The sequence below is a fragment of the Neophocaena asiaeorientalis genome, unplaced genomic scaffold, assembly GCF_003031525.2.
Source record: "Neophocaena asiaeorientalis asiaeorientalis breed wild unplaced genomic scaffold, Neophocaena_asiaeorientalis_V1.1 scaffold211, whole genome shotgun sequence".
NCBI lineage: Eukaryota > Metazoa > Chordata > Mammalia > Artiodactyla > Phocoenidae > Neophocaena > Neophocaena asiaeorientalis.
The window spans coordinates 1,205,936-1,278,024 of record NW_020172824.1 but is presented as its reverse complement, the minus strand read 5'-3'; the positions used below and the strand labels follow the sequence as shown (position 1 = coordinate 1,278,024).

Below are 72,089 nucleotides of genomic sequence, written 5' to 3'. Positions count from 1 at the left end.
GGGTGATATCTGATTCTTACTTCTTGTCTCTGTTGAATGCTTGACTTCTGTTCTGTGTCTTCCAGTCTCTTGTTTCTACTCCATTATCAACCTAATTTTGGAAATTAACCCCTTTCTTTAAAAGCAATATATGTGTATATATGTGTATGTATGTATCTACCTAGCTAGTTACCTGTCCATCTTAGAATGTATGTCAGATTTTACTCCTGGTTTTGGTAAGGCACACAGAGGTATATATGTCAGAAGTTCAAAGAGCTTGACTTTGAATATTGGATATCACTCTCCTTTTATGACTTCTAGCCTTTCCTTCCTGTTGTTCAGCCATTTCTTCTTTTCATGCCACTCTGATGGATCCCATTCTTACATTCCTCTAACTCTAATGCCAGGCAGTTTTAATTGTTTCTTTTGTTTCCCATATTCTTGCTAACTCATGTTCTCATAATTTCACCTTTCATATTAAACAATCTTTTGAGAAAACAATTTTGTTCATTGTATTTTCTTTGATACAATTGGCATTTGTATTACCGTGTGCCTATATTACTTTTTTTAAGGTCTACAGAAAAATTGCATAGAAAACACAGAGAATTCCTACATACCCCACGCCTATCCCACACAGTGTCAAACATTAGTGTGGTACATTTGTTATGATTGATGAACCAATATTGATTCTTTATTGTTAACTAAAGTCCATAGTTTACACTAAGGGAGTACAGTTGAGGGTTCTCTGATGACACCAGGCAGAGACCTCTGCATTGTACCTTTCTAAATTAATGTACTCTTTGGCTAAACTCTTGGGGCTCAAACCCACCAGTTGGGGTTTTTCTGTTCCAGTCTCCTCACACTGGCAGCCTCGCCTCTTGCACAGCTTCTCTTGGGTTAACTTCTGCTTGACCAATAGGAAGCTCACACGTCCTTGCCACACCAACTGCTCCACAGCTACCCCTTCTCCTCCTCTCACTGGGGTACTTTCAACCACAGTAGACTTTTTCAGATATTAATGAGTCACTGGTTCACTGTGTCCCTCTAACGGTTACCCCAGGGGGCATGTGTTAAACTCTCTGCCTGGTTTATGTGAACAGGAGCTAGAACTGAGGGGGAAGCATTCCTCCTCTCCCGTGGGAGTGGTTCTCAGTGCACACCTACGACTCTCTCCAGTGCAGTCCTCTCTTAGGATTGCTGCATCCTTAGTCTGTTTCTATCCTAGAGTGGTGGTTGGCCTGAGTATCACAAGATGCTACCTCCTTGACAAAGTGGGCCTGCACAAGGAATCGATCTAGCACCTCACTTTGGAATGTGGGAATACATTTTACCTCTTAATTAATTAATTATTTTGCTTTCAAACATTTTGGACCTCTGATGACGAGGTAGGAGAGAAAAAAAAAATTCCCCTTTAAACATCCTGTTACACTAAGTTACCTTTTGGTATTTGTTCTTCCATTTCCTTGAATTATGGCTTGCTGAAATGTCAAGTGGCACTTTACTTTCAGGCAGAAGAATCTTTCAGTTTAGAAATACAGCATGACCGACCCTGTACGAGAATAGAGGGCTGAGAATGGAAAGACTTGGTGTACAATAAAATGCCCCCACCCAGTCACCCAACTCAATTGTACAGATCAGGAGATAAAGTTACCCCAGGGTAACACAGATTGACCATTGTTTCTCTTCCTGTGACACTCCTAGAAGAGTGAATGCAAGTGTCACAGATTCCTGTTTGAGTATTTCAGCCAAGATATTAAGTTCCCATTACTTATGACAATCTCAGTTATTCTTTTTTTTTTAATTAGCCTTTCCTTAGATTTAAAAATTGGCACTTTAAACTGTTGACTTCTTTCCTGACTTCTATCCATCTTATTTCATTTCCTATTGTTCCATGACACTTTACTCGTCTTCTGAAAATTAGTGCTGATGTATACGTTCCTAACTTCACAGATTTCTCTTAAAACTAGAGCTTTGCATTCTGCCAGAGGAAATAAGACTACAGCAGAGTGATCATCTCACCTTCGTTATACATTTCTGTGGGCCTTGGGAGATGTTTCCGGCAGTAAAAAGCAAAGTTATCTCTGTTTATACCACATCTTTTCAAGTGACAACACATCCCAAAATACCTGTGATATTTAAAATTTCTGCCTTTAATTCAAATGAGTGAATTGAAATAAATTTTAAGACTGTAATAATGAGATAGAAGGGAATAATATCATTTTGGAATTTTTGAACTATTTGAAAGGAAAAGGTTAAAAACGTATCTTCAGAATTGACTTGGCAGGTACAGCCCTCACTTCTCCCAGAAACATGTCCATGAATCCTATGGAGAAAACCTACAAATGAAATACAATTGTCAGATGTAGAATGTCTCTTGTGGCCTCCATCCAGTACTGAAGAGATTACAGATCACCTTTTCCCTAAGAAAATATTATTCTGAAGAATGTGCCCTATTTCTAATCAGATTAGGAAATCCAAGGAGAAAATCATGCCAGTTCTTGTCCATATGCAAAAGTATGAAAGAAAAGTAAATATGTGAAAGAATTTAGAGAGACTAAAAGGGGAAAAGCACATTTGGTGTGTGTATTCGGGTGGAGGGATGTTTAAATGGAGGGGGAGGAAGAGTAAGAAAGATAGAGATGAAGAAAGAAAAAAGCCAATAGAAAATGAAAGAAACATGAAAAATGAAGGAAAAGTTTAATAATTTAAAGCCATGTTCTCACCTTAACTCCTAAGATTCTCTTTCCAGGATAAAAGCTTGGCATTTATGATGTTCTGTCTTATACATAAATACCAGGTTTTCATAGTGCTTAAGGTATTTTATAGTATTGTGTGTGAGAAGTAGGTAGGTGGTAAAATGTCGTCTTCAATTTAAGTCCTGGGGATATGCAGATGAATATAGAATTTAAGAGAAAATAGGAAGTCCTAATGCTGAGTTAAAAATTGACACAAAGAAATAGATTTTTCTCCTTCTGTAGGTTCTGCAAAAGTCATATTACCACTAGAAAGTGGGGAAAAAAAGAAATAACTGAAAAAAGTAAATGGGGGAACAAAAACCACAGTGGACATGCATTTTTCTTAACCTATGGCAATATTTGGTTTCAGGATTAACGCAAAATTATTGTAATCTAGAAAAATTGTAGATAGAATGAATAATTTAGACAGTATAACCTTAGAGTATTTCTTTATTATGAAAATAGTACATGTTCATTAGGAGAAAACTTACAAATACAAACAAGCAAGAAGAAAAAGATGACAAGAAATTATTAGCAGCAAAACCAATAACACTTAGGCATTTCACTCTTCAGGTCTTGTTCTGAGCATGCGTATACAAATAAACAAATATACATTTTATAAACGTGAGGATATAATACACACAGTTTATAACCTGTTTTACTACTTAAAAACATACAGCCAGGGCTTCCCTGGTGGCGCAGTGGTTGAGAGTCCGCCTGCCGATGCAGGGGACACGGGTTCGCGCCCCGGTCCAGGAAGATCCCACATGCCGCAGAGCGGCTGGGCCCGTGAGCCATGGCTGCTGAGCCTGTGTGTCCGGAGCCTGTGCTCCGCAACGGGAGAGGCCACAACAGTGAGAGGCCCACGTACCGCAAAAAAAAAAACAAAAAAAACCAAAAAAAAAACATGCAGCCAGTACACTTCCGAGTTACTTAATATGAGTATCTACAGACATCAGTACTCGAAATGACCTCTTAGGAATTTATCACGTAGCTTTTTAAACATTCTCTTCTTTTAAAGTATTTACGCTGTTTACAAATTTTAACTGAGAAACATTTATTGAAATACCTTCATGCGCACGTGTTAAGAGTACCTGACTGAATTCATCATTACAATAAATTCTTTGAATTGGAGTTGCTGAGTCAAAGTTTTAAAGGCCTCTGAATCTTGCTAAATTGCCATCCCAATGGTGTGAAGACTCCACAACCAGCAGTATATAGAAATGGCTGTCTCTGAACCAGCACTGACTGTTGTCATTGTCTTAAAATTGCCACTCTGATAAATCATCAGTTTTATTTTTTTTTAAATTTAAACTTGCCACTCTGATAAATCATCAGTTTTATTTTTTTAATTTTAAATTTAAATATTTAAAATTTTTTAAAATTTAAAAAGTTATTATTTTTAATTTAAATTGCCACTCTGATAAATCATCAGTTTTATTTTTTAATTATTTTTTCACATTTGTTAATCTTTAATAATTTGATAATGAACTTGAAAGAGGTATCTGATGTCTGCTAGACTAATTCTTCTTGAGGCCTTGAGAGAAGCACATCCCAGCCTCTTCCTGAGTATATCGTACGGGCTGCACTCACCATTGTGCAGATAGCCTTCTCTGTTATTCAACCACTCTTTGTTATAGAAGGGCTCTAATTGTAGGTCGGATCTATCCATTTGTAGGATGTGCTCTCATCCATATTCATCTTATTCTAGGGCAACAAAGAGCAAATCTACCCCATCTTCTACTATCTGACAAATTTTTATTTGGCTACCATTAAAAAAATATTTATGGGGAAATGATTATTAGAAACCAGGATAAAATAATTAGTTGGGAAATGAAACATAAATTCCATTAATTTCTCTGTAAGTTTATATAAGGCAGAAGGTACACTTAAAATTAGTGTTCCTTAGAAATATGAAATAATTATGTTCTAAATTCCATATTATTATTAGATGGGAACTGATATTTAATATCATTTATAAGCTGTTGATTATCTAATTATTCTGCCAGTAGAGCTTATGTGAGAAAATAAAATAGGAATATTATAAATATAAAAAATACAAACATAAAATAAAATAAGAGTATTAGAACTGGCTGTAGGGGGTGTTGGAACTCCTGCTTTGAGTGAAAAATATTGTATTATTCTTTCTTAAAGAGATAGTAGCCAATACTTATTGAGTTCTTACCATATTCCAGGCACTGTTCTAGGGTTTTTTATGTTTAACATTTAATTGTCACTATAATCCTTGGTGATATCTACAATTATAATCTCCATTTCATAACTAGGAAAGCAAGACAGAAAAAAGTTAAGTGATTTACACAATGAACAAGAGCTGAGCCAGGGACCCCAAAGCAGGCATTCTAACTCCAGAGTCAGTACACTTTGCCACTGCTCTATTCTGCCTGTCTGACAAGCAACATGTGACCATATTGAAAAGTTGCTGGTCTCTGAGTCAAGTGATCAAATGTTTTGTCAAGTACCTGCTATGGGTAAGCCACTACTCTAGGCACCTTCACTTTCCTTTAGGGCACTTGGGGACTTGTAACACATCGTTCCTACTTCCTACATCCAGAACAGAGAGATGGCAGATTTAGAGTCTTTCCTTCTCATAGAATTGATGGCAAGGATGCCAGAGCCCATAGTAGGCTCCCTTCTTGCATCACCACATAAGACATTTTTGGAAAAGTTTTAAACTCTATCTGTGTTCCTTATTACATTCTTTAGCTTCTTTGTATTCGACCACTAGGAATATTGGACTCTTAGGAATATTCACCTCTTTCCATTTCCCTGTACATTTTCATAGTAACCACTTTCCAAGAAGTCAAATGTCTATGGAAAAGAAGCAATAGGTTGGCCTGTAAATCGAAGTTGATTCTACAGTCTAGTTGTTCATAGAACTGCCCTTTGTCTTGGAGTTTTATCAGTATGGCTCCATTTCCTAGGCAGTCATCTAATTAGTGCAGATTGTTATGACTCTCTAGAAGAGTTTCTCTTACTGTCCGCCTTCCTCTTTCCCTCTGTGGATTAAATTCTTTAGTGGAGATAGACAAAGTCTTTCGTTTCATACAAAAGATACTCAGTTTAAATGCCACTGGATGAGAGAGCTGGAAAACAAAGAGTGTAAAAGCAGGAAACCATTCAGGGTGTTTGGAGAAAAACTAAGGTCTGGTGTTAACTTGTCCAAAGATAGACCTCCCTCAAACTTTTGCACCTCAGTTTATTTCAGTTATACTTTTCTGAGGAAAAAAATATATTCTTAACCTAGTAACTGCAAGACCTAACTGCACCGTAATCTACCTCTCCTGCATCCACCACCAACTTCTTATTTTTACAGATTCTCTTACTATTTAAAATGACTCTCTAAAGATACCATCATTCTTGTCTTCAAAGCCCGGATAGTGGCTGAATAAACATGTCTTTTTTTTAAATTAATTTTTATTGGGGTATAGTTGCTTTACAATGTTGTGTTAATTTCTGCTATACAGCAAAGTGAATAAGTTATATGTATACACATATCCCCTCTTTTTTAGATTTCCTTCCCGTTTAGGTCACCACAGAGCACTGAGTAGAGTTCCCTGTGCTATACAGTAGGTTCTCATTAGTTATCTGTTTTATACATAGTAGTGTGTATATGTCAATTCCAAATCTCACAATTCATCCCAAACCCCTCCCCCCCACCCCCCGGTATCCATATGTTTGTTCTCTACCTCTCTCTCTATTTCTGCTTTGCAAATAAGTTCATCCGTACCATTTCTCTAGACTCCACATATAAGTGATATACAATATTGTTTTTCTCTTTCTGACTTACCTCACTCTGTATGACAGTCTCTAGGTCTACCAACGTCTCTGCAAGTGGCACTATTTCGTTCCTTCTTATAGATGGGTAATATTCATTGTATATATGTACCACATCTTCTTTATCCATTCCTCTGTTGATGGACATTTATGTTGCTTCCATGTCCTGGCTATTGTAAATAGTGCTGCAATGAATATTGGGGTACATGTATCTTTTGGAATTATGGTTTTCTCCAGGTATATGCCCAGGAGTGGGATTGCTGGGTCATATGGTAGTTCTATTTTTAGTTTTTTGAGGAACCTCCATACTGTTCTCCATAGTGGCTGTATCAATTTACATTCCCACCAACAGTGTAAGAGAGTTCCTGTTTCTCCACACCCTTTCCAACATTTATTGTTTGTAGATTTTTTGATGATGGCCATTCTAACTCATATGAGGTGATACCTTATTGTAGTTTTGATTTGCATTTCTCTATTAATTAGTGACATTGAGCATCTTTTCATGTGTTCGTTGGCCATCCATCTGTATGTCTTCTTTGGAGAAATGTCTGTGAAGATCTTCTGCCCATTTTTTGATTGGGTTATTTGTTTTTTGATATTGAGCTGCATGAGCTGTTTGTATATTTTGGAGATTAATCCTTTGTCAGTTGCTTTGTTTGAAAATATTTTCTCCCATTCTGAGGGTTGAATAATATGTCTTATTCATGGGAGATAGTATGTTGTGAGGGAGATCATTCCAGTGTGATTTGGGGAAAAGCTGCTACCTACCATCAGTCTTTTGGATGGCAAAGATTTCCTTAAAAACAAAATCTATAATTCCAAATAATTTATGTAGATACGCCCCCCAATCAAGGATGTAGAGCTTAACTCTCCTCTTCATCTTCCTTAAGTGTAGACTGTGCTTGGAAACTTGCCTCCAGAGAGTAGTGTATAGACAGGAAGGGAAAAAGTAACTTTACAGAAACTTGGGAAACACAACTTTGGCCAGGTGATAAAGTTAACATCAACAGTGGTAAGTCAGGTTGATAGCCTGTGCCCTTGATAAGATATAATGAGAATAGCACTTCATCTCTGTTATCTTCCTCCCAACAACCCATAATCCTCGTGTAACCATAAATAAACATCAGACAAACCCAAATTGAAGGAGATTCTACAAAAAAACTGACTGATATTTCTTAAAATTGTCAAGGTCATCAAAAACAAGGCAAGTCTGAGAAATTATCATAGACCAGAGAAAACTAAGGAGTCAGAAAACTAAATGTAATGTGGTATCCTGGGATAGAAAAAGGACATTAGGAAAAGCTAGGAAAATCCTAATAAAATACTAAGGTTAGTTAATCATAATATATCAGTATTGATTGTGACAAAGGGTAATATAAGATGTTAACAACAGGGAAAATTGGGTGAGGGGTATACCAGAACTCTGTACTATCATTGCAACTTTTCTGTAACTCTAAAACTACTCTAAAATGAAACTTTTACTTTTAAGCTCATTTGGGTTTGGGAGATACAGTCAAGTAGGGGAGAGGAAAAGGAAGGAGGGAAATAAACATTTATTGAATACTATTATTTATTAGACACATCGCTGAGCATTCATCCATCTTATCTCCTTTAAAATCACAGTAAGAATCTCATACAGAGCAGGAAATTGAGGCTGAGAGTATAGGAAACATCTCAAGGTTCTATAGCTGCTTAGTGTGTAGCAAAATAGGGAATAAAGGTTAAGGGCAGCAGTAGTCACAAAGGGTTAAAGGGTGCAAGGAAAGGAGGCAGAAGGGAGAGGGCAGACCCCATGGCTCTCAATGATTTTGTGAAAAATAGGTATGTTTTCTGGCCTGAGGCTTCCAAGAGAATAATAACAATTTTTGGAAACATGGCTTGTAGCTGTTAAGGTTGAGGTCTGTGACAGTGAATGTTAAATATATTTGAGACCATTTCCTGTTTCCTGACTGGAATTATATACAACTATGGACTGGTTTCACTTCCTGTGTTTTATTGATAAAAACTTTTCCTGTGGATTCAAGCTAATCTATCGATTCATATAACAAGCCTCAAAAGCACTGAACTTTTTTTTCTTTTTGCATTTTGGATACCATAAATGAAGATCCAGGCATAACACTGGATAAAAGAGCTTTTGACACATACCACTGATTAGCCCATATAATTTACACACAGGGCAAGGATAATGTGCGTTTCTGTGGCATTTTCTTCATAGTTTTTTCTCTGACCTTCCAGTTTTTATGGGGACAGGACCTTTGCTTAACTAGCTTCTCCTCCTTCGTGGCTCTTACCCTTTTATACCATCACCTGGCTAGTAGGCATTTTATTCAAAGATATAACTTGATTAGTGTAAACAATTGTCACTACTTAGGTCCACAGGATAGAGATTTTTTTTGTTAAAGGTGTATATTTATAGCCAGAAAGTGTCTGTTCATCCTTTGTGGTTGATATTTTGTTTCATCATAAATTATTTTCTTCCAATGTCAGACCATCAGAAGTTATAAATTTAGGTATGAATATAAGGAAAGAAATGTTTATAAGAAAAAAACACATAACCTTTACAATGGTGAAGTTATAAAAAAACCATTCAGTAAGTAATCACTGTTGATATATTTTTATCATGTTATTATTTTATAGATTGGTGTGAAGAAAACAAGTAACTACTCTATGTGCCAGGAATGTTGGTATTCCTTAATAAATCTGAAAGTAAGCTCTTGTGATCTCATTTTAACAAAGGAGGAAAGCGAGGCTCAGAGATATTAAGTGACTTGTCCAAGCCTTCACAGTGTACAATAGGCAGAAGTATAAGGTCTAAAAACCAGAAAACATGTGGAAAGTGCCCACTATAGTTTCCAAAATAGAGTTGGCACAGGATGTTAATTCTCTCTCCTAAGTGTTTAAAAGATAAAAATAAAATTAAAACTATTTTTGTTCTCAGAAAGCCCAAAGCCACACAGAACAACGTACTTGTTTAGTGTGGCTGACCAGAAAAAAACTGTAAAAAAAAGTAATTGAAACAAAAGAATTGTTATCATATTGAAGTGTGTTGTTTAGAAGAGTAGTGAGAATCATTCTCGAAGCTCCATCATATGACGAGAATATTTCACTCACTACAAATCTTTTGTCAACTTATGTCCAAGGGGAAGCTGCACTTTCACAGAGCAAATGTGCTCATTTCTGTTGAAATTTTGCTGTCAAAAGGTACATTATTATTTGTTAGTATTCAATGCATATTTATAAACTAATCTACTCTATAGGGGTTTTGTCAGGATTACATGAGAAAATATATGTGAAGCACTTAGTGCCTGGTATATTGTAGAAACTCAGTACAGTTTTATTAGTAATATTATTTATTATTATTATACCTTGGAGCATGACTTTTAGAGTGAAATATACTTGAGTTGATGTCCAAGGTCTACCATTTACCAGTTATGTAAATTCAGGCAAGTTACTAAAGCATCTTGAGCCTTGATTTCCTCATCTGTCAAAAGGGCATAATGATACTTTAAAGGTTGTGAAGATTTCTCCTTTGGCTTAATATAACACATTGGTTCCCAAAGTACGTTCCCTGGTCTACCAGCATCAGCATCACTGGGAATTTAGGTACATTCTGGGGCCCCATCCCCACCCAACTAAGTTAGGAACGGGAATGGTGCAAGTGGTTTATGCTTTGCTAAGCCCTGCAGATGATTCTGATGCCTGGTACAGTTTGAGAACCACTGACATGGCACATAACTTGTCTCTGAGCAGGTGCTACTTACCTGTTAGTTTACTTTTCCTAGATACTGAGCTACCACAATGACAAAAGCACAGACAGTTTTTACCTTCACAGAGCTAACAGTTAAACAAACATAGAATCACATCTTGAACTAAGTTTTTGTAGACTTCCATTCCATTATCCATTTATCCCATGAAGCAAAAAGAAAACTTTTTAATTTTGTCCAAGACTTTGCCTGTAAGGGCATAATTAAGAGTCTTCCTTCCCATTATCTCATTGTGTGTATCATAGATAAAATAATAAAGATCTGGTTTACATTTTAGCAAAATGAAAGTGAACCTGCAAACTCAAAATTTTAGATATGTTGTTAAACGCTGAAAAATAGATTCCATCTCACAAAGCCTACAGTTTTCTTGCAGATAAAAGAGAAACTGGAGCTTTTCCAAAACTGCAGAATATTCATTTTCAAGGGAAAATAGCAAAGAATACAAAATGAAAAATAAATGAATGGGGAGCCTTGAGTTTCTTTTGGTCCCTTTGCATAAAAGGAACATGGATTTATCTTGAACAGCTGTGTTTATAGGGTTTGCTGATCTGCAGCTGTGCCAGCTGAGTAACAGGGAGGTTAGATTTTTTTTTAAAAAAAGTTAACTTGGAAATGTGCTAGCCCTTTCTGAGGAATTAATGATATTATACTTTTTTTTTCCATCCTCCCTTAAAACCTGCTGTTGTAAAGGCGGTTTTAGGTCATTAAGCACTGGGAACTTGAAAGAACTACCTGAAGTCAATAAACCAGCTTTTCTTCTAGACCCTGAGAAATGCTTTAGGGAAGAGCCAGAGGAGGAATGTCCCCAAATTCCAGAGCTTCCATCACTTCCTGAAAGTAAGTCCTCAACCATCATACAGTGTCCATCCTCTCTCCCCGCAAAACTCAACCAATTAAGAAAACAAAGTAGAAAAGCATGAAAGTAACATGTGTTCACCTTGTAGGTTGCAGTGAAATGAAGTATGGTTTGACTGCTAAGATTTATAGCTCAGCTGCCGATCTGTGTTCTCAGAAAGAACAGCCAACAGGCCAAAATACATAAGAGGAATATTTTTGTTTTGCCACCTTTCTGAAGTCAGAATGCCATGAATATATATAATGAGTCTGCTATGAATAAGAACCCATTCCCCCCAATAATCTTAATTTTCAGATCTGATGCCAGAGAAAGAGATATCCTAAAGCAGCTTCAGAACAGAGTCTCTGACAATCTGGTTTTGTTCTTTTCATGTGAAACTCTATAAATAGCAGCTACTTAAAGTGTATTGTCTTAGAGCCTTCCAGCTGTTGTGCTAGGCTAATATGATGAGTCGACAAGAAAGCTTAATTTAGAAAACAGAAGTGAATGATCTCTGAGGATTTGGAAACAAGATGTGCAAAAGAATGCTCTATTTTTCGGAGTTATAGGCTTCCGAGTGTCTAAGAATTTGAAGAGTAATTTCTGTACAAGCATCCTACCCGCAAAGAGGGACCCGATGGGAGTGCAGGCAACACAACCTGCTCCTCAGCGAGGCACTCGGAAAGCATATGGACACTGCAGGGAACTCATTTAAAATAATTAATGAAAAGAGAAGTTTTCAACTTGTAACAGTCAAAAGATCAGAACTGCACTCAAACCATCTGAGATCTGTGGTTTCTAAACTTTTCAAATCCTCTGAGATGGGGGTTCAACATCATCCTTGAGAAATAATAACCCTTGTAGGAGGGAGGCATTGATGTCTACACTTGGGGAAGTTTAAGCCTCTTGTCTCTGCTTGGTTCCCTATAACAGCTGGTCAACATTTTTTTTTTTTAATTCCACTTGTAAACAAGGTACAGCTGTCATTTCTCACCGCTATATTTCCAGTCTAATTATTATCAGCTTCCTTTGCTTTTTCTCAGTTTCTCTTTTCTAAATCTATAATCATTCATTTGCTCTCAGGAGGATCATCTATGATATCTGCTCATTTCTTCTAAAAACACGAATCCACAAACATTAGGGCTTTAAATAACCTTTAGTGCATCTGACTGGGCTTTCAGTCTATCAGCCTACTGCTTTTTCCCCAGGATGATTCATCTTCAAGAATAAACATGGGGAGGACTTATCTTGTCCTGCTGAGTCACAGACGGAAGAGAATGTGGGGAACAGACAGTAAGACAAGATCCAGGGAGCCAGAACAAAGTGTAAAGACGGTCCAGACATAGAACATGCAAGATGGAGCAAGGAGTCAGAATAGAGGCAAGAGAAATAGGAGAGAAGGAGATTGCAGAAGCTGGAGAGCCAGGAAGTGGGTGAGGGCAGCAAATGCCTCTCCTCAGCCCTGGGAGCTCCTGTTTTTGTGAGGAGCCTTGCACGTTCTGCAGCAGAATTCTCCTTCATCGGCAGATAAATTCTCCTCACGGGCAGGGAGGACGTGTAGGGGAATTTGGGGGTGAATGTTTGGTTGGAAATACTGAAAATACAAAAAACCCTCTAATACATTTTCAAAGAGAATGTTTTCTCCTGGATTTTTTAATATAAAATTTTTCTATAATTTCCACACCGTTTAAAAAAGATGTTTTCTCTCTTTTGCTTTTCTATTTTTCTTCTTTGCTCCCTTTTAAATATTTCCACTCATCTGCCTTCTCTGCAAGTGAAAATAGTTCCTTTTTTAAAAAGTTTCACTGGCTTGAGGGAGAGACAGATGTAAACTACTGAGGACAACAGAATGCATGACACATGCCACCACAAATGAGGTTCTGTGGACGCCTCAGAGAAGAAGGCAGATTAATTCTGCCTGGGGCATGAGAAGGAATTAGTGGAAGTCAGCTCTGAGCTGGGACTTAAAATGAGTAGGCAAAAAAAAAAAACAAAAACAAAAAAAATGAGTAGGCGTTCAAAGGGTGAGGGAGGAGAAGAGGAAGTCAAGATCAAGGAAACATAAAGAAAGACGCATTGTGGTTGAAGTAGGGCACAAGTCCAAATGATTCCAGGCCGGCTCCAATGGGTGACTTCAGATGGTGCCACGTTGACTGAGTTTGACCCAGATGAATAGGGTTGAGTTTGGAATGTGTTGAGTTTGAGGTACTGGTGCGCTATTTAGAAATAAGGGTCTGGAGAATGGGAGAGGATGGTAACATGCTCTGCATAATAGCAGTCTTCAAATAGCTGATGCAGAAATCGTGTTTGCTCATGTGTTTGTTCACCTCCTGGTGAATATTGAATGCCTTCTCTGTGCTGGCCCTTGTGCTGGGTGGTGGAGGCACAGAGCTGACTTGTAGAGGCACAGCCTTCAAAGCTCTTGAAGACTAGTTGGGGAACTAGATAAGGAAACAAACCATTATGTTTCACAACAAAGGCTATAATAGAGATAAGCCCTGGGTACTGTGGGATCACGTGGAGGTTCATAGATGATTTTTCAGAGAAACCAGATTGTGCCTGAGCTAGATATTAAAAGTTAAATTGATATTAGTTAGGTAAGAAAAAAGGGGGATGATATTTCTGGCAAAGGAACAGTATATGGATGGTGTGCTAAGGGAGCTATGAGTAGTCCCAAATGGCTGGGTTCTTGAAGGGACATGATGAGAATTAAGGCCAGAGAGGTAAATGGGGGCCAAATCATGGAGCACCTGGTGTAGTGTTAAGGACTTTGGTATTTATTTTACCAGAAATGTGGAACCATTGGAATGTTTTAGGCAAGTATTCTGAATTATCCCATTTTATCTCTTCTATTAATTCTTCAGTTTTTAGACCTCTTTGTGTTAGCCTTTTAGTGATTACTCTAGAGGTTACAGTACTTTATTTCTTTTTGGGATACTAGACTTCCATCTGAGATTATTTTCCTTTATTCAGAAGAAATTTCTGCAGTATTTCTTATAATGTTGGTCTGTTGATGAGTAATTTTCCCAGCTTTATGTGTCTGAAAAATGCGTTTATTTCATTTCGACTTTGGAAGGATTTTTTCACTGGGTTTAAAACCCTAGATAGCAGTTTTTTTCAGCTCTTTAAAGATACCATCCCATTGCTTTCTTGTTCCTATAGTTCCTGTTTAAAATTCCACTCTTCATATTATTGTTGTTTCTTTGAATGTAATTTTTTTCCTGGCTGCTTTACAGATTTTTATCGTTATCCTTGTTTTTTAGCAGTTTTATCACAGTGGGCATAAATACACTTTTCTCTGTATATATACTGGTTGGGGTTGATAGGAATCCTTGAATACATCTTTCTTCAATGTTGAATAATTCTCAGCTATTATCTTTTCAAATATTGTTTCTTTCCAGTTACCACTCTCCAGTCCTTCTGGGATTGCAATTACACATATGTTGGATTTTCATTATATCACAAACATTTCTTATGTTCTTCTCATTTTTCCATGTTATTTTCTTCTCTGGGCTTCATTTTGGATATTTTATATTGACTTACCTTTGCATTCACTAGTCCTGTCTCTTTTGCGAGTCTCTTTTAAACCCATGATATCAGTTCGCAATTTCAGATTTTATATGTATATGTATGTGTGTATATATATATGTATATATATTTCTAAAATGCCATTTGAATCTTGTTTATATATATTCTAATACTCTGTTGAAATTACTTCTGTTTTTACCCATTTTTTTCCAAATTTTCTGTTTTCTTTAACATATTTATAATAATTTTAAAGTCCTGGCATGCTAACATCAGTATCTGGGTGATCCTTGGATCTGTTTCTAATGTCTATTTTTTCCTCTTGGTCATTGGCCACATTTTCCTTCTTTCTCGCAAGTCCTGTAATTTCTGTATACTTTTTTATTATATGGCAGAAATTATGTGTTAAAGATCTACAGATAATGAACTTAACGTTTTTTCTCTGAGGCAGTGCACCCTTTCCTTAGCTGGACAAAGAGCATGAAGGGTGGATCATGTTAATCCAATTAGGGATGGAGTTTGGTCAGTGCTGGGTTACGGCTTTAGTTAGACTTCATTTACTTTCAGTTTCAAATGTTTGTTTTAGGCCTCTTCCTGTAGTGGAATATTGTGACCGCAGGAAACATTAATCTGCCTCCCCAGTCCAATCCACAGCCTCCCACACTACCCCAGCACTCAGAATATGTCCTGTGGGGAACCCTGGCCACAGTTACAAAGTGTCTCCAAATTGCAGTCCATCACACCAACCCACACAGTCATCAAAAGCTCTTCTGATTTTCCCTTCCCTTAGAAAATCTATCTATGGCAAGCCTGTTTCTTAGCAATGCCCAGACATGATTAATCCCCAAAGGGAAGAAAAGATTTGGCAATCTCAGCTCATCTGAGAATGGCTCTACTATCTCATGAATTTTAATTTGATAATATTTGTTTTCACAGCTCTCTGAAGGCTTTAAGAATATTATTTCTGTAATTTACCTTTTTTTTTTTTTCTATCTGGTGCAGTGAGAAGGAAGGCCTGCCACTACTTATTAAATCCTGTCCAGAAACAAAATTCCTGTTGAAATGTTTAAGCAGGCAAGTGACATGACCAGATTTGCGTTCTAGAAAGCTTTCTGGACTGTGTAGTTGATGCATTATAATGGGGCTAGACTGAAGGCAGTGTATGTATTAGAGTGGTGGGAACTTGTTGTATGACGCAGCTATCTTCTTTTGAATTTTCACTTTGCCTTCTACTAGTTGTTTGTATCTGGATAAATTAAATAAACTACAAAGTCTCAGTTTTCTCATCTGTAAAATGGGGCTAATGGTACCTGCTTCTTGGAGTTGTGTGGGTTAATTTTAGCACAATGACTAGCACATAATAAGCACTCATAAATGGTAACTATTATTATTTTGAAGATAAGGGGACCCTAGAAAGGAAGTAACTATTAATTTGAGAAGTGTTACAGAGATAGAATTTAAAGGATTTTGTGCCCTGATGAGATGTTAGGACATGTATGACTATCAGGTTTCCAGCCCGGATAACTGTGTCAAAGAGAGGCAATTACTGAGAGAGGGAATATAGGAGGAAAAGATGATTTAGAGTTAGCTTTCGGAATATGTTGAGTCAGAGGTACCTGTGGGACACCTACCAAGAAAAGCTAACACTTTTCCAAGAAACTGACTATAGTAGGGAGGAAAGAAAAAGAACGGTAACTGAAGAGCAACTACAGTTAAGGCATGTTTTAGAATTAATTTTATTTTTCAGTTCATTTTTTCTTCTGATTTTAGATATAATATATGCACATTATAGAACATTGGCTAGTAAGCAGCAAAGAGAATTCTAAAGAACACAGGAATAGAAGATCTAAAGAGAAGCCACTACTCCCAGGCCTGAGACAGACCAAGGAATAGGCCCACCTAAGCTAGGGCAGAGACCCAGACCTTGTGCAAGAGGGCTTATCGCTGTTTTGCCACCTGGCAAGTTGGCAGAGCTGCTGCAGATGGAACTTGCAGAAATCTGCTCTCAGGGGCATCAGGGGAAGCCATCCACAGGGAGGTGATGTGTCTCAGAACTCACAGCAGAGCCATCAAGGGGCTGCAGGGGAGGCTGTTCACAGAGAGGAGTCACACTGGCGGCCCTCTGCTTGCCTCCTGGGGTATTACAGAAAGTCATTCATTGCATGCTGGCAGACAGGTGGCACTCTGCTGCAAAGTCACCTGGGAGGGTGGCAAGGGAAGCTGTGGCTCTGGAAAAGCCATCCTTGCATCACAGGAGTCTGGAGCTGCAGAAGGCACTGGAGGAGCTTGGTCCTGGGGAAGTCATGCTGTAGGAGTCTAGTGCTGGAGGAACTGCCCTGCAGGAGCCTGGTGAGGGGAACACCCGCTTGGAGAGAAATCCATTTCTCCTCCAGTGTCCCTCTAGTGACAGAGCTCAACATTGTACCAGCTGTCAAAGGAGAACCATTCACAAGACTCTGGTCCATTATCACGCAGCGAGCAGTGAAGAGTGGCTTTGGACCTCAGGGGCAATGCACTGATCATTGGCATAGTACCAGCTTCCCTGGCTATTCATGCTTTTTATCCCACTCCTGGTCCTTTACATTATTTTATAAGCTTTGAAATCACAGTCATGATTCCTACTCAGTTATAAGGTGTTAACGGTTATGGTTGTCTTTTGGAGAATTTCCATTTATAGAATGAATAAAACTTGGAAGACTCAAAGCAATAAAGGTATAGTAAGGGCAAAATTTCAAGCATAAACCTGGCTTCAAATCAAGACTCTACCACTTGCTAGCTATATGACCTTGAGCAGGTCAGTTAAACTCTCTATGCCTTAGTTTCTTCAACTAATAATGGGCATCGTATTAGTTACCGTCTTCGTAATGTTGCTGTGAACATAAAGTGAAATAACCCATGTGAAGCCCTTAGCACAGAGCCATCACCTAATAAGCGTTTGATACATTTCTTTATTGATGGTATTTTATTATTATTATTCCACTAAATGGCTCTTGTTACAGGAATTATTATTGCCCCTATTTACTATATAAAGAGTCTCTGGCATAGACTCTGTGGGATAGAAAAAAGAGCATAGCTAGTAAAAGGAGGACCCTAGTTGAGAAGTGTCCCTGTTTTACAGGTGTCCATGTTATTAATATTTCTAGGCACAGCCTCCCTTGTTCAGATAACGTTGAAATCATAGCCCTTAGGCAGCCTATTCTTATGCGGCTTTCTAAAACCAGCTATTTCACTATAATATTACCTATTTATAACACTTTCATTTAAAATTGTTCATCTCCTTTTTCGTAGGAGGCTACTGAATTTAAAAATTGTTATTATAAATGAGCACTTAAAAAAAATCTCAATTACTAATACATGCCCTCCTCCACACTATCATTACAGAGTCTACCTTAAGTCTTTGCACTGCATTTTACACACATTCCTGAAATCTCCATAATTACAGTGTGCTGAAGGTTCTTTGGCAATTGTACGATGAGAGGCATTTTGCCAGACTTACTTTCAACATTCTAAACTACCGCTTTGGAACTTGGGACAGTTTCAAACACCTCATAAGCCCCAGGTGACTTTTCAGTTTTACCTACTGTGTTTTTAATGTCCTTTTGTGTTTTCTTTCTTTCCCTTTCAAGTTGAAACATCTTTCACACTCTCTCTTTAGCTTCCAAGTTGTTCCCCGTGGGTTCTCAAACAGCTTGAAATCCCTTTTTGATATGCTTTATTCAAAAAACTAGAATCTACTTAGAAGTGGCTCTGGGTCAGGTTTTGCCAATAAATTCCCCAGAAGTCATCATATTGTACCTATAAAATCTTTAAAACTTCCAGCGTAGAGAAAATGCTGCATTAGTGGTACCTCAGGTGAATTGTTTTGTTGTTGTTGTTTGTCAAAGACAAAATGTGTGGGACAATTAAAGAGAGGATTTTATTCAAGCTATTGCAACAGGGAGAATAGTCATTAAAGAGGAGTATCTCAAAAAATGGAAGGGGGCTTGAGCTACTGTAGAGACAGGTCAATGAATCCATGAGTCTTATTAGACTGGGGAGGGGGGTGAAGAGGGTCTTATCTCAGAATGAGAGAGAGAAGAGTGGTCCTTTGCTGTTATCTGTTTCTGGAACGCAAGAGGGTCGGGCCATTTCTTAACTGCCTCCACTTTCCAGTTGCACAGGGTAAAGGTTAATGTTGTCAGCCCCCTTACTTTTGTTCAAGATGAATGATTACCGCTCATTGTTGAACAGCCCAGAGGTGATCATGAATCTTCTGGGTGGGGCAGAACAGTGTCTGAGAAGTGTCTCTCAGGGATTCTTGTTGGCATTGCTTCTGTAGAAGCAGATGTTAGGAGGGGGGGAAATTTGCAGGTAGGTACAAAAACTGGGGTTTCCAAGGAAGGGGAGCAAGTCAGTTAACACTCTACCAGATGAGACGGAGTTTGCGTATCCATGGTAACCTGCAATTTACAAAGAGGGGCAAAATAGTTCAGAAATGGTGAACTCAGCCAGAATCTGCCTACTCAGAAGGGTGTGCTAGAGACAATACTGGTTTTTCATTGATATACAGACTTACTCTCTGTAATTCTTAAGCTATAGGTAGAAAGTATACACACAGGATATTAGGAAAATCAACCTTATATATCTTTGCTTTAAAGTACTATCTTAAATCTAGTACCAATAAAGAAAAAGAATCAAATATTGTGGAAATCTTCTTACTTGAACAAATAATTAAATACAAGAAGAATGCATTTATAGATATATTCATTTTTAGTAGGAAATGAGAGATTTCTACACATGATTCATGCCAGGAAGTCTTAGATAACTGAAGATCCAGACTGAGCACAAAACTCAGAGATATCTTAGAAGTAAAAAAATCCTTCCTATTATTTTATATCTTTGTTTATATGATATCACCATAGTTTGAGTTCTATAAAACAGAAGTCATTAACATGTGAAAAACATTTTTTTAAAAGAGTCAACAGATGCTTCACATCGTATGTCATCAGGGAAATGCAGAGTGAGAGAACAATGAGTTATCACTACTACACACGCATTAGAATGGCCGAACTCCAGAACGCTCACACCACCAAATGCTGGCGAGGATGTGGGGCAACAGGAACTCATTTATTGCTGGTGGGAATGCAAAATTGTACAGCCACTTTGGAAGACAGTTTGTCAGTTTCTTACAAACTAAACATACTCTTGACATGCAATCCAGCAATCATGCTCTTTGGTATTTACCCAAAGGACCTGAAAACTTATTTTCATACAAAAGCCTGCACACAGATCTTTATAGCAGCTTTATTCATAATTGCCAAAACTTGGAAGCAACGAAGATGTCCTTCAGCATGTGAATGGATAAATAAACTGTGGTACAGTTTATTATCCAGACAATGGAATATTATTTAGCACTTAAAAAAAAGAGCTGTCAAGCCATGAAAAGACATGGAAGAATCTTAAATGAATATTATTAAGTGGAAGAAACTCATCTGAGAAGGTACACACTGTATGATTCCTACTCTATGAGATTCTAAAAAGGCGAAACTATGGAGACAATAAAAAGATCAGTGGTTGCCAGGGGAGGAGGAGAAGAGGTGAATAGCGGGACCACAGAGGATTTTTTTAGGGCAATGTAAATACTCGGTATGATATTATAATGAAGGATATTTGTCATTATCCTTTAAATATCCTTAAACTGTGTAACACCAAGAGTGAAACTTTAGGTAAACAATGCACTTTGGGTGGTAATGATGTGTCAGTGTAGATTCACCCTTACTAAAACATATACCATTCTGGTGACTGACGTTGATAACAGGGGAGGGTTTGCATGTGTGCGGGCAGGGGATATATAAGAAATACTTGTACCTTCCTTTCACTTTTGTTGTAAAAATAAAATGGCTCATAAAAAAAAAGTCTTAAGAAAAAGGTTGAACAGGTCCCAAGCACGATCATTTAAGAGCCATATGAAGACCACTAAAGCATTTTGATAAATTCTCACTACTCTGCCAATAACCTGTTGCTTTGTTACCTGATTGTTACACAGTGATGGCTGAAATTAAATGACAGCCTGGCCATCCTGATCTAGTCTATATTTAGGAATTAGAACCTTGATGTCAAAATGTGGGCAGTGGATATAGCCTGGGCGTCACCCAGGAGCATGTTAGAAATGCAACATCACAGGCCTCAACTCAGATCTGTGGAATCAGACTTTGCATTTTAACAAGGCTTCTAGGTGATTTTTATGCACATTAAAGTTTGAGAAGCACTTACCTAGAGGACTTAGAGTAGGATAGAGGATGTGAATTGAAGAGAAAGTTTTCAGAATACCGTATGTTCGTAAACTAACAACAGCTGGTCATTGCAGTGCTGTGTTGACATAGTCGCTAAGTCCCTTCTTGCCAGGGTGCCTTTGTGAGGTTTGCCACTGTTGTTCATCTGATATGTAGTTAGTCTCCAATTACGGGGCAAGGGAGGGATCAGATGATAAAGATTAACTTTGCTTTATGAAAATCACTGAATCATTTTATTTTAGTGAAAATGTTTGAATGCTTCGTGGCTACCACATCTTTCATTTTCATCGCTTTTAAAACACTTTTGGTTATCACTATAACAAGCCTTGTTGGGCAGCCAGCTATAAAATGAAGTGATTAATGTATAATGTCATCTTTTCCCAAGTAGGAAATAGGGAACATAAATGGTTACCAATAACACTTGATGTTAATTTTTAAGAGCAGGGGTTGCGGTAAGTGGATGGATATATAGATAAATGGCACGGAGGACCAGCCTTCTATTACCATAATAGAGTCCCTCGGGTCTCTGGAAGGCAGGAATTCCAAAGTGTGAAGAGGGATCCTTTACAAGCCTGGAGGTATCTTCATTCATTTGCTCATTTATTCAACAAATACATTTTTGTGACCATCTTCTATTGTAAATACCAGACACAATGCTGGGTGCTAAGGGTATATGGGGTATAAAGACAAACAAGGTCTTTGCTCTCATTGAATTTATCACCTAGGGTCATGATAGACAATAAATAAGTAACTGAACAGAAGAAGATACGTTTGGATAGTGATATTGATAAAAGGTATGAGGAAAATAAAGCAAGACAATGTGATGGAACATGACCAAGGAGGGGCATCAGTGAAGTTCTCTCTGATTGTTGGGCTGAATCCTGAAAGATAAGAGGAGGCAGTTCCACAAACAAATGGGCACAGAACATTCCAAGGATGGGAGCAGAACTGTAAAGCTACTGAGGTGGGAAAAAGGTTGGCATATTCCAGGGACAGAAAAGTCAGCGTTGCCAGGGTAGAGTGTGAGAGATGCTCACAGAGAGCCCAAGATGAGGGTGGAAGAATTAGGGATCAGTTCGTGTGGGATGAGGTAGCCTGGGCAAGAAACTTGGGTTTCTTTTAAGTGAGAAGGAAGCCTTTAGAAGGTTTAAAGATGGGTCCATTTGGACGCAATGAGTCCAAATACACTGGCTGTTACTAACCCTTCTGAGTGAACTACTCGCCAAGATTCTAAGTAAGTTGTTGGACCCATAAGGCAAGAAGTTTAAGGCTTGAGGTCCCACATAACACCTGTGTGGGAACTTGAAGGTGCTTTAAGATAAGCTGTATATTTGAATAAACATAAATTTTCTTTTCAAGGAGTATCCGACAGACTCCAGTCACAAACCGCAGGAACCTTGACAAACCAGTCTATTTGTCTCAATAAGAATGCTTCGCCCTTCACGATAATTCTGCGTTAAACAATGCACTTTATGGCAAGTGTATCAGTCAGGGTGCAGTGAAACAGAACGAGCAGGACCATGTATTGAAATTTATGGCAAGGAATTGCCTTATGGGATTGTGAGGGCTGGTGGAGCAAGTCCAAAAGGAGTAGAGCTGCGCCAGGAGGGAAGATTAGCGCAGACTCGGCACAGGCTAAAGCTGTTGTCCACAGGCAGTGAAAGGAAGAGGACTGAACTCCATGGGCACAGGCAGAAGTTTTGTCCAGTGTTGGCATTTCTTTTCTATCTTAGGGAAGCCTCAGTCCTGCTTCTAAGGCCTTCCAACTGATTTAAGTCCGGCTCTCCCAAATTATCCAGGATAATCTCCTTACTTAAAATCCATTGATTAGGGACTTTAACTATATAGGCAAAATTTCTTCAGAGCAACACTTAGATTAGTGTTTGATTGAATAACTGGGAAGAGCCTTGCCAAGTTCATCAAGAAAACAAGTCATCACAGCAAGGTTAAAGACATGCTTTTATAATCTTAAAAAGGTTCAATAAATGGTTAATGGTTTCTTACATGTATCATAATCCACAGCAGACTCACTTATATGCAAACATTATGCCATTAACCCAGCAAATGCTGTTGTTACTCTGAATAGTGAGAGGAATTGATGACCATTATTCATTTAGAAGGTGTTCGGTTAATGACATGGCTTTCGCCACATTAAAGGAGATTGCTAGTGAAGCTAATGTAGGTTGTTTTATAAGCCTTATCTACAAAGTCCCTTGTGAGTATTAGGAGTTGCTGGGAGTTTTAGGGTGTTCTGGGTGAAGAGAGGAAGCCAGGTTGCAAGTAGGAATCATTTCCAGGTAAGCATTTCAGGTGCCTTTCCTGAAAGAGATCTGAGAAGAAAAGGATTCAGCTCTACAAAACTCCAGTAATTTGTTGAGATTTATTTTCTCATTCTAAGTACATAACCAGTTTTATGAATAATTTTGTATTTGTAATTTTATGTTCATTTTCTTAAACAAAGCTCCCCAAATTGTAAGCTTCGGGCCCAGGAAACAGGTATCTACCCTTGCATATGAATTGCATATGAATTTTTTATCACTTGTTTTTTAACTCAGAAAAATAAATTATCCCAGAAAGATTATCCCTGTCAAAGAACTTGCAAAGGCCTATCGGTTAGTTATTGGTTTAATTGTCCTGAAACCCAGTCAATTACAATGAAAATTCCTTGTCTAGTTGAGAGACAGATCTCAGTAAAGCAGCTAGGGTTTATTTCAGAAGTAACATTTTGTCTTTCACAGTGGACCTCAGAAGAGCTCTGAGGCATTCAGAATGCCTTGTGATTCTGACGTGCTTACCTTCAGACAACAGAGGACAGAATCAACTAATGTGCAGAAATCCACACTATCTTTTTCCACTGGTATTAGGCCAGTGGAAAGGGTTTTCATTTGTAACCTTGCTTATGAGGTAGGTCCAGGTTGCATTTTTGTCTTATTAAAAAACAGAATATGCTGTTTTTCATATACTTTCTTATATGAAAAACAACGTATGTTCACACTGATCAAATATTAGAACATATAAAAAATTATTCAGCGAGAAGTCTACCTCCCTTCCATGATGCGGATCTGTCCAGTTCCCACTATCACCTATTTCTGGCAACCACTACTGCGAGTGTCTGTGTATCCTTTGGGGGTTTCTTCATGCATCTATGATTTTAGATTTTGATCCCCGCTTTCTTTTGATTTTGATTTGCCTGGTATACTTTTCCCATCCTTTTATTTCAAATTTTTGGAATCATTTTATTTTAGACGTGAATTGGGTTTTTGCCTTTGATCCAACTAAAAAATCCATTTTTTAAAATCATGAAATTGAGCACATTTAAATTTGTTGTTTATTAGACAGTTTGGTTTTGTATTTCTCATATTCTTTTCTGCTATTTACTGTTTATATATTTTTTGAAGTTTTCACTGGAAATGTAATCTTTTTCTTTGTTTTATTTGAGGGGGGTGGGTGGGTGGGTGTTATATGTTTGTTCTGGTAGTACCTTTATACTTATAGATTCATATAATTATAATTGTTGTCACCCTTTATTTTTCTAGGGCAGTAACAATTAAATCCATGCTGACTGATGATAAATGAACATGTTTCTTCATTCCCCTCCCCCTCTTCCACCACACAATTTTGTTCAATAATATGATTTTTCTTTCTGCTTCTGTTTTGTTAAATTTGCTTATACAGCTATTACTTGACTTGTTGGTTTAAGTCCTTTGTCTCTCAGCTGTTACTGATCTATCATGAATGAAACTTCTTTCTTATTTTCCCAATTTTTGTTAATTGTATCATTTCTACGTTGTCAGGCATGTGGCATTTGCCTTCTAATTTGTCATCCTAAACTTTGTTGTTTTAATCTCACTTCTACGTTAAAATATATTTGGTGCTCACCACCAAATCTTTTCCTCAGTCATTTCTCAGTTTATGTTGTAGTAATTTCCTCAAAAAGGACTCTTGGAAACAATAGTCCATGAACTCCCTGCACGTTGAAACCATTGGAAGTTTTCAGATTTGATGGGCAGTTTGGATGTTTATAGTATTCGTACCTCACATGTTCTTTCCTTACTTATCTTGTGGGAGTTGCTCTCTTTACTGTCTACTGGTATTGATCATTGCTATGAAGATATCAAATGCAATATATATATTTCTCTTCTTTTTTTACTTTTTTTTTTTTTTTTTTTTGCGGTACATGGGCCTCTCACTGCTGTGGCCTCTTCCGTTGCGGAGCACAGGCTCCGGACGCGCAGGCTCAGCAGCCATGGCTCACGGGCCCAGCTGCTCCACGGCATGTGGGATCTTCCCGGACCAGGGCATGAACCCGTGTCCCTTGCATCGGCAGGCGGACTCTCAACCACTGCGCCACCAGGGAAGCCCTATTTCTCTTCTTTTGAGTGGCTTGATCATTTTGCTTGGCTGCCAAATGATTCTGCCTTTATCTTTAAAGTCTAGTAACTTTAGTGGGATATGCCTTGTTTTTGACTCTTCTGTTATTCCTGGCACAAGTTATGTCCTTTTTTTTTCCCCAGAGCAAGAAAAGTTAGGTCTTTTATTTATATCCTTTTTGCCTCCAACTCCTTCTTTCCACTAGAGATATTGCCAAACTCCATCTTTGCCACAATTTTTAAAAATTGTCTCAGGCCATTAACAAAGATCGGCTATCTCTAAGCTATACAAGACATAAATTATACCAAGAAATACCAAATTTACCAAGAAATAAAAGGATCAGGATTTTGGAAAAGTGAAGACACATTAATAAAACTGTGATTGCGTTTGGAACTGAGTTACCAAAAATGCAGAAGCACGGCTGAAGCTCCTGCAGCTTCACTGGTCCTTTAAAAGTTCCAAAATATATGCTATGGGCTGAACTGTGTTTCCCCAAATTCCTAACCCCACAGCATCGTATAATGTGACTCCATTAAAGATAGGTCCATTAAAGAGGTAATTAACAGTATGTCCTTTTTATATATGTCAGGTTGTCTCTTATTTGAGGAAAGTTTTATTACATGACACTTTACAATTTTTCTGCTTAATTTTTCTTTCTTAAGGACTCAGCCCATTTCTGTATTTGTTGGGTCTTTTTTCCCCCAATATCTATCATTTCCTTCTAATTTGTTCTGTTTTTAATTTTCATCTTATTTGTTTTTCTTACTCATACACTCTACACTTCCCATTGTGTTACCATGCAGTCTGTTCTCACTTGTGATATTTTTTTTCCTGAGTTCTGCCAGCTGACATTTCATCACTTCCCGTTGTGTCTTCATCTCATCCCTGAGATGAAGGGACTTTTGCTCTGTGATCTTCTTTCATAGAGACAGGAGCGTTTTCAAATTTTCAAATTTAATTTGTGGCAAAATGCTTAGTAACAGTATTTGTCCAATGGCAACACGTTCCTGGTGGCGATCTATGTATTGATTCGTTTTGCTGCTCTTTTTAAAATTCATTTTGTTTAGTTTTTAATTTTGCTTGTAACACATTTATGTCTATGCTATGCCAGTTTTTAAAATTTACCCTTTTAATCCATTATCTTTAATGAGTTTGGTTTTCTTAGACTTGAAATTTGTAGCAGGTCCCTGGGTGAGAGCCTGGGACATGGGATCAGTGTGGCCTTCAAGTTTTACAACCTACAGAGGCGGACTGCTTTTAGCAGAAGATGGCTCGTGGGTGTGATTCTTTATATAGTCCTGCCTCATATGTTTCGCTGAACCAAATGAGGTTGGGGAGAGCTTTTGCTCCCAGCCTTCTTCACCCCGTGTAGCATCCATAGATATAAATGAAAGTTACAGCATTTGGACCGCAGGGTGAGCCCCTCATCTTTAGTGAGCATCTCTTTGCCAGCACTTTCTGAAATGCTGCAGCTGCTGCTGGCCTTTTTATACTCTCCGTGCGGATTGACTTATCTTGTGTAACTTCTGCCCAATCTCAGCTGTTTGGCTACCCTTCTTCATGTTATGTAGGCTGCAGGTGACATCTACCTTTGGGTTTTGCTGAACGTGGAATTTATTCGCAGAGTTACTTCCCCTCATTTTCTTGGTTTTTCTTGTATAATATCCAAGAGCAAAGGGGGCAAGATATTGACTTTTATAGTTATGTTTGTATGAGAAGTGGAGAGTTTTGTTGTTGTTGTGTTTTTTTTTAATCCAAATATATAAAGATGCCTCTATACTGTGAGGTTATTCAATGTTCATGTAGTTTCTTTGTTTCATAATTCTTGGCTTGGTATTTAAAGTGCCCCTCAGTCCAGCTCCAATCTCATTCTACTTTCCTCTCCTTTATGTTAAATTGTACTGAATTACTCAGAGTTACCTGAAGAGTAGCTCTGTTTCTCCATACTTGTATTTACTTTGTTCCTTCTAGTTGACATTTCTTTTCCCCCTTGCAAACCCTTCCTCATCTCCATAGTCCTCATTATCAGTGAAAATCCTCTCTGGGCTTCAAGATCTATCTCAAATAGCATCTGATTCTTCAAGCTCTTTCTCTGATCTCTGCGTATTGTTATAAGCGCTTTATATGTTTAACCACATAATTTACATTGCTCATATCCTCTTAGAATGGTATCGTATTATAGATGACATTTTGGTTATTAGGCTACTGCTCCCACTTTCTACCAGTTGGAAGGAAGCCTGTGACTTAGTCATATTTGTGCCCCATTATGCCTGAGCACAGTACGTAATATATTTTCAATAAACATTTGTTGAAATGACAAAATTTAGCAAAAGGCCAAAATTATTTTTTTGAATGCATGGCACAGTTTCCTTCCACTTCTCACTGATGCACATATAACCATTCATGGGGATAATTTGTCCCTTTTTCTTCTGAAGCCACAGATCCCTGCAGGTCAAACTATCTTATAAGGATGTGATTGCAGATGTACTTGTTTAGTCATGCAGACAGTCAAACTGTGTTTTGATGCTTTTAATTGTCTTATTTCAATACAGAGTAATTTTTTCTTTGCTTATTATGGGTCCTTGATAGCTGTTAGGTAGATTAAAAAACAAAAATGGAAAACACAAACTTCTTTAGACTTCTCCTGTGAAATGGTAGATCTCGATCATGTTATAAATACATTACTAGGACAAACTCTGTTAAAATTTAACTTTTAAATTTAAATTGAACTAAAAGGAATAGCAGAAGCTTAAGAGGAAATTTTCCCAGAGCACTCTTGGTTTTAAGAACATCCATATTTTGAGAAGTGAAATTTGAACATTTCTCCCCACTATTTCATTTAATTGGATCTTTTGCCAAGTATATGTCATTTTCTTCATCATTTTGTAGCATTGAAAGCAGTATTTGATGAGAAAAGCCTATTCCCCAAAGAAATTCATTAAGTGAATCCTGAGTCAGACGTTGTGAGTTCTATGAATATCCTTCTCCTTCTCATTGAATGACAGTCACATATGGGAAAAATGTAGGAGAAAGATATTTGGAAGAATCAGTCTCAACAAATGTTGGAGAATGTTGTCAGAGCAGTAATGGTCCTGGAAACCATATTCTAGGGGAACAAATAAAGAAATGGGGAGGTCTGGCTTAAGAAAGAGAATTCATGGGAGATACAAACTATCCTCAAATATTTCAAAGCTGCAGAGATACAAACTATCCTCAAATATTTCAAAGCTGCAGGGAAGAAAGAGAGTAGAACTGACAGGCACAACGCTAGGAAGGCAGATTCTAGAATTTCTTCCTAATCCCTGTTGAACTTGAAAAGGTTTCTTATTTTCCCTTTCCTTCCCATCTTCACTTCTCATCTTGGTACAGAATTGTTGGCAGCAGGCCCACTGTACAGCTAGGGAAGGAAATAGGAGGAGCTGAGAGAAGACCCAGCAGAAATAAGCTTACTGGACCCAAGAGTATGGGAGGGGTCCATGGGAGAGGGAATTAGTGGGTGGGAAGGCAGAGAGGTGAGTGGAGATGACCAGCATAGATGGGAGATTGGTTATATTGTACAAATAAATATTGAGTAAATAAATGAATAAATTAGTAAATATATAGAGGATAATGAGAGCCGAGTATCTCACTGTTATAGAAGGTATTTATAAAATTTGGAAGGGAGAACACTAGAAACAACCCTGAGATTTGGGATTGGGATTACACGTATCAGTGTGAACTCGTGATTTTAGATAGATAGATAGAATGAAATGTTTAGGAGTGATTGAAAATTGTGATTGCATCTTGCTCTCAAATGATTCAAAAAATACTAATTATAATGTTTATGTATATTTATGTACACAACACATATATTTATCTACACACACACACACACACTATATATATATATATATACGAAAGGAAAAAGAGAGAGAGGGAGGGAAAGAGAGATAGGTATATAGATAGAGCACACATATGTGGTGAAATATTAACAACTGAAGAAACAGAGAGAAGGAGAGACGGAGATGGTAGTTCTTTGTATTATATCAGCAACTCTTCTGTAACTTTAAGATATTTTAAGTAAATTATTTTTTAAAAATGAAAAATTTTGCCTTAATCCAAAGGGCTCCTTGAGATGTCAAAGCAGAGGCTGAATAACTCTCACAGGGATATTGAAGAGAATTCTTGGATTAGTTGGCAGGTTTGGTTGGACAATACATCATTTCAAACTTAGAGCATATGATCTATGAATCATAGATTGGTGACAGTACAGTGGAGTGAAATTTGAGCCTTATTTCCAGAAATTTAAAGGAATATTAAGATGTTAAAGAGATGTAATATGGTTACCAAATACTTCATGAAGGCCCTTTTCTGCATCCATCCATCCATCTCTCCCACCAGTTATTGAAGGCATATGCAAGGGACTGTTTTAGACACCAAGCATACACATATAAATAGAATACACTTCTGCCATCAGCTTTCTGGAGTGAAGGCACATAAAATGCAATGGTTTTAAAGTAAAGATTGAATGAGCCCTCTAGTTTTTCTGTTATAATTTGGAAATTCTTTTACTAGACCTATTTTATATTTTTTTAGCCCTGGAGACGACTCTGTTTGAAGTGATTGTTCTGAAATAGCTTGGTTCATGTAGACAGAACTTCTCTCTGTGGCCTACTACATGTGCATGGCACTATGCTGTGTGTGACCCTAATTCATCCTTAGTTAACTTCAGGGCCTGCTTTGTAGAAGGAATTAAGAGGAGCTGTGTCAGACAGCTCATTAATAGAGCTGTCTATTCTCTATATTTAATGAGAATAGAACTTTTAAGGGTATGAAAGTCTCTTTTAATGTTACTGTTTCTAATAATGTGGAACAAAAACACTCACAAAAGGAAAAAATAAAAAGACATTTAGTTATTATGTCTTAACTCTTTTATATCTTACAGCATCTAATTGTGCCAGGCAGGTAGCAGGGTCTCACCTATCAAATGTTAATAGAACAGAAGACTTTATAAGCTGTTTCTGAAATTAACATTTAGGTTCAATTATTTAAGAGCCATTTTTCTGCAGTGGAAAAATGGCAAAATAGGATGTGCCATAATTTTCAATAGGCTACTTTGTTTGTATTGTGTAGACTTACACTAAATATAATAGCCTGTTCTCTTTCCAGAACATTTTCCTCTTATCACTCAAAATATATAGAGCAAACTGACAAAGGAAAGAATGCCTGAAATTAATCCATACTCAGATGGAAGAATTAACTTTTATGTCCTTTACAAATGAGAGCGCTTGCTTATAAGTTTTTAGTTTGGAATTAAATTTTTTTTAATTTAATATGCATTCTTACTTTAAAAAATATGCATTTTTACTTAAAAAACATATGCATTTTTACTTAAAAAAATTATAAAACACTAAAAAAGATAATGAGATTGAAGCTGCAACCCCTTGCTATTATTTTTATACACATTCAAGTGTATTTTTTACAGTGGCGGTAGTGATGGTGCTCAAATTTATAGCAGGATGCTTTGGCTCTCACTAATGAATGTTTTTTTCTTGATGATCTAGGAGTAAATAGAGTTATAGAGAAAACAGATTTGTGAAAATATTTAAAAGGTTTGCAGCAATATTTTATGGACAATCATGGTATCTCTACTGTCAGTTTAAAGAGCTTAAACCAAGGAGGAGAAATTCATGGCCATTGCTTTTTACTACCCAAGAGACAGGAAAGTATACATTCTGCTGGAACTGCTGTAACGTGAGGTTCTTACCGAACAACTTCATTAAGTGATCTTACTAAGACAGAGTGTCTGTCTCTGTCATTGGAAGGAAAAGTAATGGCCTTTCCCTGGGTAAGTCACATTATGATCTGAGTAATGTACAGACATAATAATTTGGAAGCCAAGGGTACTTGTGATGGATATTTGCTGGTGTCACTGCATGGGTAGAAGAGCATTGATTGAATGATAGTCTTAGACATTCATTCAGACTTATTTATGAATTGCCGAGTAGAACAAGAGGAATGATAATGTTCTCGTGTTGTATAATTCTGTGTTTGGAAAGTTATCTCCAACAGCGTTAAGTTGAAGCTGGAATAGAGTTTGCTTATGTTAGAGTAAGTAATACTAGAATATAACCCAAGATTTAGAAAACATTTAGAGATACCTAGATGGGAAATTAAGAATTTTAGTAAATTAAGAGATTATGGCCTATGACTATCATCAGCCTTCTGTGGCCTGAGCTATAGCCCTGTTAGGACACTGAAAGAGGTTAACAGGGTCCTTGCAAAAGTTTTTTTTTTAATGAATATTTTTAAACGCATCTACATTAATTTTATTTCTTTCTCATAAATTTATCAGAAATAATATTACATTCAGTGATCAATAGTGAATATTTGGGGCTTCCCTGGTAGTGCAATGGTTGAGAGTCTCCAAAAAAAAAAAAAAAAAAAAAATAGTGAATATTTGTTTAATTGAAACTGGACCAAAATTTCCCCTTCTCTTCTCAGAGGCCTCTGATGAATAACACAATGTGTTTAATATCTGATTGTCATTGAGGTGATTTTTTTTATAGTATTTTTTTAAAAATTTATTTATTTTTGGCTGTGTTGGGCTTCTCATTGCAGTGGCTTCTCTTGTTGTGGAGCACGGGCTCTAGGTGCGCAGGCCTCAGTAGTTGTGGCACGCGGGCTCACTAGTTGTGGCTTGCAGGCTCTAGAGCGCAGGCTCAGTAGTTGTGATGCACAGGCTTAGTTGCTCCACAGCATATGGGATCTTCCTGGACCAGGGCTCGAACCCATGTCCCCTGCATTGGCAGGCAGATTCTTAACCACTGAATCACCAGGGAAGTCCCTGAGGTGATTGATTTGAACTAGAAAAATGAGATCAAAACCCATTCAATTGTACATCCATTTTTTATTAATAACCTGTTTGTAGAGAAAATCATGTAGAATTTTAAAAGCATATACAAGTAACACCAATGTTTATTATCAAATTATTCATATTTAATAATATCTTGATATTATCCTGACAATTTAGTAAGACAATAATCTTAATCTGGTGTTTTTGCTCAACATAAAGACTATATTTCTTCAATATTCTCTGTTTCCTAAGGATTCAAATGGGCCTTGTATCCCCAGGAAACTCCTCTGACTATTGTATAATTTGATGAATTGTTGAGAACTCTATAAACGCAGCAGTAATTTGTCTCTGCAGTTTGGACTTGATTTAACTTTATTCTTTTTCTTATAGGCATTCTGAAATATTTATGATGGAATACATTGGTAATCTGATATGGGAGTTCTGTAAAAAACAAGAAGAACTAATTACTAGCAGATTTACAACCACTAGCACATTCTTCCACATTGTTTCTACTTATAAAAGAAGTGAAATAATGGATGAAATAATAATTCAAACTTAATTATTTAAAAAAATTCTATTGTTTTCTCCCTCAATTCTTGCATATTTCATAATTGATCATTAACCTGGTCATGTTAGTTCTTCTGTACAAATCTGGACACCTGCTTTGGTTTTAGAGGAATTAATCAAGCGGTGTTCAAGATAAGTGGAGTTGGCCTTGACTGATCAGGTGCTCCATGTACTAGTGTTTCCCAGCAGGCACGTTTTAGCTGTAACACTACAGTGAGTAATCAGAAGCCGATTTCGGGTAAGTACCTTGAAATTAAATAGTGTTTGAATGAAGTATGTATGCAACAACATTGACCATGAGTGTTTAATAGAGTAAGGGAATGGCATTTCAATTCACTCTGGTGCAGGTATTATTTAAATGTATCAAATTAACACATTACTTCTATTTTCCTTAAAAGATTAAATTTTCCTTAAATTTTCACTACAAATTTGAAGGCCAAATTCTTATAAGACTATTCATCAGGTCGCTTAGTTCACCAGTGCTTTGTGTTTTCTGATGAGACACAATCCCAAACCCAATGAGGTAAGTGAATTTTTAAAACAATGTTTTTGCATGAGCTTGTAGTTTATTAAGGGCCTAAAAATTTCCTGCGAGAAATGGATGCTCAAAAAATATACATTTTAATTATTAAGACTGTTAATAATGATAAGGCAACTCCCAGATTCTACTACTAGGGAAAAATTACATCCTTCATAATATTGCTTGTTATTCTAATATAAACCAAGTACTTAAAAATGGGCCAGATGAATTGCCACTTGCTGACTTAAAATTTTTGATAACATTTTGACTACTTATGTATCCACAAACTGGTATTTTGGTCAGAAATCTTCTGAGATATTGAATATATTAGAAAATGATACTCAGAAATTTATTTTGCATGTAAAACATCTTTTACACTTTTACTTTTGCTATTGTTGCACTACCACTCACAACCTTATGTACTAATTTAATCTTCAATAAGACATTTGCTTGATAACATATTTATATTATCAGTTTATCAACACATTATTTTCTAACAATTGCTTTGGATTGTGTTTTGAGTTGTTTTTCCTTTGTAAATTGTATATCTAAGTTTAACTACACATATTAGAAAAGAAATGGAAATATCTAGATAATGACTCTACAACTTAGTTTTGGAAAATAATTGACTATTAGTGGTCTTTATGTATAATAGTGATTCTTAGCCATTTAGGGGTCATGGAAGCCTTCCTAATAATCTGCAAAACACACTAGAACTATAGTTCTTCATTTCTTTAAGGCTAACAAAACATTATTCCGGAGGTTTTCATATTTACGTCCAATAAAGGGTTACTTCCTAGTAACCTATTAAACTAGTAGGAGTTATTGAAAGTGACTAAAATGGATTATTTGTAAGGTAAAACTAGTGTTACTAAAATTTTAAATACTTTGAAATTTTATTTTAAATTTATTCATTTAAAGTACTTAAAATTTAAAATACTTCAGAGTCAGTATTCTACTAAGTCTGCAGTAATATTGTAAAACTCATTCTGCTCCAGATGTAATGAGATGGTTGAATCTCCTGGAGTTTTAGTGAGAGCAGTTTAATACGGTGTCATTGGTGTTGTGAATTGCTTACAGTTTTCAGTTGCAGCTTTCTTATATTTGTTAATTTATTTGCCAAATTATTCTTTGATTTAAAAAAAATTGCTTTCTTCATTTCTTGTTATTGTACCATTTATATTTGATTGTAATTTTGTTTCTTTATAATTTTTTTCTGAGTTTTTAAAACCTCTCTTTGGAAAAGTACGAGGTAGGTTTGGAGGTTATTTCATCATTCCGTAAAGTGTGAGACTTGTTGCTGTAAGAAGTTAGCCAGATTACTCAACTGATTTAGAATACTTGAACTTCCTAATATTATAGGTTCAAAACCACACTGGAGTGTGTTAGGTTTTTATTCCATTTCTCCTTTTGTTCTTTAAACTATTTTAGAGTAGTCTGAACAGAAATTTCCCTTGATATCAGAGCTGCAAGTATCCCATTTAAAACCATGGAAAAGATGCAAAAAACTATCACATAGCTATTCAGAGATAGTATTGCTATTGATAATATTCCAGCATTATAATTTCTCCTTTAATTAAAAAAAACTGCAGTACATCTGTACTGCTTCCTGAATGCATATTAAAAATGCTATTAGCACATGGCCTATTTCTCCTAATAGAAGATGCTTAGTCTGAAAATTGACATTAGAATTTTCTTGTGGTAGTTTGTTCTAATAAGACAGAAAGTTCTAATAGATAGAAATCTTTCTATTGAGCTTACTATAGTAAACTCTGATTATTTTGAAAACTAACAAATTTTGAATTAACCAATGCAGAGAGGTCAAAATGGATAAGATCTTGTTGTGGAGTGTCCTGTTGACTTTTTCTGGAAATCAAGCCTCAAGCCCCTTGGCTCAAAGAAATACCGAATTTGCAGTGGGTCTTTATCAAGCTGTTTGTTTATCTCATAAGAACAACATCATAATTTCCCCTTTTGGAACAACTCTGGCCCTTGGAATGGTACAACTGGGAGCAAAAGGAATAACACAACAGCAGATAAGACAAAGTTTAAAATTTCAAGAAACCTCAACTGGTGAGATTCTTACATATGATTATTTATACTGGATAAGATCTGGCCAAATTTATTTTTAAACTCTCAGAGAAGCTCAGGGTCATAGAACTTTAATAAATATAAAAAGTTATGAAAAGTATGAAATTATAATAAAATGGAGAATTTTAAATGCAAATAATTGTCAATGTAAATAATTATAATTGTTTCTTAATGAAAATATTACCAAAATAATTTATTAAAAAATTAATTCTATACACATAAAAATTGTGACTATGTCTGTATATTTTATTCTAGCCTGTTTTAGCCAGTTTTAAGTGAGATTATGTTGTATGTGCATGTGTGTGTGTGTATGAGTAGATATACACCCATATATTTGTATACACATATTCTTCTACTAGCACTTACTGTGTCCTGATCATTTTTTCATATCATGCAACTGCTTCAGAATGTAGTTTTTAATTGCTGTGTCTTTTTGCCTCTGATGAAAACATTGTTGCGTACTCACCTAACCCTTCTTCATTAGGTAATATCCAATACTTCTCTTATAAAAATGCTTCGGTGAGTACCCTCACCCAGAAATCTTTGTGTGCATCTCTTATTATTGTGTAAGCTTTTTTTTTTTGTTTGTTTGTTTTTTTTTGTTTGTTTGTTTTTTTTGTTGTGTAAGCTTTTAAAGATTAGTTTTTAATTAGAATTTAACCTTTTCACTTAAGTGAGACCAAGAAAAAGCATTCATTTATATATTTTAAAAGCTTATTGAATAGTTTTTAAAGAAAATTTTAACAAAGAAGCATTTATATAACCCATTGCATGTGAGTAGTTGTTTTCTGGTGTCCCAAAGGCCTATCTGAGATACTGTGTTGATGCTTTAGTGCTGGTATCCCATTTCAGGGGGTAGTTTTCCATCTCCCTGGTTATCCTGTGCTTCCAATTTCCATTTTAGTTTAAAATGTTTATATCACTGTCAGATACTGTGTCCTAAACATCAGAGGTGACTTCCAGATTTTTGATTTGGACATTTAGTGACTGTATAACCAATTGCAGTATGTTTGCCTTAGCACAGAGTAGTTATTTTTAGGAAATTGTTTTTCTGAATAAACTATTTACAAGGTTTTATTTGCTTCGTTTTAAATAAAGGCAATTTTATGTAGAAAAGAAGTTGGTGATAGTGAAGTTAATTGCAAGAGTTTTCCTTTGTAGATAATGTAAAATGAAGCCACTGTGTTGCAGATCTAGTCTTCATTGTCTGTATTAATTTCAGCAAATCCCACTACAGAGTCCCGGAAACATTTATATCACATGATACTGCTTTGGAAAGTAATAGAACATTTATGAAGATATGTAAAGTTGATTCCACGATAAACTAGCAAAATTAGAGCCTCCGAAATTTAAATTACTTTAAATGAATCCATCTTATAGAGGAACATGGGAGTCTTAACAACTCTGGATTGTGAATATAATAATAATCATAGTAATAATAATGATGACATCATCAAATATATATATATATATATATATATATATAGTGTACCAGTCACTGTTTTATGTGCTTATCTCATTTAATCCTCACAGTTACTCTGTGAGTCAGACATAACCCTGCTATACGGATGAGGATACCAAGTCAGAGAAAGGTTGAGTAACTTGCCCAGAACTAATTCTAAAAATGATTCCCTGAGGGTTATAGGTCACAAGAGCAATAATGAACATTTTAATATTTTCTTTGAAAGAGTATATATGGACAATTAAACATTAACCTTTTAACACACGTAACAAAATCTACCAAACTTGCTTTCTATTATACTTCGTTAAGGGAGGGAGAAAGAAGCACAGATGGAGGATAAGTACAAAAAAGAAAAGAAGACCAACCAGAAAGGGAGAAAATAGAAATATTAAACTCTGGAAAATAAGAAAAGGAAGGGAAAATTAAGAAATAAAGAAAAAGAAGACAGACTTAAGGAAGGGAACAGAGAGAAAAAGTGCAGGAAGATGAAAAGAAAGAAAAGCAAAATGGTGTTAAGGGTAGAACAAAGGGTATGACAGATTAGAAGGTAGTGCCTAGCAGAGCCATATTGGAACCCAAGACAAAAAGAAAAATCAGTAACAATGAGCCTGTCTTTATTTAAAATTTTTATATTTCATTCATCATGGATTTCTTTGTGTTAATATTGATTTAAAAATATATTGCAGTAAAATATTATTTATCTTGATTACTGAATTTGTTGGCATCTCCTTAAATTTTATGCAAAAATGAGTGTCTCATTGACCCATCTTGGTCCTGGCCCTGCCTTCAATTCCCTCTGATTGTCAAACAGTGCTATCTGTTCAGTCAGGCTATATTTTACTTTTCCAGCTACCAACCTGTTTCACATCTAAACTGCTTATTCTTCAGATGGGCATACAACTCCTAGCACCCTACCCCCACTGGAGCTCTCAGTATCCTCACTTATCCTTCTTTCCCCATTGCCAAAGCGTCGGCTCAGAATTTACCTTCTCCAGTTTACTGAGCATCTGATAATACTCCATTTTGCTTTGCCTCTAATGATGCTGCTTATTAATCGAAGACTAACTTAAAGGTGCTTCTTTATTCCAAGAGGGTTATAGAAAGAGAAGAGCATGAACTCCTGTCTCAGTTAAGCATACAAAATGACCTTGTGATTGGGCACCTTTCAAGTTATCTTATCTCTCTGGATTTTATTTATTTATTTAATTTTATTTTTTTTCTCTCTGGATTTTAGATTCCTCATTATAAAAAGAGGAGTTTGGATTAGATGATTTCTCTGGACCTTTCAGCTAAAATAATCTATAATTCTATGACTGCCTTTGTTTTCATCTTTGGATCTCTCACATTGTACACATGGTTTGGTCTTTGGGCTTTTAATAGCAGGAGAAATAAACATGTACTAAATTTTAGAACATTTTTTTGGAGGTCTGGTACAACCAAACCAAAAGTCACATTCACTCCATGACTGGTACGTTTTCCATGGCTCTATTTTAGGAAATGAAATAAACTTATTCTCATTGCTTACTAGGAGCCATGGATATGTATTCTTTTTGATCTGTGCTAAAAGAAACTATTAATCTGTAAATTAAATCAAATGTATAAGGCATTTTTATATGCCTTATATTCTCCAAACTTGTGCTACTGGTGACATTTTTTCATTGACTTCTGAGTCCAGTGATTTATCAAAGGGCAGCTGACTGTCAAACAGTCTTAGACCTTAAGTACATGACATAAATTTATTTGCTCTGACAAATGAGTTGGAACTATTTTTTTCTCCCCCTCTCCTTTTTTCCCCATTCCTGTAAAGATGTTCATAAATTACAAACTTCTGAAAATTGGTTTCAAATTCTGCCACTTTATTTCTGACCTTACTTAATTCTTTTGGAGAAGCTCTATGCCTTCCCTCAGAAAGTCTTCTTTGTAGGTTCTCAGCTGTTAAGATATTCTCTCAGCTTCCGATAGCAAGAAATGATTGCATCTGAAATCATTGTATAAACAAGTAAAATAGATTAACATTCTTCCTTATGTAAGGAATTCCAGGGTTGTAAAGAATTATTGATATTCTTCATATCCAATCATATGGAAGTAAGTTTTTGTAACTAAAATTGTTTATGTCTGTGTCTATATCGCCACAAATGGAGAATCATGGAGTTTGAAATATGATGCAATATACCTTCCAAGCCTGCTCTATGGTTATGTAGGTTGTATCTGCACAAGAGCACAAGGACAAAGAGGCAAGTGGGGACTGAAATGTAGTCTCCACTCAGCTGGACAAGGTATGGGCATGCAGCCTACCACCACCACTCAGTGAGGGCATGAGTTCTTATTTGCACAAAAATGCCCTGTGGACTGCTAGCTCTCTGACAAAAGGTTTACACACACACTTACACACCTTATTTCCAATAGACACCTCATAGCAAGTGCCTCTCAGTCTTTATTTTCCCTCTTTATTCAATGGACATCTCCCAATGATGAACCATTTGTGTTTTCTTCAATAGAGATTAATTGCATGCAATCAACTTTTAAGTTATGAAAGCGGTATTTTCAGTATTTAACTCAAAATAAACAAAGGCTCTGAAGGAACCTTGGATTTGAAATACAGTTCCCAGATTCAACAGCTGAGTTCCAGAATTAAGCCAGAAAGGAATGAAAAATATTGGTGCTGTCTGGTAATAAATAGGAAACCACTGAGTAACGATCAGAGCTGAATTCTCTCACAGCACATACAGCTTCCTGAAAACATGGTGGTCAGAATGACCCAGTGATAAATAAGTAATGGGCCAACAGTGATTAGTAGCTGACTCTGACAGACTCATTTGGCTAGTGGTTATATTTGGAATGGTTAAAGATTTTTATGGTTCACAAAGACAGCCAAAGTATATAGATTCATGAACCTGAAGAAATAGGTAATTTTGATTCTTATGCATCTCCAGAGATAATTATAGGGGTACCTCATAAATTTCAAAACTTGGACAGGCACAGTTGCTCATAAGAGAGCAATTCTTTCTTAAGCTGAAATAAAAGTAGTAGTGAAAATGATTGCTCATCACTGTCTTAGCCCCCATCAGCATTCATTAGTATTCCTCTTTCATAAATATTGCATGTTATGCAAAGAATGAGATTCTAAGGATACCTTTCCAACAACTAAGAATGAGCTAAATTTGATTATAAAGAGGGAGTTTCCTTCAGCCTGTTTAAATGCATATTCTTGTTTTTGACAAACTTCAAATTTGCATGGACATTTTTTTTTCCTGTATGAGAGCTGATTTCTCTACAAAATGCATATTCCACAGGAGATAAATGCTTAAAATATTTATACTAACTTATAAAGGATCGTTAGTTATACCTAAGGGTGCAACAACTGGTGATATGAATCAGAGCGTTTAGAAGCAAAGCTGAGAAGCTGTTGTTCTTATGTTGTTCAATATGTCAGTATACATTATAATTATTTTTTAGGAGAAGAATTTTCTGTGCTGAAGTCATTTTTGTCTGCCATCTCAGAGAAAAAACAAGAATTTACATTTAATCTTGCCAATGCCCTCTACCTTCAAGAAGGATTCACTGTGAAAGAACAGTATCTCCATGGCAACAAGGAATTTTTTCAGAGTGCCATAAAACTGGTGGATTTTCAGAATGCAAAAGCTTGTGCAGAGACAATAAGTACCTGGGTAGAAAGCAAAACAGATGGTAAAGTTTCCCATTTTCATAAAGTCATTATTTGCCATTGTATTCATGGTTTTTAATATCTTAAAGCAAAGAATGGTTGAATATTTTCCTATTAAATTATGGTTCAGAGGGATCAAATCTCCTATTTTGCTCTCCCGTTATTCAAATTAATACTAAATTGTAAAACAGAGAGAAATTGTAAGCTGCTTTGAAAGGTATACAGATTATTATTTTTTGTTTGAGAGAAACACCTATTTGTAGAATTCTTGATGGAAGAATTTTAATAATAATTTTTGTTTAAGTATAGGATTTTTAAGTATGGCAGCAGGAATAATATCTTTGGCCAGGTAAAACTTAGATCTGTCCATCTCAGATGCCTTCTTTCCCACATATACTGTAAATAATTAACTCATGTTAGTTGGATGTGTTAATGTTTCATAATAAATATTGATAGTTCTGTCATAAAGTTGTAATCTAAACTTTAAGTGTAAGCTGGCAAAAATTCCAAAGGTGCTACTGAGTGACATAGTAGAACACAAGATGAAACTCATACAGATCTGAGTTCAAATTCTGACAGGTTCTAAACTATGCTCCATTTAAAATGAGGATACTATTAAAACATTTCAGGATTATTGGAAGGTTAAAAAAAATGTATGTGAAGTGAACAGCATATATCAGGTCCTCAATTAATAGTAGCTTGTTTCTTTGTTCATTTGTTCTGTTACAAAAAACTGTGATGTGTAAGATGCCACTGTATTTTTCATGGGGAGCCTCCTATGGGGAAGCATAAGTTGAAAATATGAGCTGGGTGCTGCAAGCAGTGTTCACAGGAAAGTCCTATTATTGGGATACACAATGATACACATCCCTAGACAGCTCCATGGCACCTGATCATGCTGTTGACTCACAGCTTGGAAATACTCATTGGACATAGAAATAGGAGACTGTTTTTTTTATTTTTATTTATTTTTAAATTAATTAATTAATTTATTTTTGTCTGCGTTGGGTCTTCGTTGCCATGCGCAGGCTTTCCCTAGTTGCGGCGAGCGGGGGTTACTCTTCCTTGCGGTGTGTGGGCTTCTCATTGTGGTGGCTTCTCTTGTTGTGGGGGAACTGGCTCTAGGTGCTCAGGCTTCAGTAGTCATGGCACGCGGGCTCAGTAGTTGTGGCTGGTGGGCTCTAGAGCGCAGGCTCAGTAGTTGTGGCGCACGGGCTTAGTTGCTCCGCGGCAGGTGGGATCTTCCTGGACCAGGGATCAAACCGTCATCCCCTGCGTTGGCAGGCAGATTCTTAACCACTGCACCATCAGGGAAGTCCAGGAGACTGGTTTTTTAGAAGAGGAAAATCATACTAGCAACCTTATTCTTGTCTTCTCCCAATGGTCAGCGGCTGCAGCTGCAAGAGTGGAGAATTTGAGTGAACCATTAACGTATTAATTCTGATTGACCTGCTGAAGAACCTTGAAATAAAGTTTAAAAATCACCGACAAATATGCAGGAAGAGAGACTTAGGTTTTGTTCTTTCTGTCTGAAAAACAATTTACACAAATAATCTCACTAAAGAGAGGCTGTCCAAATTTGCCTAAGACAGTCATGTACCTCCTGTTTCCTAGTGAAATCCTGTTTGTACCTGTTTCTAAGTGAAATATTTAATAAAGCTCCCCTTTGTTCTCAAAATTGCCAAGTTTAAATGATAAAGCACCCTGTTTTTAGTTGATTAGCAAAATAAAATTTTGTTTTAATTCTATTTAAAGCAGTTCCTTTGAATAACTATTGCATATTTCTTCCCACCTCTTCCTCTATTCCTTTCACAGGAAAAATTAAAGACATATTTTCAGGGGAGGAATTTGGCCCTCTGACTCGGCTTGTTTTGGTGAATGCTATTTATTTCAAGGGGGATTGGAAACAGAAATTTAGAAAAGAAGACACAAGGCTGATGAATTTCACTCAGAAATATGGTGCAGCAGTCAAAATTCCGATGATGAAGACTCTTCTGAGAACAAAATATGGTAATATGAACAAAATCACACTCTAAAGCACTATTTTGGGAATTGCCAAGTATATTAATATTTTATTTTCTCTGTTCCAGGTTATTTTTCTGAGTCCTCCATGAACTACCAGGTTTTAGAATTACCTTACAAAGGTGATGAGTTTAGTTTAATTATCATACTTCCTGCAGAAGATGTGAACATAGAAGAAATGGAAAAGCTAATTACTGCTCATCAAATCCTGCAGTGGTTCTCTGAGATGCAAGAAGAGGAAGTGGAAATAAGCCTCCCTAGGTTGGTAATGTCATTTTATCATTCTTGTTCTTATGTTTTCACTTATAGAGGGACTTGAGTAGCCGGCTGAAAGGTAACCGATGCTCTAAAAAGCTATTGACAAACATAAAAAGAAAAGAACCCGTTTGGAGTTGTTACTCTACTTCATGGTTACAAAGGCAGGTCTGAACATTGCCAGCATTGCTTTGCCATGACAAGGATGGAATTTAAGTACTCAATATTCTCTGAAAGAGATGAAGAAATGTAAGTCTTCAAAACAGAATGCTGGGATTAAAGGGGATTATTATTCTTTTTATTATACAAACTTATCTTTCTCTAACTTTTTTTTCCTGATTGGAATTTAAAATATTTTGTCTTCTATTGTGTTTAAGGAAAATATAATCCCCAAGATTCTTGCGATACTCTACAATTAAAAGATATGTAAAAGTGCCTTTGACAGATAGTGCTGTAAGAGTCATTAAAATATAAATCCTAGGGTCATTTTTTATTATTGGGGTATATATATTTATATAAATATTTAAAAATTTTTAATTTTTACACAATTTTAAAAGTTACTTTCTGTTTATAGCTATTATGAAATATTGGGGTCATTTCAGATAGTTAATACAAAATGGAAATCACAAAGGTGTATCTCAGGAAGCCATAATTATAAACACTAATTTTTTGATATCATGGTTCCTGGAGACAGGAGAAACTTCAGAGAGTAAGAGGTGCCCAAATAAATCACACTCTACCTGAACTTCTAAAAAGAGACAGATGTCTAATAGATTATTTTCTGTCCCTTCATTTCTAAACTTTTCTTGAAACACTCATCAAGGCCTTCCTGGCTCTCCACCTCTCCACCCTCTTGACTTTTCCTTACTTTCCCACTTAGCCGGGATCCAGCCAGTTATTTCAATTGTACTCTCACCAAATGTTTTAAGTATTTCTGTCACCTTGTCTTTGTCCTTCTGTAGTTCTCTCCTCAACAAGGTACTCCTGCTTCCCAGCTACTGATTTTGTTAAGCAAAACTCTCCAAATCAGTCACTCTGGTCTCCCTGAGGCTGGAGCTTAGTAGTCTTTCTCTTCAGAGAACTTTCTCTTCTAACACCTCACCAAGACTTTACCTCTGCTCTCCAGGCACTGCTTCATGTTGATTCTCTTACTCTCAATGTATGTCTCAACTACCTGTTCCTTAAAGAAAACATATTAGCATGCAAACTCACCTCTCTACCCTTCATGTCAAAAATTGTGTACATTTTTGCTAAACTTCTCTTCCTCTGTCTTCCTTGATATCCTAGAGAAAGAGGTATCCTATGATTCCCTCACTCTGACTCTGGGCTCTGGATCCAAATATTTTTAATCATCCCCTTTTTCTTGAAAACCCTTCTTTCTTTAACCCCTATGGCATTACTTACTTCTATTTATTTTTCTCTCTTTCTGTGAAATTTTCCTCTCCCTGACTTATACCTTTTTTCCTTCTGTCCCCAGATAATATTTACCAGACTTTCATTTTCAGAAATTTCCTCTTCTTCTCTCTTTTATTTGTTCCTTACTATTCATGTCTCTAATATCGACTCTCTCTTTCCAATCTCTCTTCCAGTTCTCTACCATCTGTAAATCTATACTTGGATGTTATTCAGTCTTTCAAAGAGTATTTCTTTTAGCTCCTACTATGTGCCAAACACCAGGGATATAATGGTGTATGTGATAGATAGTTTACCTATTGATCATAGAAATAATCATTTTTGGAATTGGTTACTTTCAAATTTACTTCTCTCTCTCTTTTGCCTTTGGAAAGATTAATATTTGGGGTCACACACAAAAATACCCCTGAGTTTGAGAACTGTCTGTGCTATGTACTTGTAGTGGGGTCTTAGGAGAGTCACTTAATGTCCTGAGTTGTGGTTTTATTAGTACAAAATGGGGATAATGGTACCTATAACTAAGGTATCTTCATCTTCATTAGCCTAGATAACAAATGCCTAGATAATAATGTATAAGTTCCAAACTGAATTGACAATAGGAAATACAGGCTTTTTTCAGAATTCCCTTCTCTAACATTTTAGGAATCCCAACAGGAATGGTTCACAGTCCACAAATCTGCCTAGACTACTGTAGTCTGGACAGCTTTTCCAGACTGCTTGGCCCTGTTATCAGCCACTCCAAACTGTAGCCATTCTCATACAACTTCTCCCATAGTGTGGACACGGACTTTGCTTTTAATTTGCCCAGGAACAACTATGTGTTGAATTATGAGCTCTCCAAATTCGCATGTTGAAATGCTAACTCCCACTACCTCAGAATGTGGCCTTATTTGGAGATAAGAGTCTTTGTAGAGGTAATCAAGTTAAAGAGAAGTCATTCGTGTGGCCCTAATCCAGTATGGATGGAGTCATAAAAAGGAGGAATTTGGATACAAAGATACACAGGGAGGGAAGATGATGTGAAGAGACATAGGGAGAAGATGGCCATCTACAAGCCAAGGGGAGAGGCCTGGAACAGATCTTTCCCTCACAGCTCTCAGAGGGAACCAATGCTGCAGACACCTTGATTTTGGACTTCTAAACTCCAGAACTGTGAGACAATACATTTCTGTTATTTAAGCCATATAGTTTGTGGTAATTTGTTAAGGTAGCCCTTGGCAAGCTACTACAAGTAAGAGCAACTTCAATGTTTAACCAAACTTTACTGAAACCTAAAAATAAAAAGGGCTTACAAGGTGAAAAGAAATTTAAAACCAGGTTTCAGGGATGAATATTCCTGGAATGTAGGTCATTTCTTGTACCAGGGAGTCTTCCCCTGTCCATTATTATCCTTAGCCTGCCATTGTCATGGTGCCAGGGCCCACTCACCCAAAAGGGGTGTCTTTCCCATCTCCATCCTACCCAGCATCCAGAGTCCTCAAACTTTTCCTAGCATAAAATGAAGGTAACACAGATTTTCTTCCATCCCCTCTAAGATTCCTAGTTGTAATAGGAATCTATAACAGTAGATTTCAACCCTTAGTGAAAACAACATCTTCATGTGGGGTAGAACAGATTCATTCCACTCTCATCATCTCAAACTTTTCCATCTCCATCCCAGGGGTTCTATTTGCATTAAAAAAGCTCACTACGTTGCTTTTCCCAAACAAATGAAGAACTTGCCTTAAAAGGTGAAATCAAATCTTCAGTTATATGGAAGCAGAAACATTAGTTGGCAGTTGTACCACCTTTTCCAAACAAATTCCAGGCACCAAAGATTTTTTTTTTATCACAGCATTGTTTATTTTGAAAAAATACAGAAATAATATAAAAGTTCAACAGTAAACGAATTTTAAGAAAAGTGTGGTAGAATGTAACCTAGCCAATAACAATGATAGATATGGAGGCTGGGATAATGAGAAAAAATTATGGTATATTTTAATAGAAAAAAAACTGGATTAAAAAATTTTTACAATGATTACAGCTATGTAAAGAAACAAATCTACAGAAAGAAACAAAGGAAATTTACCAAAATGTTAACATTAGTTGTAATAGGGTTATGGCATTATGAACACTTTGTTTTTCCTTTTCTATATTTTCTATTTCTTTCTCCTCCCTGCTTGCCTGCCAAATAGAAAAGATAATACATGGGAATGAGTTAGGAACTTGCTTTTCTAGATAGCTGCTGAGGTGTAGAAAATGTAAACCTACTAAGGTACTGGGTTCACTTGACCAAATAATGCAATCTAAAGATTGCGCAAAGTCCTGGGGGGGCCCATTGCCATTTTCTGGGTACAATTCTTCATCCACAGACTCAGAACATGGCCCTGTCTGTGTGTGGTGGTGGTGAGGGGTGGGTCTGATGTCTACCTGATGTCTCTCTCCTGCACGATCCCATGTGATTTAGAGGTTTTAGCACTGGATTAGCCGATGCTATCCGACCTCAACATCCGAAAGGGAAGAGAGAAGTGCTTAGGAGGTTTGGAATAATCCCAGGAAATCTAGTTCTAAGAGATTCCCCCAGAGACCAGCTCATTTCTAGACAGGGGAGTGGGACTGAATAAGAAGTCAGGATTCCCTTGGGAATTGGTGGTTGGTTAGCTCAGTGGCCTTTGTCTTTGGTGGGCTTTGTTCTTTTCTTTGACCAGTATCCCTGCTTAACCTCAGGATGTTGTATGCAATGTAATTAGCAAGTTGGTGGATCCCACTGAGCAAAGCCATTTGCTCCTACAAGGAAGCATCTCTGGGAAGTTCTCTACTGACTGTGAGTGCTGTTTTGCACAATTATTGAGACACACTCAGAAGGGGTATGTACAGTGGTGAAGAACATGATCTTAGAGTCTGACAGTTCTGGATTTAAATCCCAGCTCCACCTCTGAGCAGCTATTTAGCCTTGGGAAAGTTACTTAAATTTTCACACCCTCAGCTTCCACATCTGCAAATCGATACTACTACTCTGTACCTCATAAAGTCATTTAAAGGATTAAATGATATAATATATGTAAAAAACTTAGTATAGTTCCAAGCAGTCAGTAATGGTAGCTAATTACTATTATTAGCTGCTGTAACTGTAGCTATTTGTATTTCAAAATACTACTCTTTTATTTTATTTTTAAATGTTTTTTTATTGTGGTAAAAGTCACATAATATAAGACATACTATTTTAACCATATCTAACTGCACAGTTCAGTGGCAGTAAGTACATTCACATTGTTGTCTAACTCTCACCATCATCCATCTCCCAAATTTTTCACCTTCCTAAACTGAAACTCTGTCCCCTTTAAACACTAACTCCCCATTCTGCCTCCCCACCGCCCCATCTCCCGGCCCCTGGCATCGACCAGTGTACTTTCTGACTCTGTGAATTTGACTATTCTAGGTACCTCAAATAAGTGGAATCAAACAGTATTTGTCTGCACCTAATGTATATTTGAATGCATTTTTCAGGTTAACTTAATATATGTCCTGCAAACAGATTGTACCTTTTTTTTCCCCCTGTGCTATACAGTAGGCACTCACCAGCCAACTACTTCATGCATAGTAGTGTATATACGTCAATCCCAAACAAACAGCTTTGGATCTCTAAGTGTGTGAATGTGAACTGTGTGTGGGTGAGAGAAAGTGACCTCAGGGAAAATGCGGCTGGGTGTGAGAATAGATAAGTCATGACCAGCTGCAATGATGATTCTAAATGTTCTTTCACTTTAGCCTATCAAACACTGATACAAATTGGAATCCAAGTTTACATTAAGCATTGTCCACATATGTTTCCTATGTGACAGAAAGCATTTTTAATTCAGCTCTTGAGGCCAATGGAATATTTCACACACACACACACACACACACACACACACACACGTGACCAGAAACTACTATGTACTCACATAATAGTCCAAGTCCACCACTGTCAAGGATTGTGTTATATTTTTATCCTTGTGGGCAGCCCTAAGACTTGGTTGTTTCTAAGCCTGAACCTTCCAAAGATGACTCAAGCCCACTGTATCAAAAGTGGAATTCCAAACAATAAGGACAGGAACCTTGAGGGAAATCAGCTGAAGACATTTTGTCATTAAACAAGAGTCCTGGGTATAAAGGAGAAGAAAGGGACAACACCAATCCACAGTAGAGCCTGCAGACCAGGAGGGACTCCTTCTTCAAACAGAAATCCTGAATTGGGGCTTCCCTGGTGGCGCAGTGGTAGAGAGACCACCTGCCGGTGCAGGGAACGCGGGTTCGCGCCCCGGTCAGGGAAGATCCCACATGCCGCGGAGCTGCTGGGCCCGTGAGCCATGGCCGCTGAGCCTGCGCGTCCGGAGCCTGTTGCTCCGCAACGGGAGAGGTCACAACAGTGAGAGGCCCGCGTACCGCAAAAAAAAAAAAAAAAAAAAAAAAAAAAAAAGAAATTCGGAATTGTGTTCCTTTGTTTTCTGCAGCTTTAACCTGTGTGAGACCCCTTTAAGCACAATGGTAGCCTGTGGCAGTAAACTGTTACCTTTTAAGGAGGCAGATAATATTTACATATGCTACAACATTCATTTCATGATTGGTTGGTCATCGTCTACCCAGTCCTTTTGCTACTCATTCTTTTACCTTTAGCTGTATTTTTTTGGACAATTTTAGAGGAGAGTCAAGGAAAAGAGGAAATGAACCACATCTAGAATAAATATTAAGATCCACAAAATTTGGAAGAGGGACACAATTAACACTGCACATATTGTATTGATCGAGATTACGATTTTGGATTATATTTAGATTAGAAGGCAGTGGAAGTTAGCACATTAGCTCTGACTGGGAAGGGACCTGCATACTTCACACCTGGCTACTCATGGCTCCAATAATTATGGCTAATTAGAAATCGGCCATAGATTATACTTTTATTAAATGGTTGAATGGGTTTCTATCACCGTAGGTTTCATTGGACTATGTTATGAGAAAGACTGTTACTTAAATGACTCTCTGGTATGATTAGACCTTATTAGAGGTTGTAATAAGTCTTGCAGTATTCTTGTCATTATCCCCAAATCATTGCACTATTATACTAAAAATAGCCAAATTATGGGTGGACTAGAGCATTGTTCCTCAACCTTTTAGAAGCCCGTACTCCATTCAGTATAAAAAAAGTGTGGTAATGAAAATAGAAAAAAAGAACAACCCCAAAGCCTCAAAGCCATCATGCTGCATATTATCTTTCTTAGCAGGAAGTTAAAAGGAAGAAGTTGAAAATGATTGGCATAAAACAAGTTATTTTCATTATCAGTAGGTTTTAATGTGCATGTTGAGTTGTGTCCATCTCCAGTTAGCTAGGGTTCTGAATGAATAAACATCTTCCAAAAGGGCATAATATTTTACCAAGAAATAATTTAGGGCCAGTAAATTTTTGCCACAGCATGTTCCTTGTTTGGAAGAACTATAATTAAGAAGCTTGTTCAGTATTTGGCAATTAAAACAATGATCTAATTAGACTGATTGCACAAGCTAATTTCTAGCCCCAGATGTGGGCCTACCTGTTAGCTAAGCAAGGATCCTGTGCTTGGGCAATCGTGTCTGCATCTAAACCAGAGAGCACAGGGGCAAAGACCCAGCTAGGGCACAGACAGAGCTCCTTGGGCAGGAGCTGTCCTGGGATTTCCCTGAGGCAGGAAATATACGTAGCTGGAGGACTTTAGACTCTTTTCTTTCAGAAACAAATTCTCCAACCTGGTTGTAAATGTAAATGGTTCTTTTAGCATCTCTAAAGCCAGTAAGTACTAGCTTCTTTCCGCCCCCCCTGCCCCCCTTTTTATTGAAATGGGAAAGTGAGGGTCACTGATTGCTGTTGACTTGGAATCATAGAAGATCAGTACCTGAGAGGATCTTTGAGATTCTTTGGTGAAGCTCCCTCTTCAGGCAAATGGAGGCTTGGAGACTTGCGTAGAATCTGGAGTCCTAACTTAGGGCCCTGAATTAGAAGTGTTGGCCAGCTTTTTTTTTTCCTATAATTTTTACTTTATTGTAAAGGAATTTAGTTCCCTTTCAATCTTTTACCTGTAAAATACAGGGCTTTGGGGGAAGATGTTAAGTGTGTCTGTAAACTGAAGGAAGTCACATCAACTGTGACAATGGATGGGAAGGCTCATAGGTTTCTAATGCCCCCTCTCTGTACCTCAGTAGCCAACAATCTTCTCTGAGGACCGTTGGCTTCTGTTTCTGGCTCATAGTCTCTTGGATGCCTGCCAGGAACCATCTTTGATGCTGTGAAAAATCTGAGAGTGTATAGTTGCTGGAGGGAAGCTTTACATTTCTAGCGAAGAAGCAAATAATTGAAAACTTAGCTAGAATTCACCCTGTTTTGTTAGGTGTTACTTCAAAAAATAGAGTATTTGCTTCTCCCTTCCCAGCCAACCATTTATCTGGGAAACAAGTTATTAGCAACTCAGAACTCCTCAGTGGAGCTGGGGAAAAATGGTGTGAAAAGTGAGGAAACGTAACTGGGATAATGAAAACAAAATATTTCACAATAAAATCTCTTCCAAGTCATCCATTTTATAAAAATCATTTTGGTAGAAAATGTGTACAGTGTTTCAAAAATTTTCCTCTTCATTTTTTAAAACAGATTTAAAGTAGAGCAAAAATTAGACTTCAAAGAAGCTCTGTATTCATTGAATATAACTGAGATATTTAGTGCTGGCTGTGACCTTTCTGGAATAACAGGTAATATGGAAAATTATTCTTATATTATCATGTAAATGTTTTCTTAGTAATGATGTTAACTGAGTGATCTTAAAACTGAGGGAGCATTTGGCCCCAGAAGATACATACACAGAGAATAAACGTCATAGTCATGTCAAGCTGTCTGTAAACAAGCACTCTATTTAGCACTTAAGTAGTTTTGCTTAATGAAAGTCAGACAGCATTATAGAATGTTAGATAACTTCTAACCACGCTTACAGTGAGACTGTGTAGGAAAAGTATTATATGGGCTTTTATTCCAGCCCTGTTTGGATTTCCTTATCTGAATAATGGGAATTACAACTTTGAGGCTCTCATCTAAGCAGAGCTAATAAAATTTTTATAAACCAATTAGCAAATGTTAATTCGGTAATATTAGAGGCCATGAAATAGGCATCCACAAGCTGCTGGGTGATGAACACAATCTAGAAATTGTAATGCTGCAGTTTGTAGATTTAGCTTGAGACTGACAACATATCTGAGGAGATGGAGCTTTTATGCTAACTGGCACCTGGGAAATTGTGTACAGTTAAGACACTTAGTTACACAACAAAGCCCAAGACAGTCTTTAATTTTTCTCATCCTGGCAGTACCCACTAGTTCGAAAATAACTAAAGAGAAAAAAAATGGATGAAGAGGGCCAATTTGTCCTAAGTTATCTACCCTTTTTTAAATTCAGTCTTCTGTTTTATATATTAAAAAAAAGAACCACAACAGTCCTAATGATACAGGCTTGTCTGTCTGATGGGGCTGGATATCATAACCCAGCATTATTGTGTGTTCCTATATAAAATTTGGGCTTTGGAGAAGTATTCGTTAATTTATGCACTCATCAATTATGTGAGTAAATGAATAGAATGAATGAATTTTCCTGGCGGAGGAAGTGGGTGGGGTACACAGGTGACATAGCTGTTCATTATCACCTTCACGCATGATTTAGCTGCTGTTCTCACACTGCCAGATAGATCTGACTTCTCTGACAATTTCCTCAGCATCAGGAATGAGACAGTCAAAATTAAATACTGCAACAGGATGCTATCTAAGTGTGTCCTGGAATGCAGACACCTCACCAACTTGAAATAAACCAAGCCATTTTTTAAACACCTCTTCCTCTTAGATTGCTTTCTGGCTTTCGGAAGCTCACTTGCTATACCTCAGACTTTCAAACAGCCACTCACTCTGCAAATTCCCAGAAATGTGTGACTTCTATAAAATCTCCTTTTACAAGAAGATTTATCAAGAACATACCTCCAAAATGCTTTATAAAAGAATTTGTACAAGAGAATAACCCTGAACAGAAAAGAATAAATGTCCAACATATTTTGCTCTGAGTTGCCTATTTGAGTTGTTTTAACTACTTTGATTCTTTGGTTCTGTCTTATTGCCTGAAATAGAACAACCACAGTCAAGACTGGCACTATTTCTGGTCTTCAGGAGAATAGTGAATTAATTCCCTGCCATCCCTACTTACCATTTGTAAGTAGACAATAAACATTTGCTAAAGGCTACTGTGAACCAGTCCAGTGCTAGTGCTGTGTGATAGTTACACAAAAGAGACACTATCTTATGCTCATGTCATTCACAAGTTTTGAATGAAATGTTTTCAAAAGAGTTATTTTGGCAACTTTATGATGAATATTTGACTTCTGTTATTACTTCTTGTGTCACCTTTGGTAAAATATTTAACCTTTCTGAACTTCAACTTTCTAATCTATTAAATGAGATAATATCTCATAGTGGTGGAAAAAAAGAATATATGTAAATCACCTTGTTCAACATCTATTATATAGTGGACACTCAGTAAATGTTAAATACAAAAAAAAAGTGAGTAAATGGCACATTAATATTTACTTGCACATCTTCTAGCAAAGCTATTGAAAGTTTCTTGTCCTTTTAACTTGACAAAGACATACTTGGAATTTTCACAGGAAATTAAGGGAAAGAATTATTGCAAAGATGTAGAAACCAGTGAGTTTATGAAGTTCAGATCCCTTGTTCTAATCTATCATCTCCCAAGTCCTGTTCTTTTTCCAAGACCGGGCCCCCTCTTTGTAAGATGGAATACAGAAGACCAAATTGCTCAGTCTAATGGCCAGGGAGTCACTTGGTCTGGTGCCAGTGCTAAACCACATGCGTGAAATTCTCTACTCCACCCCAACCTGCTTTTCGGTCTTCATTCTTTGCATGAGCCCCCTGCTTTTCGGTCTTCATTCTTTGCATGAGCCCCTTGGTCATCTACTCTGTGCTCTATATGTGAATCCCATCTTATTCCAGGCAGTTGTGGGAAAAGAACATGCTTATTTGCATGACCTTAAAAAGCCACACTCCTGCATCTTAGTTAACCCACACTAATGATGTGGATGCCCCCTTTTCTCCATCTTACATGTTTCTATCACTAGACATAGCCTTATCCATTGATTTATTTATTTGGTAAGTATTTATTGAAAGCCAGCTATGTGCCAGGCAGTTTTCTAGAGTTGAATAAAATCTACACATTCCCTCTTCTAATGAAGTTTACATCTGTTAGGGCAGATGGACAATTAACAAGTAATTAATTAATTAAATGGTGAGGTGATAGATGCTATGGATTAACTAAAATAGAGTCATGGGATAAAGAGATTTAGATCAGATAAGAGCAGAATTAGACATGGTGAGAAGGGACAATTGCTTTGAGGAAGTGTCATTTTGCTGAGACCTAAGTAACAAGGGAGCCAATCAGGGAAAGTTCTGGGAAAAGGGATTTTAAGCAGACGGAGAGGTGGGGCTAAAGTCTTGATGCTTGACCTTGTAGCTGGAGCTACTGGACCCGGAGAGGAGGGTAGTAGATGAGGATGAGAGGTAATCAGGGGCCCAGAGAGAGTCATTACAAGCAGTTTGGAGTTATTTTTAGGAAGCCAATTTTTATGCAAATAACCCTTTGATGACGTCTATCTTGCCTGAGGAGATTTACTTTTCTGTAAGCTGTCAGAGCTGGTTCCCCTTGACTAAATTATTTCTTCATGAATCCTTCTAAATTCGGTCGTCTTGGTGAAGTCCACCTGCATCACATCAGCTTTCTCTCATGAGGGACAAAGCTCCTTTCTCTTCAAGTTTCAAGGCTCACCTTCCTTTCCTCACCCTTTCGCCACCACTGAACTCACGACCACCTTTCCGTTGTCTCTCTGAGGAACACCGTCAGATCTATCTGGTCTGGACACAGGGGGGTGGCAGGTGGCTTCTGAACTCATGGTTTCACTCCCCCTTCTCAAGGAGACTCTTCACAGGTCACTATACCAGAAACGCTTCACACATACATCAGTTCCACCAAGGGGAGGAGAGGGGCCTTCTCTCTCAGCTTGTTTCCACTGCAGAACAAAACGTTATTAAGACGCTATGTTACACTAGAAATTTGACAGGTTTTAAAGCATAGCTCTGAAGCTATTTTGTAACAGATGACACAAAAGCTCTTTAGACTTTTATCGCCTCATCAGTCTTGAAGGAAAGTAAATTTTGTTCTAAACTCAGATCAAAACCCAATATGGAATTTAAAAGGCAAGTTGGCTTTGAGGTCGAAGACATAGGGTGGGATTAATTCAAATCTGTAAAGCCTTTTTCATCTTGCCTGTAGACCATGACTAAGGCAGGCAAAACCCTTTGTCCATTCAAATATTTCACTTAGTGGGGTACCTGATTTGAGGCTTATCGCCTTCTATCTTTATATCTGAGCTAAACTTGGTCTCTCCATATCTTCTCTACATCGTCTCTGCAAGAGCTAAACCTAAACCACATTTATCTCTAGCAAATTAACTAACTTGGAAGGAGTTTGGAATTTTTTCCTTTTCTTTGTTCATTTGAAAATGTAATTCACCTGGGATCCAATAAGTAATAGCCCTGAGTTTTAACCCTTCAATGCACTTTCATATTTTCCTACAGATTCCTCTGAGGTGTATGTTTCCCAAGTCATGCAACAAGTTTTCTTTGAGATAAACGAAGATGGCAGTGAAGCTGCAACATCAACCGGTAGGACAAATGATGTCACAGCAAGCCATGAGGAAGGACTGGAGGAAATGAGCGTGAGGATGCTGCCACTTTGTGGTCCTCTGATCTCCTTTTCTCCTCGTGCTGTCCAGTACACTGAAGGAAGGGGAAAATGGCTATAGAAGCTATTTATGCATCTGTGCGGCTGGAGCTTAAGGCAAAAGAAAAGGGAAGGGACTTGATTACGAGTTGAGGCTCATCTACTGATATCTACTTATTTGTCAATTGGATTTCCTGCCCATTAGCAGATAGGACCCGTGGAGAAAACTGTAGGCTCAAACCTGAAATCATGATTGTTCAGGAATGTTCACTCGTAAGAAATTGTATTAATTTCATTCTTCCTTTGCACTCTTAGTCCCTACTTTTCTAATGTGACTTTTGTTATCTCTATGGCAATGGCTCTCGAACTTAGCTGCACGTTAGGGTCAGCTGAAAAGCTTTTAAAAATTCTGTGCCCAGACCGCGCCCCAAAATAATTAGATCGGTATCTCTGCGGATGAGATTCAGCCTTCAGTATTTTCTTACCTTTCCCTAAGTGATAACAATGTGAATCCCAGGTTGAGAAACACTGCTCTCCAGTGACTTGGAGCCTATCCTTGCAACTGCGAGTGTAATGCATAGACCAGCAGCATCAGTGCCCCTTGGGAACTAGTTAGAAATGCAGAACCTCAGGCTCAACTCCAGACCTACTAATCCAGCATCAGCATTTTCCGAGGTCTCTTGGTGACTTGTGTGCATATTACAGCTTGAGGACCACTTCTATGATATACCTCCTTGAACAAATGATATATTTCCTTGAACATTTTGAATAGTATCTGTGCTGCGTAAAAGTAATACCCAAAAAATAATTGGAGAAAAGCCTTAAATTGAATTAGAAATGGAAGGGCAACTTTAATGAATTCCTCATAAGTCTATTTTAATTCTTCAGACCATGACTTTAACCTGTATGTAAAAGATATGCATCCTTTAAATAGTCATATTGATAAATTTATATCCACATTATTAATTTCTTGATTAATTTATAACGCTATGTAATGGTGATGGATTTTGACATCTGGGTGGGGCACACTGGACTCCCACTACTGTTTTGTCATCTCCTGAAGGACTTTGCATTACTGTGCTCAAGGAACTTAGATTGGAGGGGATGAGCTATTACAATCCTTAGAGAAATCAAAGGTGGCTTTGGGATGAAGTTGCTAGTTCACGTAGACAAATTTTGCACTTGCTTTTACACAGAATTGGAAGAGTCCTTATAGATCATTGTCTGAACCTCTCATTATGTCGGTGAAGAAACAGGCACACGTGTGACGTGGTCTGCCTAAGGTCATGCTAATAATAGACAGTAGGGTTTGGACTGAAATCAGGTTCCCTGACTTCAAGTTCAGAACTCTTCCTGCTATCACCTGATGCCTCTTGTTTTAAGTGTAGAGCTCTCTAAGAGGATGTAACAATCATCAAGGGATCAGCAGTGACCCTGATGTATCACACTCTCTACCCTCCTCCTACATGTCTAAAATCAGGGCATAGATTTCCCTTGTGGAGGTATCTCCCTTCTTGTCTTCCATGCCAAGAGAAGGAACCTTTGGCATAGGAGATGAAAGTGGGCACTGGTATGAGTCTGCATAAGAAACCCTTACTAAATAATCCTTATATACCATTAATTTTCCCCATACATTTACCTTCCCACAATTTACCACCCCTAGACACTCAAACCCCTTTTCCTTTGTGTAGTCACTTCTCCACAATTTACCACTTTTTGTTAAAATGATATAACCCCTTCTTTGGGTATTCACTTCTTTTCTGTGAAGCTCCTGTGTGGAGACAAAATAAAACCATTGGTTTTGTTAATCTGTCTTTTGTCAGTTTAATTTGCACACCCCAGTTACAAACAAAAAGTGTAGAGGAATAGTTTTTTCCTTCTCTACGTTTGTTTTTCAATTCTGATCACATGTTGCATTTTAAAAATGATTTTCATAGGGCTGAAAAAATATACAAAATTACTACATTACTGGTAAATAAAACATCTGAATACTTAATCTAGAAAGAAAAACAATCCAGCCATTTAAATTTATCCACTCTGAAATATTGATAAATGCCACAATGGAGAAGCATGATACAAATTATTATAGTAAATAATTGTCAAGGCAGCAAACTTCTAATATCATAATAAAAATCCCATACACATTCACAGCACAAATCCTAAAAGTTCTGAGCTCACAGAATAATTTTGGAAAAGTTAAAAAAAATAAATTTGAAGTCAGATGTGATTACTACAAGCCTGGAGAATAGAAATAAAGTACAAACATAGCTGGATAGGAATTAGGAGTTGAAAAATTATGAGATAAATCATATAACACAAATAAAAAGTGAGCAGAAAGTTACTGCTTAACAGATGAAATTTTCAACTGCTTTCACTAAACTGAAACAAGTTTTGGTTTTCTTCTTCATTGAGCATAAATGTGAAGTTAGAATTATTCAATGAGTAATCCAATATTTATTCTTCTGATCTTTGATTTTTACATTTATTCCAAATTTCTTTGTATTTAGAAAATGGTTATTTTTCCTCATGTTAATTTCTCAAACAAAATGACCTTTTCTGTCTACAAAAAATAGTATGGATATTATGGATATATTTTCTTTACTGATCTTTTAATGTGCACATCTAAATAACTGTTGTCTCTATTTCATAGGCATACACGTCCCTGCGATCATGAGTCTGCCTCGAAACCAGTTTATAGCAAACCATCCGTTTCTGTTTATTATGAAGAATAACCCAACAGGTACCTTTTTGAGAATTCCCTGGAGGAACTGCTTAAGTTAAATAGACTTAGTCCTAGATGCTAATCTCAGTCTATACATCTGAGATCATTTGTTATTTCAATTTATTGAATTTATTTTAATTTTTTTCAAAATGTTTTTAGTGTCTGTTTCTTGAGCGCTTGCTTTGTACCAGGCATTGTGTGTTAAGAGATGACAGTGACCTAAAATAGAGCAATAGTAGTAATAGCTGCCGAGATAGTTACTATACGTGCTGGTGATTTTAAATACCAATCTCCACAGCTAACACCATTCCAGTAAGTTAGATATTTGATGAATAGAGACATAGATGCTCAGAGAGAGGTTGTGTAGTTTGTCTAAGGTCATACAACTGAAAAGTGGCGTAGTGAGAATAAGACATTTTTGTTTCAGAAGTCAACTTTTCTTTCAATGATGCCACAATGGGAGTGGAAGTTGGAAGTTGCACAGTTGTGAAAGGTTTCCTAGGTAGATTCCAAAAGAATAAGTGACTAGCTATAGGCTCTGAGTGGGATGGAGGAGTCAAATATTATTCCAAATCTCCAATTTGGGCAATTGTGAAAGATAATGAACAAAAGGTAGGGGCACAAAAGGTAGGGGTAGTAGTCGATTGGACTGGCGTTAGACACAATGGCAATGTAAATGTAGATCGTCTGAGTAGATGTTTTTGCAATTTCTCTTATGAGAAAGAGAGGCCAGAAATGTGGATACAGTGAGGAAACTTTCTTTAAGTGTATATTTAGGACTTCTCAGGAGTCATAACCCCATGTGAGGACTCTAAACCAGGGGAAAAGAGATTATATCTTATTCATTTCTTTATCCAGCCCAGTATTTGGCAAAGTACCTTGCACTTAATATCAGTGCTCCTAGAGACTGAAGGTTTGGACTTGGGGTTCAAGTCCCAGCTTAATGAACTAATAGTTGTAAGACAAGTCACATACTTTCTAAACCTTATTTTCCCCACCTCCTATCTGAACATAATATTAGTACTTATCTCACAGAGTTAAATAAAAGAATATATGAAACCTGTGACACTGCCTGGTACATAGTGTTCATTGTGAATACATCAATAAATGTAAATAAGTGAACGACTGAATAAATGAAGGAAGAAAAATGGAAATTTTCTCTATATAAATTGTCTTATGTGGAGAAGAGACAGAGTTAATTTCAGAATCTGAATCTGTTAGATTAACTAGCAATACTGATATTATTGGTTCCCTAAGGGATATATCAATCACTTTTTTTAAGTTCCATGAAACTAATGCTGAACAACCTTTCTGAAAGTTGTATCTTGGAAACAATGGGACAGTTTCAGATTTGCTGAGATTGTATTAACACAATTTCAATTCTAGTAGTGGATGTCAGTGTTAAGAGATATTCTGAGTATGTCATTTGATCTCTACATCTTTAACCTTAGGGTAACTCTAACTTCTTGCCATCAGTGTGTAACTATTGAGTATGGAGAACAGAAAGAAATGAAGTTCATTGGGCTTCAATGCACTAGGAAATAATGGTGTTTAGCATAATGATGTTTTACTCTTTATTTTCCAAGTTGATGACTATGGACATGTAATAGCTATCAGTTAAACAGCAGTGAAAATTCAAAACCCAAAATAATTCACTTATTTATTTATTTATGATAATAATTAACTATCAGACCCTTAATGACTATTTCCACTGTTTTATGATCTCTATTGTAATGAGACTTTCTAAACTAGGGTTACTCCCTTAAAGTATTGTTTAAAATGAATGGCCACTCATTTATTGGAGGCTGTAAATTGTTGCCACATAAAATGTAGAATGGGTTATTACCTTAAGACAATACACATTCAGTGATTTATTTATTTTTCCTCTCACAAATGAACTGAAGAAATCATTGGGATTAACGAAGCTGGTGATGTAGCATGGTGTAGTAAACTACTAAATGGCTTAATGATTTATATAAAATATATTCATTTGACAATTTCTGGAGTATGAGGGTGAATAAGTTTAGATTTAGTACAACCAATTTTTACCTAAATTTTAAATTTTGTTTTGGTCAAACAATCCTCTTATGCAAAATCCATACATTACTTGTATTTTCCTATCAGTATTTGACTTCCTATCATAAGTATTTCAGTATATTCATCCAAACCACTTACCAAGCCAAACTTCTAGGGAAATGAAGAACAATTTTTCTTCTTTTAGGCTGAGGGTATAGGCCAGTGTTAGAGACTTTCAGAAGAAAATTGTCAAAGATGCTACATGAAATGTGCCATTTCTCAGAAAGTAGTGAATCATGGTTTTGAAACTGACAGTACTCCATACATAATAAAAAAATGTTGTGTTTATAACTTTTTCAGGACGTGGGTTGAAGGGAGAAGCAGACTGCAGGGTATTCACTAAGAAATCTTTTTTTCTAGGTCATTAGCTTTGGTTATGTTATTGTATTTTTACATTATGAAGTAAAAACTGCTTCCATCTGATGGAGATGTTTTATAACTATATTGATTAAATATGAGGGACACTTTTTAAGAAGTGGGCATGAAAAGAAATGTGGAAACAACAATGATTTCTGCTTCAGCCTGCCTGTGAGTCCACTGTGACTATGTCAAGGAAGATTTCACTAATCTGTCCAATTTAGTACTGAGTAGATTGGTGATTGCATGAAGACTCTACTGAAAATGTGGTTCTCTTGGTCAAAAAAACAGATTAAAAAGGCTGGGACAAATGGCTTTTATGTAATGTCCTACACTTCTCAGTGTTTAAAACTTTAAACTATTATCTTCAATTTGTGAGGTTAGTTGCTATGAAAGTTACTTGAAAAATTCCCCAAGCAAGCAATTCTGATAAGCACTTTAATGCCATAGAATTATAAAGACACAAGAGTTACTATTGATTCCTATTGTGGCTAAATGTAGTATACATCCTGAGGAAGTTATTTATGTATCTCTATCTATCTGAAAAATAGAGTCTTTGTTTTCTTGTGTTTTGGGAATTATTCTGAGAATTTTGAGGCAAAGTATTATTAATTATAATCATAAAAAGAAAAAATCTGCTAGAGATGATGTCTATTTCCATGTTATTGACTCTTCTAAGACTGTGTCTGTCTTTGGACTGAGCAGTAAGGAGTTAATGAAAAAGTGTTCTTCCTTTTTATTTCATTTCTGCCATTGTTATTTCAAATACATGTAAGCTTTAAAATGTAAAATTTTATTTTATCACTTTTGAAATAAACCTTTATTACATATGACTTTAAGGGACATAACTCAAGGCAACGCTTGACATAGAGCCACTTCCCTTACCCTAGTTGAAAAGAAAGGTGAATGTATTTTAATATATTTATTTCTGTTTTGTCCTCTAGTTCTTAGTTCCTTTTCACTTGCACACACAGAATGGCTGGAAATAGATGTTTACGTGTTTAAATTTATGCTTTATACTATATCACCGGTGAGGATTTGAAAGCACTAGAGATGTGAAAATATTGTCTTTAGCAGTAAGCTTTGATTCAGAGCTGAAGGAAGAGATGTGAGAAGCTGCACTTTTAACCCCAGTGGTTTATATTACATGCATAAAGAGATGACTGCTAATACCTTAAATTTAAAATGCGTCCACGCTCATGACCATTTTATTATTCTAAGTTTGCCTGACTGAGTCTCTATATTTAGAAGAACACCTCTCTGTCACTTTATTTTTGCTTTCCTTTATGAAAAACAGGACTAATGCATTTTCCATGACAAGCTGTTGTGGGTGTTAATTTACTTCATAAATTATCAGAAAATGATTAATAATGATATAATTATCTATTTTAGACAAAGGAGTGGGTTTTGCTATTAGACATTGCTTATTTACCATATAGAGAAAAAAAGACAATGATTTGTTAAAATATTAAGAAATATTATTGTCATTTTTTTCTCCAGAAATTCCGAAAGTTTTTTTTCTTTTCCTAGATTCAATTTTGTTTATGGGAAGGGTGACAAATCCTGACACCCAGAAGATGAAGACAAGAGATTTGGATTCACTGTGAATGAAAATCACAGCCTCAGAATATGGAAAATAGTTGATTGTCAAAACCTCATCAAATATTTTCTATATATCTTTTTCTGTTTTAAACTGTGCCTTTATTAATCTGTATTCATAAATAAATGAAATTATGCATTAAATGTTTTTGTTCTTTCTGTATTTTTATAGAGTATACATGAATCAAAAGTAGTGAACTTACATAAGATATTAATATTGATATGGTAGAACAATCCATCTAAGATAGCTTAGATATCAGATTCCTGTCTTAGATATCAAAGTCTGTATTCTTTTTTTTTTGCGGTTGTGGCTTCTCCCGTTGCGGAGCACAGGCTCCGGACGCGCAGGCTCAGCAGCCATGGCTCACGCGCCCAGCTGCTCCGCGGCATGTGGGATCTTCCTGGACCGGGGCACGAACCCATATCCCCTGCATCGGCAGGCGGACTCTCAACCACTGCGCCACCAGGGAAGCCCTGTCAGAGCATTTTTTCCTCCTGCCATTCCTTTTTTTTCTGGCTCCTTGTTTGATCATCTCTAAATCTGAAGCCTAAAATTCAAGAGGTCAAAAGTCTAGTTTCTTTCTCTTTTTGATGCCTCAAGTCACCACCTTGATGGCATATAATATAAAGGAAATGAAAGATGATATATATTTTCACTGCCTAACTTTATATTTTTGGCTTGTCAACTCAGTTCTCTGGAACTTCGATGTCCTCACCTGTACAGTGAAAAGTTGGACAAATCCTATTTAAGTCCTTTTCCCAAAGTCCTATGTTTGTAAATCTTCTCAACAAAGATACATTTGGAATAATGTCTTTTGAGTCAATATTGTCTATAAGCAGTGTTTTTTCATAAAATAAAACAACACAAAAATCCAGGATGCATCTCTCAGTAGAATTTTGATCCATGACATTATCTTTAACTATTTACAGTTGTTTCTTTTTAAAGAAATAGTTTATTGGAGTATAGTTGATTTACAATGTTGTTTTAGTTTCAGGTGTACAGCAAAGTGATTCAGTTATACATATACATATATCAACTCTTTTTCAGATCTTTTCTCATATAGGTTATGAAATATGATACAGTTGTTTCTTCATAAATTTGAGATTTAATTTTTAAAAATAGAATGCACATAAAACAATTTTACCATTGTGGCAGAGACCCCTATCTAGTGAAGACTTTTGAGCGTGGTTTTGAGGTGCAGAGATGTTGCTGGGCAGTGGCAGCCTAGCTGAGGACTTCATTTCTCCTACCATTGCATTTATCTAAGTGGACCCTTGTAATTAGTTCTCCTTAGTGGAATTTGAGTGGAGGTGAGTGTGTCACTTGTGAGCCCAAATGATTAAGAAATCAATGTCCCTCTCTAACTGCTCTCTTCTCCTGTACCAGCTAGATGCCAATGCTCAAGGGCACCCTGGAAGCTCTATTTAGAAGATGACAGAGGCTCTGTTAGCCTGGGTTCCTCTGTCATCGTGTGTCCAGATCCTCTCTGCTGCTGGGGCCAAAGTCAATCAGGAATACCTACCGGCCTGGGACTGATGTGAGGAAGAGTTACATTTTCATTGAAATTTAAGAGGTTGTAAGTGACAATAGTGGGTGTTAATTTGGTACCTTTAATGGGATGCTTTTGTAAAGTATGGAAAGTATGTGGTGTAATTTGTAGTTGGACAGCAAAAACAATGACAGCAACAACAAGAACACAGACAGCAGGCTGAAAGCAGCAGAGTTTGTTAAGCTGTGGAACTATTTGGTAACTGTTGCCTGTGATAACCTGGAAAGTAAACCATGTGTATACAGACCCAGTATCTAGCTAGAGACTACATTTCATATCTCTCTTGAACTTGAACTTGGTAGACTACTTGACCTGTCTTCACCAGGTGGCATATGAGCAGAAATGTTATGTGTCCCTTCTGGCTACAGTGGTGAGGAAGCAAGTTGGCCTACTTTTCTTTCTCTTTTGTTCACTCTGTTGGCTGCATATCAACATCAAGGATGACGTGGAAAGCCTTACAAGGCATCTGGAACATGACAAATCTCCATCAGCCTGGGTTCCTGAATAATTACATGGATCACAACCATTCTATTCTCTGCCCATCACCCTTGACCAGGGATTCCCATACTGGACTCTACTAGGAACAAGAAATATACCATGTGATGTTAAGCCACAGGAACTAGGTACCTAGTGCTCAAGTAAGTAGTACACCTATGTTTTTAATACATGTTTTCCATGTATTAGTCTGTACTGTACGTTTTCTCATCCTGGTGCTGTCACCTGGTAAGACCAAATTCTGGAATGCTATTTCATTTTGGCTAATTCTGTGAAAGAAGTTCAGGAATGATCCACTGCATTTTCCCATGCTAACTGCTCAGCTCCATGGTAAAAATGTATCTTTACCAAAAGAGAGGAAAGGATGTAAAATGCAGAGAGCTCGCTAATGGGGTGCTTTACTGGCTGCCACATAGCTTTCTTGATTGAGACTCTTTTCATAATATAAAACCAGCTTTACCTCCTAGTTACTCTGTGTGTGTGGTGTGTGTGTGTGTGGTGTGTGTGTTTGTGGTGTGTGATGTGTGTGTGTGCTGTGGTATGTGTGTGTGGTGTGTGGTGTGTGTGTGTGGTGGGGGTGTGTGTGTGATGTGTATGTGGTGTGTGTGTCGTGTGTGTGTCGTGTGTGTGGGTGGTGTGTGTTGTGGTGTTTGTGTGGTGTGTGTGTATGTTGTGTTTGTGGTGTGTGTGGTGTGTCTGTGTTGTGTGTGTGTAGTGCGTGTGTGTGTGGGTGTTTGTGTGTGTGTTGTGCTGTGTGTGTGTGCATGCGGTGTGTGTAGTGTGTGTGTGGGGGGTGTGGTGTGTGTGTGTGGTGTGTGTGGTGTGTGTGTGGTGGGGGTGTGTGTGTGGTGGGGGTGTGGTGTGTGTGTGGTGTGTTTGTGGTGTGTGTGTGGATGGTGTGTGGTGTGGTGTGTGTGGATGGCGTGTGTGTGGTGTTTGTGTGTGGTGTGTGTGTGTAGTGCATGTGTGTGTGGTGTTTGTGTGTGTGTGGTGTGTTGTGTATGTGTGTGCAGTGTGTGTAGTGTGTGTGTGGGGCGTGGTGTGTGTGTTTGTGCATGTGGTGTGTGTGTGGTGTGTGTGTGGCGTGTGTGTGGTGTGTGTAGTGTGTATGTGGTGCGTGTGTGGGGTGTGTGTGTGTGGTGTGTGTGGTGTGTGTGTGGTGTGTGTGGTGTGTGTGTGGTGTGTGTGGTGTGTGTGTGGCGTGTGTGTGGTGTGTGTAGTGTGTATGTGGTGCGTGTGTGGGGTGTGTGTGTGTGTGTGTGGTGTGTGTGTGTGATGTGTGTGTATGTTGTGTGTGTTGTGTGTGTGTAGTGTGCGTGTGTGTGGAAGTGGGAGGTGGTGGTTGAGGGTATCTTTAAAGATTGGTCATGAAAAGATTTTTGACTTATATAAAAAATTATGCCTACATGCAAGGGATGCAGATGTAGCCTCGCTAATGATTCTTAAAAGCACGCACTCAATGATTCACAGAAAATGATAGAAAAAAAGCTGGTCTTAGAAGATCTCAACAAGCATTTGTGGAGATCAAAACAGATTTTCTTTTGGATTCTCTATACATATTAGATTTGAATTCTTTGGCTTGTCATGGCCTGTATCACATTATTCATATTCTTTGTATCCATGAAAGTATACAGAGAAAAATTTCTGGCAATTCAATTTCAATTTTGTAATTAATGATAGCTTATATTTACAGAGGTCCTACTATCACTGAGTAAAGCATATACAGCATCTTACATAATCGTCACATTTCTGCCCCACCCTTTGCAAAATGAGAAAATTGAAACAAATATTAAGATCCTTTGCTCAAGGGCATGCATGGAGTATAAATTTGGTATTTGAACTCTGGTTCTCTGACTCCAGACCTCACATCTTAATCACTAAGCCAGTAGTTCTCACACTTCATTGTGCATCAGAATCACCTAGAGGGCTTGTCAAATCACAGATTGCTGGTCCCTACCTCAGTGCAGGTGAGGACCACCCTGGGAGGTCTGGATTGGGTCCTAAGTATTTACATTTCTAACAAGTTTCCAGATGGTGCTGATGCTACTGGTCTGGGAACCATACTTTAAGAACCACTGAAATAAGATAAACTGCTTCTCTTCTATGATTTTTTTTTTTTTTTGCTATGATTAGAATGATCCAATAATCAGTACAGTTTGAAAGAAGCCACCAGAACACAAGATTCAGTGAAGAAAAAGGCCAATAAGAAAAGATTACATTAAAATCCAAATGAAAGGGGGGCTTCCTTGGTGGTGCAGTTGTTAAGAATCCGCCTGCCACTGCAGGGGACACGGGTTTGAGCCCTGATCCAGGAAGATCCCACATGCCGCGGAGCAACTAAACCTGTGCGCCACAGCTACTGAGCCTGTGCTCTAGAGCCCACGTGCCACAACTACTGAAGGCCGCGTGCCTAGAGCCCATGCTCTGCAACAAGAGAAGCCACCACGATGAGAAGCCTGGGCACCGCAACAAAGAGAAGCCCCCGCTTGTGGCAACTAGTGAAAGCCTGCGCACAGTAACGAAGACCCGACGCGGAAAAAAAAAAAAAAGAAGAATCCAAATGAAAGGAGGTAAATAAATCACAAAGGTGATGACTCTTCACTGCATGAAGAATAAAACCAAGACTCTGCAGCCAATATTCAAAGTCTTTCATAATTCAATCCCAGACTTCTAGACTAGTCTAGCTTCTAGACTAGTCTAGCTTCTAGACTAAGCTTCACTCATCTGTGCTTGGTCATCCAGCACCTCTCTGATCTCTCACCTTGGGTGGTGTCTACTAAAGCTGCTTCCTTTGACTGGAAATGCTTTACTCTTCTGTCTGTCAAAGCTCTAATTGAGCGTCAGGACTTAGTCCAAATATTTCCTTTCCTAAAAATGCCATCCAAGTCTTTCTTGATTTCTACTTCTTCCCTCCAACATTCTCCCCTGTATCATAAGAGTTATTTGAGTTGCTCATATAACAATGGGCCCAGGAAGAATTGTGTGTTTTTTAACTGCATCATAATAAAGCCTTATTCACATTTGTTTCTCATAGGACCTAGGGCTCTGCTGCATCCTGGCAGTTGCTCAGTGAGGCCGTCATCAAATCGAAGTTATTAAAGAACTTTGTTAGAGTCACCAATTCAGGTATATGTTTGCCTTATCAGACAGTATGAGGACCCCAAAATTGTAGATAATTGTGTAAGGTAGAATTTGTTTCAACCATGAATGACAGTGACTCAAAAAATAGTGACTTAAAATAACAAAAGTTCACTGACTGGGGGCTGTCAGTCCATGGCTGGAATAGAGGTCCCACGACTATCAGAGACTCAATCTCCCTCCGTAATTCCATCCCTATGGTGTTGTATCTTAGTCAGCTCAGGCTGCTACAACAAAATGCCATAGACTGGGTGCGCTTAACACAGACATTTAATTCTCACATTTCTTGAGGCTGAGAAATGCACAATTAAACTGTTTGCTTTAGGTAATGTGGCCCTGTTCTCTAACTGCTTTTCAGCAATTTGATAACAATGTGCTGTGATGTTATCTTCATTGTGTTTATTCTGCTTGGGGTTGTTGTCCTTATTGGATTCATGGATTAATAGTTAATATCAGTTTTGGAAATTTTGGGCCATTATTTTTCCAAACAGTTTTTCCTCTCCCCACCTCTTCTGGACTTCAATTGCATGTATGGTAACTGCATTGCATCACTCCACAGGACACTGTAGCTTTGTTTATGTTTTTATTTATAAGTTGGTTTGCATAGATTCCATTTTAATATATTAAAAGTTCATTAGTCTTTTCTTCTGTAGGGTCTAATCTTCACTGAATTCTACCTAGTAAAATTTTTATTATATTATATTTTTAGCTCTAGAAGTTTTATTTTTAAAAAAACCTTCCAATTTTCTCCAATTTTTAAAAAGTTTTCCTTTAGATCCTTAAATATATTTATAATAGCTATTTTAAGCCCTTGTCAGCTAAATCCATTACCACTGTTATTTTGGTTGATTTTCCTTTTATTGATGGATCACATTTCTGCTTCTTTGCGTATGTAGTGATTCTGATTAGGTGCTCGTCATTGTTAACGTTTTTATTATGTTGCTGTGATCTGGATTTTGTTGCCTGACTTTAAAGAGAGTTGAGTTTTATTTTAGCAGCCATAAATGACTTGCAGATCAGTTTGAAGTTTTCAAGGCCAAAGACAGAAAATTCAGCTATATACAGAAAATGAAAGGGAAGAATATGATTTGCATGTAAAAGGGTTAAGTCTTAAAAGAACTGGAAGCTGCTGACATTGCTTTCCCTGCTGATTGTTAAAGTCAACATAAATAGTTACTTATTTAGTTTAGTATCCATATTTTCTCATCTTGTCTCCACCTTGGAAAAAAAAATCTAGAATTCAACAGGGAAAAAGTAGATACATATTTTCCTCCATGTCTTGTGCAATGTTTCACTGCAATCCAGGTAAGCTACTTCTTAAATTGATTTCCCAGCCCTTAACATCACCTTGAAGTGTTGTACCTGCCCAGAGTGGAGAAAAGAATAGGAGGTAACTTTCTATATCTTTATAAATATTGAATTTGACATGGAACGAATCATCTAAGAACAGATAGAATATATTTAAGGGAGTTCTACTCTGGTGCATTTTCAAAAGACTGTTAAGAGAGGAAATTGTGTTGGATCAAATTATCTAGCGATTATTGAAGAAAGATAATTTGGGAGTTGGGGTGTTTGAGCTTTCTCAGATGTACCAAATCACAGCATACATTTTCCTTTTAGAGATTTATAGAATTCTGCAATTCGATTTTGACTAGTATATTTATTTATATACTTATTGTACCAGTAGGTTAGGATAAAAAATATATCAAATTGAAAAATGCTAGAATAGTCCAAATCTGTATGTGGGCATTCAAAGGAAAAAGGTAATGTTAGACTTCTAAGACACTTAATAAAGTAAGTTACTAATTAATTCATTCTATCTATCGGACAATGAAATGCTAACAAACTAGTCCACTATATGGATAGATTATATAAGCTTTTCCAGATTCAATTTAAATTTCACGAAAGTATTTTATGCATTAGCAAATTTATAACAGGAAAGTAATTTTCCCTTCAGAAATTAGTGGTATAAGGTGCCACAAATATGTGAATTTTTTTAGTTTAGTTAAAAGCCAAAACAGAAAGATTAATTTTTTTGTAAAATATTTAATACTTTATTTTTTGATTGTTAGATTAATATTGTGGTTTTATAGTATATGGCAGTACTTTTTGAAGTATGGTCTAGGAACTCTTGAAAGTATCTGAGACTCTATGAGTCTGAACTATTTTCATAATAATATTATGAAGGTATTTGCCCATTTCACTCTCAGTCTCTCATGAGCGTGGACTGGAGTTTCAATAGGCTACATGCAAAATATATGATATTGCAACAAATTGAATGCAGATAGATACGAAACTATAGCTGTCTTCTATTAAACGAGATAAAAAAGGAGATATGAAAAATATAAACACCTGCTACTCTTCCCTGTGATTGTTTTAAAATTTGGAAAATGTAGTTTTAAAAAATAAAGATACATAATTTATGTTAACATGTCATAGGTTTATTATTGCTATATTAAAATGAACTAATATAAATATTTTTAGAAATTGCTCAGTTTTATTCTTTAGTATGAAAAATATTTACCTCTCTGGTGTGCTCAGTGATTTTTAAGTGTGGAAAGATACCCTGAGACCAAAATTCTTGTAAACCCCTAGTATATATTTACATAGGCCACATTGATATGAGATGGTTAAAGCTTACAAAAACAAAAACAAAAAAATGAGATCACTGATGGGCGGAAGAAGTAGCAGCATAAGTCTGGGAACCAGGAGTGTATGGTAATGTGAGACAGGCACATCATAGAGATATCTACATAATGTGGGTAACTATTTCAAGTACTACTGTGCCCCAGCCCCCCAATTTTTTCTCATACCAGAAAAAGAAACAGAATAGCTATAAAATCCTTTACATGACTGCAGGACAGATGGACTGCAGAGCATGACTACAGAGCAGAATATAGGCATAGGAAGGGCAACAGACGTTAATGCAATTTAAAAAACTACGTGTGTGTGTGTGTGTGTGTGTGTGTGTTTGTATTTTTTCCTCTGAGGAAATAAAACATCATCGAAATTGTTTTGTAGAGAACATGCATTAAAAGAAGAGCAAGTCTCATCTTTATCTACCCAGTGTTTGCAGAGTTCTTTACAGGGTAAATTAGAAATTCAAGTAATGTTTAGTCAAGGCTCTCTGGCTACAGAAACCTACCATGCTGAAACAGGAAAGAGGTTTTATTTGAGGATATAGGGATATTTTGATTAACAAGGGAGAAACTGCAACCAAGTTTCAGGAAGGACAAGAAACTGGAAGTAACCAACATCAAGTGTTCAGGAGGTTATTAAAGCATTATCCTCTTTTTTTTGGAACACTATGGTTTCTCATCTTTGCTTCTCATTGGGATCCTGATAAATTCATTTGTCTCTGTAGATCAGCTTTTTTGCTGCTTTATGCATATGGTTAAGTATGAAGTAAGTTCCCACGTAAGTTTCCACATTTACAAGCCAACCCACCAGCAGAGGCTGGCTAGCATCACTGAATTCCGATTCCAGGTTATTCCAGCTGGCAATAATCTGATTAGCCCAATTTGGGTTATATGTTCAGCCCTGATTAACATAGTTATTGCTTACAGGTATTTAGGGGCTGATGTTCATGACGGAATATAAATTAGGTCTCAGAGGAGTGCCTTGAGAGCTGGACAAACACTGCCTTTTACTAGAAATAAGAGATATGTAATTATATGCTACAGATTGCTACTTATATCTAAGTAACTTAGTTACCGTACCCAGAGTCTCAGTCAATCATGATATCAGCACATAATCACTGCAGTTTTAGTAACTGGCATAAACTGCATTCTTTACATATCATTGTAGGTATCTGTTTTGGTGTTAAGTCCCCTGGACAGTTCTCTTTATGAAGTTTGGGCCTCCCTAAGCAATTGCTATGTTATAACGAACTTTCTCTCTTTGGGCACCAGACTCTCACTTAAATTAATCAGAACCTATATATAAATGGGGGCTGATGAAACCTGAGAAAATAACTGGTGATATCTGTAAGTCTGAAATGGGAGCCTGCGGTTGACTTTTAGCATTGGGATCCATTTTTAAAGTGCTCTGTCCAGAACGCTGTTTGTCAGAGTGCCTCATCACTGTTGGTGATGTTAGAATTACACCCAATTGCACTCATAAAATGGAAGGCCTAAACGCCATTCCACCCTTACAGCCTAAGTCAGCAGGACACGAACAATTTGGTCGTGGGCCCAGAACCATGGGCTTCTCCTGGAAGAGCCAAAACACTGTTTACGAATGCGATCTACTCCTCTTCAATCCTGCCTAGAGAATGCTGAAAAAATGTAACACCCAAATCTCTTCCTTGGCCATGCACTGTCCTTGATTCCTGTAGTTAAAGGGAGAAATTGGAAGTGGTATTCAGGCTTGCCTGTGTCTTATCAGTACCTGTCTTACACATGTCCCTGTGTAAGTACCCACTTAATTAAAGGGGAAAAAATCATTTCTATAGCTCTACACTTGGGACTAGAGAGTTAGATCTTAATTAGACTAATTTAGTAACTAGGGCAATATGACATATGCTGTAGTAATAGTTCTTTTTGTAAACAATTCTAAAATTCTCATTTCCAATGCTTATCCTAGCTCTGCCCCAAATTATTTCTTCCTAGTCTTTCACCAATCTTGGGAACCTGATTTGATGTGATCAATCCCCATGCCATTGTATAACACAGCTCACAACTGATATACTCAAAAAGGATCCTTCCCCAAATGTTGAAATCAGGTGGCTGTATTAGGAAACAGGACCAGAACCCAACTTGCAAATCTTCTCCTGAATGCCTACCGCTGTCCTAGATTCACAATTAGTCCTAGGCAAGAGAGTTTGGGTCCCCTGTTATAAACCTCCTTTGATCAAGGAGCTAAAAATCTGCAAAACCAAGGGAATTAGTCCATCCAGAGCTTGGAACTCTCTCTTTTAGATCTTTTAGATCATGCTTTGGTTACCTGAATCCTAGAATTCACTTCCCAAACAGTCCCAAGCCTTCTTTCAACGTTAGTGTAGGGCACTCCCAAGAGTCTGTTCTCTCTAGGAATTGTTGCACAGCTAGAGGGACCATCTTGAGACCCAAGAAAGGGCCAAAGGACTGGTATTTGCAGGGTGGTAGATGGAGCTTGGACTTACAGGTTGGGATGGGCATGCAACCACACTCCTTCCAGAGTGAGCCAGAGGCAGGTTGAAAGTGAAAAGAGTGGGTTACTTCCTTCTGGGGATGAGGGGCTGGCTATCTTTATGCTGCCCTATT

The 72,089-nt window shown here is 37.1% G+C and overlaps 1 protein-coding gene across 4 annotated transcripts; it reads left to right on the top strand.

Moving 5' to 3' along the window:
• Positions 1-32,069: 32,069 nt before the first annotated feature.
• On the top strand, positions 32,070-61,807 carry SERPINI2 (serpin family I member 2). 4 transcript variants are annotated; one of them, XR_003002834.1, is made up of 9 exons: positions 32,070-33,201; positions 35,015-35,271; positions 40,208-40,438; positions 42,231-42,425; positions 42,506-42,698; positions 50,737-50,834; positions 54,765-54,904; positions 57,560-57,649; positions 61,595-61,680. XR_003002834.1 is itself a non-coding variant. In XM_024741881.1 (9 exons), exons 1-9 carry the CDS (start codon positions 33,197-33,199, stop codon positions 61,669-61,671), a joined length of 1,233 nt encoding a protein of 410 aa, XP_024597649.1. In that variant the 5' UTR covers positions 32,074-33,196; the 3' UTR covers positions 61,672-61,807. The 4 variants fall into 4 exon arrangements, 3 of the variants coding, with proteins under 3 accessions (XP_024597649.1, XP_024597650.1, XP_024597651.1); XM_024741881.1 differs by having other exon boundaries at positions 32,074-33,201; positions 54,765-54,851; positions 61,595-61,807; XM_024741882.1 differs by having other exon boundaries at positions 32,074-33,201; positions 34,420-35,271; positions 54,765-54,851; positions 61,595-61,807.
• The last annotated feature ends 10,282 nt before the right edge of the window (positions 61,808-72,089 follow it).

Coding starts and splice junctions, on each gene's coding strand:
- SERPINI2 (XM_024741881.1), top strand. Junction 35,272..40,207: donor ATTTCAAGAAACCTCAACTG/GTGAGATTCTTA, acceptor ATTATTTTTTAG/GAGAAGAATTTTCTGTGCTG. Junction 42,426..42,505: donor TCTTCTGAGAACAAAATATG/GTAATATGAACA, acceptor TCTCTGTTCCAG/GTTATTTTTCTGAGTCCTCC.